General features: G+C 34.2%; 3 protein-coding genes and 2 non-coding genes across 7 annotated transcripts; 3 read left to right on the plus strand and 2 right to left on the minus strand.

The window, feature by feature from the left end:
- The first annotated feature begins 5747 nt into the window (after positions 1–5747).
- On the plus strand, positions 5748–5854 carry LOC112127655. Its single transcript, XR_002910674.1, has one exon. It is a non-coding gene; the product is annotated as a U6 spliceosomal RNA (small nuclear RNA).
- Positions 5855–6736: 882 nt separating this feature from the next.
- LOC112127656 lies at positions 6737–6843 on the plus strand. The gene has a single exon (XR_002910675.1). It is a non-coding gene; the product is annotated as a U6 spliceosomal RNA (small nuclear RNA).
- A 1414-nt stretch (positions 6844–8257) lies between these two features.
- Positions 8258–59382, plus strand: LOC106665809 (zinc finger protein ush). 3 transcript variants are annotated; one of them, XM_014392543.2, is made up of 6 exons: positions 8258–8312; positions 51536–51724; positions 55994–56113; positions 56570–58416; positions 58495–58719; positions 58831–59382. In XM_014392543.2, the coding sequence occupies exons 1-6, from the start codon at positions 8273–8275 to the stop codon at positions 59293–59295; spliced, it is 2886 nt and encodes a 961-aa protein (XP_014248029.1). In that variant the 5' UTR covers positions 8258–8272; the 3' UTR covers positions 59296–59382. The 3 variants fall into 3 exon arrangements, with proteins under 3 accessions (XP_014248029.1, XP_014248031.1, XP_014248030.1); XM_014392545.2 differs by lacking the exon at positions 8258–8312 and adding an exon at positions 30609–30869; XM_014392544.2 differs by lacking the exon at positions 8258–8312 and adding an exon at positions 38064–38169.
- On the minus strand, positions 21808–22754 carry LOC106665810 (putative phosphatidate phosphatase). The gene has a single exon (XM_014392546.2). It carries the CDS (start codon positions 22687–22689, stop codon positions 21883–21885), a length of 807 nt encoding a protein of 268 aa, XP_014248032.1. The 5' UTR covers positions 22690–22754; the 3' UTR covers positions 21808–21882.
- Positions 23566–24440, minus strand: LOC106665811 (uncharacterized protein T28D9.3-like). The gene has a single exon (XM_014392547.2). The coding sequence runs from the start codon at positions 24392–24394 to the stop codon at positions 23618–23620; it is 777 nt and encodes a 258-aa protein (XP_014248033.1). The 5' UTR covers positions 24395–24440; the 3' UTR covers positions 23566–23617.
- Positions 59383–65518: the final 6136 nt, after the last annotated feature.

Consider the following 65518-nt stretch of genomic DNA (forward strand, 5'->3'; position numbering starts at 1 on the left):
TTTTGGGTCACTTCCTATAGAAACAAGTTTGCCTGTCTTTCATATTCGCGTTGCGTATGGCTCGTTTGTAATTACAACTGGCAACTGTAAGACTAATGGGAAAAAAATCTAAACAATCATTTTTCGTTTTCTCAATGCCCTTTTGACGCTTAGGTTTTTTTCAGTTAATATAATTATATACATACAGTATACATAATTTCACTCTTGGCATAATCATAAATAGTACATATTTATCCATTTACGTTTTAATGGTCAACTGACCAAGTTACTTCTTCCAATTAATAATTCTTTCTAAATTACTATTGTAAATTAGTTGATATTTAACAAGTAAAAGAAGTATCACTGTGCTAAACAGCTCCCCGTGGACACTTCATAAGCGAATCCAATCTTGATTACACACATTTGAAAATGGCAAAAAGGGGGAAAATTCAAACGGTTGTAGGTTGGGAGTTGGTGTCCGAGTGGATCGAAGTCATGATAGCTCAAGCGGTAGAGTAGCGCGTATTTAGCCGAAGGTCGTGGGTTCGAATCCCGCTCGTGGACTTTTTTATCTCAACCGAGACCTTACGTAGAAAGAATAATTAATTGAAATAAATAGTACAGTTGACAACGTGGACTGATAAGTAAAAAGTTGTTCCGCACACGTTAAAATGAGATTTAAATAAACGGTTCGTTACAACAGATCCGTAGTTGTTTCTATTAAGTGCAAGATTATTCAAACGTTCAATTATTCAAATTTAAAAATGACATCTTGCGTCTAGAGGAAAAATGTCACACTTACCAGGTTACGCATAGGTAATCACCAAGATCACGTAATTTTCTTATGGGGTGAGACCACCAATGATTGACTGAAAAATTATCTCGATAGTGATTGACTTAACAGACGGTATTGTAATAATAAAACGCAAAGAGACGAGATGTACGACATCCTGTTTGATGGCCTTCCGACACAAATCGCTGATCCATTATCTCAGTACCATAAATACTTTTAATTGTATAGATCTGTGTCGTGTTTAGTGACCGTTAGTTAATGATTATTTGGAGATCGTGAGATGCGATCTGGTGTGACGTAGGTTTTAGAAAAACATTTTCTTTATCGTGCGTTTCGATCATTATTGAGATCATCTTCAGGGCCTGGGATTTATGTATGTACATTTTGTAGAATTTAAACAGTGTTTATAAATCCCAGGCCCTGAAGATGATCTTAATAAAGTTCGAAACGTTGGCACGATAAACATAATGTTTTTCTAAACGTACGTCCCACCAGACCGCATTTTTCGATCTCCAAATAATCATTGTGTAGATCTTCGTCCCTTTTTGTATTTATTTTAAACGAATGTATTTATTTGCTTAATTAGGGGCTTACCCCCGTTACTATGAAGAATACAGAGTACTCTGAGACAATGTGATTTATTTGCGTGAAAGTGGCTAATCCCCAATTACCCCGAGAAATATCGAGTACTTCGGACTAGTGACATTGCTAAGCAGACAATCATGTTTTTATCTTGTTTCTCTTTTTATGCGTATTTTTGTTTTTTATCCACAATTGACGAGGCTTTGTACAAAAGGCTAGCAATAGAATAAAGAAAAGAGTTGATTACTGGCCGGAGAAACAAGAAAAAACTACAACATACATCTAATACCAGGATTTTAGATCAAGGATCAAATTCCGCGATCAGGAGACGTTATAGACCAATTTCCATCTAACTAATTTTTTGAGGGGTTTGACTATTCCTAACATTTTTATGTATATTCTGTGTCGAAATTACTTTCAATCATAAAGCATCGCTCTACTCAAAGGGGAATCGGTATATAATGTTTTTATGGAGTCAATATTTACAATGGAAAAAATCTGAGTCCGATCAGAAAATCGTTTCTCCGGAAAAGTGGCATCTTTCGGTACACTTTACGACAAAATTGTTCACCAAATTGAAACGATTTTTTTTTTTAAATTTTATAGAGTAATGATTTAAATAATCATAACGTGTAATTCTTTCAAAAACCACCCAGCTGCCGAGAAATATTTCTGTATAAAAAAGTTATACAATTTTATTACAAATCTAGTTTCTAGCCAAAAATTTAACGATTCACTATTTTTTTAGTCTTGGCTATGAATTCGTATTGTACTATGAACAATAAAAGAAAAGAAGATTGGCTGTAATAAACCAAAAAAAATTTGAAAGAAAAAGGTATCGAAAAATGGTAAATTTTTTAATTTTTGCCTCTGTTTAAACCTTGAAAAAATACATAAATTCGGTAAAAGTTCACATTTTGAGCCTGAGAAGAAATAACAAACTAAATTGAACAAGAGATGCGTATTAAAAGTAAAATTCATCAAGTAGATGTGGATTTTGAACAAACGAAAAGAATAAAAACTAGTTGTTTCATCGAAAAAAGGTCCCTACCTCCATATAAACAGCGGCAATTGATGTGAAATAAACAAAATAAAAACTAAGCATTTAGATTAGATTTAAAACTCAAACACGAATCTATTGAAAAAATATATTTATATTTTGGCTTTTGTGGTGCTCTTTTTTACAAAAGCTTTCTCAGTAAGAGTGACAGATGTAGTTTAGCATGTTTAATTTTCATATTTTCACCTTATCTTCTAGGTAGTAATTCATAATCTCACCTGACTGGACGGGTTTGGAAAAAAATTATCAGTTTGATCGGATAGAAAAGCCGGAGTAGTGTCGTTCCTTAAGGTGTTTTTCTATGTCTTATTTATTGCTGTATTTTTGCCAATTTGGCTTTTTCGAAGTCCCGTTTCCAGGCGCATACCAGTCGGTAATCCTGAAATTCGCCCGCGTCGAAATAATCCTCCGGCACCTTCATCTTCCTAACGTCTATCTCCGTCGGAGGCAGGTTCACCATGAGTACGTCGAAATAGCGGGAAATATTTTTCTCAGGGCTGTTGGTGTTTTTGGCCTGGTGGAGCAAAACGGTACTCTTCAGATTCCTGAGTAAAAGCTGTTTACACCCGAAATTTAACATGACAGAATTTTCAGCACTGGTTCGTCTGTAGTGACACCCCTTTACACCACCTTTTAATCACTTGTTTAAATCTGCTGTTTAAATAACTCACGTTTGAATTTGTTTATCTGCACCTAAACCAGCCAGCTAAGCTACTTAATCAGGTCGAAAACTATTTGCACTTTTTATGCCAGTCATGTTTCACGCACTGCTAACATGATTCTTTCAACGATAAAAATACTAAAAATATTGTTTGAAAAATCAAGGTGTTACATATGTAATAATTGTTAAAAGCTTGTTTGAAATTTGAACTCTTTCTCATCCCATCTCTCTTTCACTCTATCCTAATTTTTATCCATCCCTCTCTCTACTGACTTTTCGTCAAATCTGTCTCCACTACTCTTCTTATTTTACTCCAACTCCGTGTTATTTATTAATAATTTAGACATAATATATTTTAAACCTGTCAACATAAAAGGGGAATAAGTATCCAGCTGTCAAATAAGACTTTTCAGTCGAGAGTAAGCACGCGTTGCCGGCACAAAGCACGTTTAGCACTCCATAACTCAAAGAGCGTAATAACAATTAATAATGAGCTCGTTTCTGCAACCCGCTGGGATTAAATAAAGCTAGTTCTGCGTATCTCACCGCTTTGATCACCGTTCTAGCCGTGTATAAATAATAAATGAAAACCCGCTGGTAGTGTCTTGTATACGTGATCTTTCTATTCTATCTCCGTCTCACTCCCCCTCACCCACTCGCTGTTGGCTCGTCCACCGTTCAAGTCTCCAAGCAGCGGCTTTACCCAAGTTGAAAACCAAACGGGCAATGTTTAGTGTTTAAAAAGGGGTCGTTTTGCCTTGCTTCTGTTCTGTACATTGAGATTTCGGTCTTCTTTACGTCGTTCTGGTTTTGAACCCAGTTATACTGATGTATTATTTGACAAATTTTCGAAAATTGCAACCAGTAAACAATCGATGAACCGAAACACGTGAACAACATAAAAGAAAGAATGAATGAATATCTTTTATTTAAAAATATTCGCAAATTTAGATCACGAACGACCTCCCTTTCAGATGAGAGTGCGGTGAGTGCGTGAGAGAGTAAGAGAGAGAAAATGAGTGACAGCATGAGTGAATGAGTGAGTCAGAATGGGAGAGAGAGAGGTGAGGAGTGAGGGAGGGAGAACTGAGAGATATTGAAAAAGAGGAGAGAGAGAGAGAATGTGAGGGAGGGAAAGAGAGGGACTGAGAGAGGGACTGAGAGAGGGGGAAGAGAGAGATATTGAGAGAGAGAGAGAGAGAGAGAGAGAGAGAGAGAGAGTGAGAAAGGGAGAGTTGAGAGAGAAATATTGAGAAAAGAGAGAGAGCGAGTGAGGGAGAGAGGAGAGAAATATTGAGAAAGAGGGAGAGTGAGAGTGAGTGAGAGAGGGAGAAAAGAGAGAGAGAGAGAGAGAGAGAGAGAGAGAGAGAGGCAGGTAGAAGAGAGAGATGTTGTGAAAGAGAGGGTGAGTGAGGGAAGGAGAAGAGAGAAAGAGATTAAAAGAATTAAATGTTTATAGATTGAAAAGTGAATTAGAAAATGATAAGGTATGTGAAATTTTATGTAAATATACTAAAAGACAAAAACGGACATTCGTTTTGTTGTTTAGATTAGAATAAATAGTTAGTTATAGTAATAGTATAAATTGTTGGTTAAATTTTAATCTATCCTAAATTTAAAACAATTTTAATTTTCCGGTGTTTTGATGGATTGTCTTGCAAACCATCATAATTAAATAATTTTAATTAAATTTATTTTGTTTACATGTTGTAATTAAAATAACGATAAAAATGCAAAGGTATAATTTGAAATAAACAACAAAATTAGAACGTTCCTTTTTATTTATTTACTTTTTAATTAATTAATTTTTTATTTCTTTTTAATTTGAGTGCATTAACAATTCATCAGTTACAATTTAATTTTTGCGGTCAAAAATATTGGTTTTAAATATATAAATAATCATATATTAAAACATTTATCACACACTTCCTCCACCCCCGGTATGGTGTCCGAATAGGCATTGTTATCCGGTAAATGTTACTTCATGCAGACGACCAAGAATTTTTAGCAGATGCAGCATAGAATGCAAAATAATATTAAACTGTTGCATGATGAGAGTCATTCATAAAAATCCATGATTATGATTTCCAGAAGGTGGCAGACTGACGTCTTCGTACCGTTTGTTTTTTAAATGGGGAAAAAACAGAGGCGGTGATGGAATATACCTTGGTGTCAGGTTCATTCATTCCTCCGTTAAAATGATCAAAACATCTATAAAAAAAAATTTCCATACAAAAATCGCTACGGACCGCCATTAACCACGTAATAAATTATTCCGATACTGAAGTATGGAGAATTAAAATTTAAAAACAAAAATCACACAAATCGAACACCAAACTCTAGAATAAAAGAAGTGTGCTCCACTTAACGTTTCCTTATTTAAGGATCTGCCTCACTTTCACGCTATGTTTAATCTACAAGAAGATACTTAGAAAATGATTGAAAAAATGAAAATGATTACTTGAGACTTGATTGGTTAGATTAGCTAGATTTGTTAAATGGTTTAAATGCTCGAGCGCTTATTCTTCACAATTAAAATAAAAAATTCTATCCCATTCTCTTATTATTTATTAATATTAAATGTTCTATACCAAACTAAAAGAATAATTGCAAGCTGAAGACAGAATAAATAGTAAGTGAAGTTTAAGAGTACTTCACTTTGGCCTACGGTCGTACTCGCTTCGGCGGTACATATACTAAAATTGGAACGATACAGAGAAGATTAGCATGGCCCCTGCGCAAGGATGACACGCAAAATCGTGAAGCGTTCCACATTTTTTTTGCCGGATTGACTTCGTCATTAATGATGTTTTAGTAAAAGGTCAAAATTTTGCTTCAATTATCTGTAAAAATTGTTTTTTTGCTCGCAATCGGTGTGCCGCGCTCGCGGGCCGGGTTCGAATCCCGTCGGGGCACTTCATTTTTTTTCAACAATAACGTTGTTTTCCATGGTTTTGATCATTTACCATACACATAAACTATTTTATGGCTTCAAAAATAGAAATATATATTTTTATAATGTTTATTATGTAACATGAATTTATTTAACGATCAGTCTTTTTAAATCTCTAACTTTTTTACATTACTTTTACTTTTTAAATATTAAAAAACCACTATTTATTTTCACAATATATTCCTTGTTGGAATATAAATGCAAAAAACTTTAGGTTCGAAAAATTTGAGACAATATAATTTTGTCAAATACAATCTTACAATTTTGTTGGAATGATAAACATTTTGGAGTTTAAAAGAACCCAGGAAGGAAAGAATAAAGGGAAAAAGCGACCATTAAATGAATTTTAATTGATCAACATATATTTATAAGTAGATAAAAATTACTTTTCAGACCACACAATAATAGACTTTTTAATAAACATTAATAAAAATTTCAATACAATTAGCGTTTTGGTTTCTAAATATTTTAAAGGGAAGAGTCACCGAATCGTCAAGATTTCAAAAAGAGTTGAAAGCTTGAAGGCCGATAATACATCAACATGAGTAGACAAAAATTTCTTTTCCATACCATCCAATAATAGACTTTACAATACACAATAATAAAAATTACAAAATAATTAGGTTTTTAGTTTCAAAATATGTTAAAGGGAACGTGCAACAAATACTACAAAAAGGGTTGAAGGGCTGAAAGTTGAGGGACCCTTCCGTACTCGCTTCGGCGGTACATATACTAAAATTGGAACGATACAGAGAAGATTAGCATGGCCCCTGCGCAAGGATGACACGCAAAATCGTGAAGCGTTCCACATTTTTTTTGCCGAATTGACTCGTCATTAATGATGTGTTGATAAAAAGTCAAAATTTTGCTTAGATTACCTGTGAAAATTGATTAATTTGCTTGCAGTCGGTGTGCCGCGCTCGCCGTCCTGGGTTCGAATCCCGTCTCGGCCAATTATTTTTTTTTCAACATAAAGTAAATTATTTCTTTCGTATTAATTTCATTTATATATTTACGGTGTACTTTGATTATAGACATTGTTTCTATTGTTTTAAGACTAATAAAATGTTTTAAAAAAATTGTAATCGGGCTCTTTTTTACTGAATAAAATCCAATTTTCATTTATCAAATAGTAATAATTGCCATAATTTTACTTAAGATTATGAGATAAATAAAAAGATGTGTGTCATAATTTAATTATATAGTTTAATAGGCCATATTATGTATTTTAAACATATCTTCCTAGATAATAAATTAAACTTTTTTCAATTTATCGTTGACATAACATTAGGATCATCAAACGTTAAAATATTTTTATGAAACACAATGCTTTTTAATATATATTTAATATGTGATTATTATTTATGTTCTAGTTTAAATTGGGATTTTTGTATAAAGGGAGCTCTCGACTTTCCTGTTCAATGCTTCAATACTCACTTCAAAGTTGAATCACTTTTTTAATGATGATCTTTTTTTCCCTTATTATTATTAGCTGAGAAAACTGCAATTTTTCTTTTATAGTAAAATTGTATAGGTGTAGAGAATGAACATTTAGTGGTAACTTTGTTGGAATATCGCCGATGTTAAGTTGATACAGGCTAAGTTAACATTGCGCAACCATTAAAAAAATCCGCTTTCTGTCATATCAAGTCTGTCCGGCGGTGTCGTTCAGTTTAAAGTTACGCAATGTTTATCTGATCCTTATCATATGAAGGAGATTGTACAACCGGCCTAAGGTTAGCAACTTTTTAAAATCGAAATCTTTCGGAAAACAATCTACGCCGGATTCAAACGCGACAATATATGTATTAAGAGCAAGGCTATTTTTCCATGAAAGCTGAGTAAAATCTAGATTATTCGATCGAACACGATTCAGATGTGTCAACGTAACGAATTTCGATTCGGTACAAAAAGCCGTTTGGATCGGAATTTCGGCCCGTATACTTCGACCGATCGTGTGTCAACACATGCAGCATATCTCGGAGAATTCGTTCAGTTTTGATTATGTTTGACATCCTGGTGATTCACTACTGTTGAATAAGCAGGGTCATTGAGTCATTTTATGCTACCATTCGAACCATCTCAAAAGCCACATGACTCACAAATCCCGATTACCGTTACTGGAAGTAACTGCGAAGATAGTGATCAGTTTTTGGCGTGCTGTTTCCGTAATAGGTGCTAGACTGAAATTCTCGCCTTTTTTGAAAGTAGTAGGCTATAGTGATTCATTTGAACGATTCTGAGATGTCTGATCAGGCAGAAGGAAGATGTGAAAATAAAATAGGTATTCATTTTATCTATATTATTCATGGACTCGAATTATATTCTTTCTTATTTTATACATAGCAACCTCTTTGTTTTTTCATAAAAAACATACATTTATAAACATGTATACATATACAATAAAAATGTAGCCACTTCTTACTCCATAAGCGTTCGAAATTTTGTCCAAACGTTATGCCTTACTTACTAAAGGATACCTATTTCCAGTTTATTTCTTACTTAACTTTTAGGGATGTTTAGCTGCGAATTGCCATCACCGTTATGTTTATACTACATCAAAATTGTATATTTATCTGAAACTGTGGTTTTGTCATAAGTAATTTGTACTTTTAAGATTGTCATAAACGTTGGCTCTTTACATAAATTCAACTTGAGCCCTTCTTCGAATTTTTATACAACAAAAGAGTTTATTTTATCAAATAAATGCTTACTTTTCACTTTGCTTTCACACTTTACTTTCACCGTTTACCTCTTACTCACTCTCTCTATCTATTTACTATATTTATCTCTCTCTTGAATATGGAAATTTATAAAGAAAATACACATCATCGAAGTTAATTAGCCAGTCTTGCCCCACAGTTTTTATAAACCTGATGCCTCACATCCTATGAACGTTTTGATCAGTAACTCTTTTTCTTCCTTTATTTTTCTGAACTGATCCACCAGTTTCAACCAGAAAATTACAGAAAAATAAAGGAGCACCAAGGAGCAATAAAGGAGGAAAAATAAACACCACCATACCTTCATGCTGAAGTGTTTTGGTTGTTCTCATTCTTTTCTATCTCTGTCTCTCTCATTCTCTTACTCTTAGTCTCTTTCTCTCAGAGAAATTTTGTTCATTAAATTTTTAAAGCAAAATTGAAAACATTGAAACAAATTCCATGTACTTCTTTTCATTTTATAATTCACTTTTCAAACTATCCACATTTATTTGTCCATATCTCTCTCCTCTCTCTCTCTCTCTCTCTCTCTCTCTCTCTCTCTCTCTCTCTCTCCATTACATGAGCGCTTGGTATACTTGTGGAATTTGCAAGGAAGTGTAAATAAATTACGTGAAATGTAATATTTTGATTCGGAAAAACGTTTCCATATGTCACTTCTTCTTCTTACTTGCTTCAATTCATATCGTCAAACCTTGATATAAATAATGCCTATCTATAGAAACATAAAAAAGCAACTTAAGAAAAAAATTAAAAAATGGTAGAAGATAGGATGCGAGTAGAAACAAGGTTTTCACTTTAGCCGTTATCTTTTCCAATCATCGCGAGTTAAAAGGCAACTTAAATTCCACTGGACAAAATTAAAGCTGCCCGAAGGCCGGGGTTATCAAAATTGAAATATTAACATCTAGTTATAGTAGATGGCATGTATTAATGGGAAGGCGCTATCAATGTTTGTTCATGTACTTTATAATTCGAGATCCTATCTCCTCGTCGACGGATTATCTGACAAATTTAGAATCACAATCACCCGCTAATCTATATTCAATTATCTAATAATGTTTCCCAGACCCGCCATCATTAATAAAATTCTGTTTAAACAATCCCCTATCTGCCGACACATTCCCACTTCCCCTGCCGCGGCGCGGGCGGGTGCCTCACTCACCCTCTCGCACACTCTCACTTTCGCCCATTCTCTTATTCTCCTCGGGGAGAATGTCAATAATTGAATTGTTAATAAATTTAAATTTTTATTAGAGCTGAGATAGAATCGAGTGGTAATTAATCATGGTAGCTACCGCCCCCGGTGAAAGGACGGAGTTAACAAATTAACATTATTTATGCCGGACATTAAACACGCAACCCCCGTTTATCTACACCATAATGAGATGTATGCAAAAGGTTTGACATTCCGTCCCAATGCTTTGTTCTGTCCGTCTCAAAACAACCGGTATTTAAAAAAATAATTAATTATATTTTTTCCACAGCGTATAATTATTATTTGAGATATCAAAAAATAATAGAGCGAGGTTCCTCTGAGGTCAAATATAAATATCGAAAAAGAAATATATAACATCACCATTATGTAATTTTATTAAAATATCGTATAATGGATGACAGACATATTCAATGGAAGGATGTGTTCTTCTCGTCTCATATTCTATTAATTAATAATATCGGGTTGTCCGGAAAATAATGCAGGATTTTAAGTTTTCATTAAAAAAAATCTATATAAAATATTCTGTTTACGTTTACAGGATTACTCATTTGTATGAATGTCAACACTTATTAATCCTCTTCCAAATGATATTGTTTGTTTACCTCTGTAGCATTCCGCTACTTGGAAATAATTCAGTCATCCTTATAATGTCAAAGCGAGAATTTCGTACGATTTTCTTTTACGAGTTTAAACTCGGCCGAAGCGGAGCCCAAACGGCTAGAAACATTAACCAAGTCTGGGGCGAGGGTTGTGTTAATGAGTGCACTGTGCAAAGGTGGTTTAAAAAATTTCGGGAGGGAGATTTCAGCCTTGAAGATGAAGAAGGTCGTGGAAGGCCTTCCTCTCTTAATGATGATGTTCTGCGATCAGTGGTGGAAGAAAACCCCAAAACAACTGTTCGAGAACTTGCAGAGCAACTCAAAGTCAGTAAAACGACCGTCGCTGACCACCTCAAGGCGATTGGAAAAGTGAAAAAACTCGAAAATTGGGTTCCACACTCATTAAACGATCGCCAAAAAAATCAGCGCTTTGATGTTTGTGCATCACTTCTTTGTCGAAACAAAAATGACCCATTTCTGGCCAGAATTGTTACATGTGACGAAAAGTGGATTCTCTACGATAACACTAGACGTTCTGGACAGTGGCTCGACAAAGGAGAAGCTCCAATACATTTTCCAAAGCCCCCAACTCATCAAAAAAAGGTAATGGTTACGGTATGGTGGGCTTCATTTGGTTTAATACACTACAGCTTCTTAAATCCTGGCGAAACCATCAATGCTGAATCATACTGTAACCAAATTAATACCATGCATCAGAAATTGGCAGTAATGAAGCCCTCTTTGGTCAATCGGAAAGGGCCCATTTTGTTGCATGACAACGCTCGACCACATGTGTCACGTGTAACGTCACAAAAATTATTGGAGCTTGGCTATGAAACTTTGCCTCACCCACCCTACTCTCCGGACCTCTCGCCTACTGACTACCATTTTTTTAGACACCTGGACCACTACTTACAACACATAATATTCAAAAATCAAACGGAACTGGAAAATGCATTTATTGACTTTATCAATTCTAAAAATTCTGAATTCTACTCAGACGGAATTAATAAGTTACCAACACGTTGGGAGAAATGTATTGAGAGTATGGGAAATTATTTTGATTAAAGAACATTGCTTTAAAGTAACTAGTTTCTTTTTTTTTGTTTAATACCAAAATCCTGCATTATTTTCCGGACAACCCAATAATTATATCAGGGGGTGTCGGTGGCCGCAACGGTTTAGGGGTTGACACGGCGCTCATCACTGTAAGGTAAGGTACCGGGTTCGAATGCAGGGCCACTGGATTAGAAAAATTAATTTATACAGCTATGATTATTGATGATTGTTTTTTAATTTAAAAAAATTGTCTAGCATTGTATAAATTTATTTTTTTATGTAAAATTTTCTAGCATTGTATAAATTGATTTTTCTGTTTTTCAATCTAAAATTTTCTAGCAATGTATACATTCATTTTTCCACATCCTACATGTATTTGTAAAATTTAACAATATTTATAAATCCCAGGCCCTGAAGATGATGTCAATAAAGACCGAAACGTTGGCACGATAAAGAAAATGTTTTTCAAAAACCTATGTCAAACCAGACTGCATCTCACAATCCCCGAATAATCGCTTTTCAGAAAGCGTAATGCAAAATAAAACAAAACATTGATTGCTAATCCGTCCGTTGGAAGTGGTGGATAGAAGATAATAATTTTGAATAGAAAATTACCAAAATAATAATAAAAAATTAGATTAATTTAAAACTTTTAGCGCTTCTCAATATAAAAGTAAAATCCAAATACTCCATGATCTCTCTGCGGTACCACAGGGCACAACCAGATCTGAGAAAAGATTAAGTTCATTGTTGAGCAGAAATCTGTTGGATTTAAGCGCCAGTTTGGTTCAACGATCAAAATGCTTAGAACGAATGGATGATTCAAAAGCCGAGGATTTATAAAACCGTCCTTCATGGTTGTTAAAGGAGAACACCAAGTTAATATTAAAACCATGGGCTAGTGAATTGAGCGCCTTAAACAAGGATAAATTAGCATTAATTATTTTAACAGCCGTAATTTTAGGAAGTCTGCAGTCAGGCAGTGTGAATGTCCTGCTTAATTAAGAAAGGTGTGAAGTTCGATGGTGTAAACGAATAAATTTCTGTACAATTATATTTAATTGTATAAAGTAATTTTACATTTACGTCAAAGGGACTACAGTAGCCAAGTTGTAAGGCCGCCCTTTCGTATTTGCCAGGTATTTTAATCTCCCAACAGTTTTTTTTATATTTAGACGTTGTGTTCCGATAGTAGGTACTAAGACGTCTAAGTTAGTTGATAATTAAATAAATTAAAATGAAAATACGTTAACCTACTGCAACTCATAAAAGTCATTTAAACCGTTCTTTACCAGCTGTTTGAAAGCCCCTAATACAAACATACTTGGTACAGCAGATACCATGCACGTTTATAAAACGGATGCTTATGTTTTAAATAAATTATTATATAGTAATTGTTTTATATAACTCATTTGGGTCGTTTGTGATCGTTTTATTATGCCTACCATCACTGTTTTGGCTTGAGAAATAGTCATAAACCCTAAAAAAATCGTTAGAAGCTGAACTCATTTCACGGAACAAAACGGCGAAGGTTGGCAGACCAAAATGATCGGAAAAGGCCAAACTATTTCAGCTAAGTATTACATCATAAATCATTTATGATAAACTTCAGAGAACCATAAAATTTTGTACGTTATAAGCAATATATCGCTTATAGTGAATAGTTAGTTATATCTGAACATTTCATCGAATTGATAGACATGTAAGTTTATAGCAGACCAGTTTTCATTATATAAGTAATTATATAATTAGTAATTATATAATTTATCTAGGCTTATGAGAAAATACAAAATACATACTAACCTGCTAAAATTGCCTAAATGTTTTTAAAACATTAAACATACATACATATGCATGTCAAAGATTATTTGGAGATCGTGAGATGCGGTCTGGTGTGACGTTAAGTTTTAGAAAAACATTTTCTTTATCGTGCTACATTTCGATCTTTATTGAGATCATCTTCAGGGCTCAAAGGTTTGTTTTCTGTATAGATGTGTCATTCTTGTGTGTCGTGTTGAGAGTGCCACTAACAAACACTTTGAGCCTGAAGATGATCTCAATAAAGATCAAACCTTGCCACGATAAAGAAAATGTTTTTCTAAAACGTACGTCACACCAGACCGCATCGCACGATCTCCAAATATTCATTAACTAACGGACACTAAACACCACACATGTATGTACAAATGTGAATGAAGTTATTTTACTACAGTATCATTGTAGTATGTAATCTATTTTTTTCGGCCCGTATTTTTTTAACTTTATGACACTTATTGTTTGATTATTTATTTTTATTTTTCACAATTCCAGATATTTTGAAACGACCCCATTTCACTTGCGAGACTGCTCGCACAATCTCCCGATTCGATCCGAGATATTATCGCGAATTTTTCCAATAATAATATTACAATAAATAAAATATTACATAGATTATATAGATCAATTAGAGATCAATTACCAAATATAATTTAACGTCATATGAAGAATAATTTATTTACAAATAAAAAGGCTCCCTGCCTATATACTATCGACTAATAAGTTGTACAATTTAAAAAGAACTATTTATTTGTAAACGAAAAAATAAAATAAAAAATTTAACATAATTTAAGACTTACCTTATAAAATCATCTCAATCGTCTCTCAGCTCTTTCGTTTTTCAATCAGCCATACTCGAAAACGTCCGAAACTGTTAACTTAAAAGTTTTCTACAAAGTACAAGAACAGAATGTACTCTTAAACGAAGAAAAAAAATATTCTATTGATCTAAAAATCGATGGCTAAACAAGGGAAGTGTAAGTACGGAGTATCCATTGTACGGAGGCCTTATGAAAATTTGGAACGTGTGGATGACATAAATATGGTTTGATTTAATTTGTGTCTGTGTATGCGTGCGTGCGTGCGTGAGTGCATACGTGTGTGAGTGAGAGAAAGAGAAATAGAAAAATTGAAACAATAAGACATTTTTGTTGGTTCTAATTCAGGAAATAAGTGATTTACATTTTCTTACAAATAAGTACGCTTTATTTAAATATATGGAATTAAAATTTTGTCTGTATGGCTTTGTACATTTGTATATGTTATTGGATATTTTCTTTTGTTGTATGGTCGCATCTTGTAGATTTTTCTGGATACAGAATAAAGAAAATAAATTACATGAGATTTTTCACATTTGGTGTGTTATGTGGATTTTCAATACCACAGATGATTTCCGTATAAATCACAGCCTTAAGAAAAATATTGTCAAAAATAAGTGTAACACGATTCTCAAAAAGTTACAGATCTTGGACAGCAAATCCCCATGAAAACGGGGTGAAACGCATTCAACCCCTTCCATTAACCAACCCCCTCGCCAAACTGATTAATCTTATAATTGCAAAAAGTTATTCATTAGGCTTCCTCGTTGTAATTACCTATAACAATCTTTTTGAATTTTGCTCGATAACGTTATCTCCCCTTAGGAAATTACCAGGCTTTTCCTGTCCTGTTAGCAAATTGAGAAAAGCATCTGCTTTGCCTAAGTTTTTGCCGGTGAATTGGACTCGGACAAAAACAAATTTACTTTTTGCCTTGATAAATTTAATCGTAAATGCGCTTATTTGATTAATTTGCTATTGTTATACAATTAAAATATTAGTGAAAACTAAATTTAACTTAAAAGAAAACTGACATAAATTTTAAAAAATCGGTTGTTAATAACGTTTTCACTAATAATACTTTCACTAATAAATAAATTATGAAATATTTGGAATTTTATGAGCAGAGGACCTGTTAACAAGTTTTTTTCCGTCTCCACCTAGGGTTGACTGTTATGTTTTTATACCTTACATAATGTGTGGTGTGACTTTCAACACGACACACAAGAATGACACAATTACGCAGGAAACAAACACTTTGAGCCCTGAAGATGGACTCAATACAGATCGAAACGTTGGCGCGATAAAGAAAATGTTTTTCTAAAACCTACGTCACACCAAACCGCATCTCACGATCTCCGAATAATCACCTTACCTTAATTGTCAAATTTGGTTCGTTGATTTACAAAAATGAACTCAATCAATCAAAAAGCTTTTCATTAAAAAATTTATGAACGAATTTATTTCGATTAGGTACATGTACCATAAAAACTGCGTTAGCACCTCTCGTGATTCCTTCTGTTTTACAGACACGCGTACACACTCATACAGGTTTCTACTATTTTTAAACTAATTGGGTAATATTAAATGATGTTTAGGATGGTACAATTTAATGCGGTAGTTAATAAGCGGAACGGCTAGGAAAAAATCTACATACACACACACATACACACCTCAGTCAATCCTCGACAGAATGTTTTAAATAGGTTTTTTTTTTCCAATGGATAATTTTCGTCTGGTTCGATTTTATGAAATGACCCAACTCTTTCATTTAGAAACTGAAGGCGATAGTACGGTCGGATCAATAGGGTAGATATTGGGAAAGATGAGATAAGATAGATTGGTCAGGGCTTTTTTTTTTGAAGCCCGAGAAATTACACTTCGACGTAGGAACCGGTAAATAAATGCGAATAACTCGGCAAACCTGGTTGATATCAAGTCCCGTTTATAGTTTTCGAATTTTACTTTAATGTTGGTAGCAAAGTAAATACAATTCACATAGGAAATGGCACGTTTGGCACATAAATATACTAGACTTAGTTGATGATTATTATCGATAAATAACGCACTGATTGAATATATTTTACCTATTTAAGACAAATCTAATATGAGTATGACATTTCTAGCTAAAACATCTTTTTGAAGTATGCTGTATGCTGTTCCGAACATAAAAATTAAAAAAGAAGGAACTACTAAATGAATGACATTACTCGAAATAGTGGGATCTCTTCTTGACTGTAGTCTGGTAATGAATTGTAGCTTGTTAGATCCGATATTTTTGTTCTATTACAAGTCTAACCGACCAAAGCCGAACAAACAATGAAAAACTGGCATCCAAAAACCACCACATTTCTCCACTTTTTGCAAATTTATAAAAGGAGCAAGAGTGACAAAAGTAAGAGGATAAATGCGTCTGAGAACCAACACAGCGAGGAAGGCAGAACGAATTTATCAGAAACAACCAATTATGAGATTTCATCAGTCGACTGCAGCGTGATAAATCAAGGAAGTGCAAAAACAGTTACACTTCTACGTTGTAGAAAGTAACAATTTTGGCACTTCTCTGTTTTTGTCCTTTCCGAACATTTTAGTCTACCTATTCTCGCTGTTTTGGTCTGTGCAGTCTCGTTCTGGCATTACGTCATATTCAGTCGTTGGTGCTAAGTTGTATTGTCATGTTTTTAGAATGTTCAGTGGTCGAAAAGTAACATAACACATTGACTAACGACTGAAGATGGCAAAAATTGCTACGAGACTGATAGACTAGATTCAGCTAGGATGTGAAGACAAAAATTATCGGAAACGATGTGTGTCAAGCCAACAGGTACTAAGTAGTTTTAATTTTCGGTCATATCGACTTTTCAACACAATCATAAGCAAATTGGCTGTTACAGATCATTTCGGTCCGCTTAGCCTCGCTTGTTTTGGTCTGGCAGTCACGTTTCTGAATTTTACCAGCTTCATTGATCGGTGTCACGTTGTCAATCGTCTCTTGTTATAAGTTACTAAAATGTGAACGGTAAAAAAATATCAAAACACACTGACTCATAAATGAAGATTGCAAGACCGAAACGCGGTGGCAGACCAAAACAGCTAGGCAGGTCTGAAAATCTGATACCATCAAACTACAAATTCGTCACCCTATAGACACAAGGGAAAATCTCACAATATATATAAATCTTCTTGGGCTTCTACTATAAAGGAAAATTTCTGAGCTGAGTTGTCAGAGCCATTGATCATTGCTATCACCTCTCCTTCCACAGTTTGTTATCTGCGGAAACGCCGAAAAATTTATAACATTTCCCGTATTTAAACACCAACGTCACACCTTTTATTTCCTACTGTGTCAAACATCACAGATTTTGTTTTTCGCGCTGACTCATTTCAAATCGAGATTTTATCGCTTTTTGATACCGAGCCTGTTTGTTTGTCTACCGCTGCGTAACGCTTAAACGGCCCGATGGAATGGCCTGAAACTTTATTTGGTCGCGCCGCGGCCGGGAAAGGGTTGTAAAGGGCAGGACGGTGCCAAGTCATGATTTCATACGTCGGGGCCGATAGGGTACCCTTATCTGGCACGCCAAAGCCCCCAGGACATATCTCGATATGCAAATATTCATATAAACAACCCTAACCACAGCCAATGCACTTGGCATGGCTCCCCGCTGTCAAGCCAAATAAGATAAAAACAACTGTGTCACATCCACAGCTCTCGGATACAACCAAGTTGTCTCCTTTGGTATTTTTACACATCGTCAATGCATATCTGTTATGCATATTGTAAATTACATTTGAAAATATAAATAATTCTTTATTTAAAATTAATTTTTTTAACCTGCAATTGATCAATTATGCTCTTTCAGAGTATAAAAGGTTTATTTAACTTTTGTCTTAATTTTTTTCTTTTTTATGAGGGTTCGCAACAGCAGAGGTAATATAAACCCTCAGGGTGCCGGTGTTTTTGAAAAAAAAAATTTGTAAGTATGTCGGGTTCGAATGCAGGGCCGCTGGATTCGAACCCAGGACCTTTACCTTACAGTGATGAGCGCCGTGTCAACGCCTAAACCGTTGCGGCCACCGACGCCCCTCTCTTAAATTAATTAATCTTTAATCAAGGTTTTGGTTGAGATAAAAAGTCCGTGACACGAGCGGGATTCGAACCCACGATCTTCGGCTAAATACGCCGCTGCTCTATCACTTGAGCAATCGTGACTTCGACCACTCGGACACCAACTTCCCATCACAACCCCAATTTTCCCTTTTTTTGCCACTTTTCAATCACTTTTTGTCTTAATTATTTTGTGTTTTCTATCGTTCAGGCCTATACCTCTGTCAATTTTTTAACCTTTTTACTTCTCAAAATCGAGATTAGTTTGTATAATAATAATAAACTATTCAATGATATGTTTGGAGAAACTTTATTTATTTTATAAATATTTAAACGTGTAATCTCACATCACATATTGTTTCACCGGTTTGTACTTTACAATACAACCAACAAGCTGTCTAATCGTTCAAGTCCAAGTTATTTTCTTTTTTAAATATTTTGTAGAAACCGTTCAGATTAGGTATTCACACGTTTATAAAAGAAAAAGGTAGGGAAAAAACGAACAAGAAACTTATTAAAATCTGAACAAATCCCAATCTGCCCTATTGAAATAATCATTCGTGGTTCAAGATAAAATGTAGCACGCTACGTGACACATGCAACCTGTTCGACATACATATTAATGTACTTCTAACTGTTTTGATTTTTCAAGCTGCAATACAGTTACAAACATTACAAAATTTATCGTTTTCGTTATGGTTTGCAACAATGGGAGAGGGATGGCGCATTGTGCATATGGTATATCCAACTTTAACAACACTACTTTAACTAAACATCCAACTTTAAATTTGTTCACTAATTCCGTGGTCCACTTGACCAATTAATATACTACAATTAATTAATGTTTTTAGTTGAGATTAAAAAGTCAATGGCACGAGCGGGATTCGAACCCACGATCTTCGGCTAGATACGCCGCTGCTCTACCACCTGAGCTATCGTGACCTCGGTCCACTCGGACATCAACCTCCTATCTCAACCCCACCTTATGAGTTTTCCCTCCTTTTGCCATTTTTCTTTTTCATTTTTTTCATCACAACTAAAAATCTTAATTAATTGTCATGTATTAATTGGTCAAGCGGACCACGAAAGTAGTGAATTAATGATTTAAAAAATGAAGTACACTTCACTAAAGCTCTCCGTCGCCATTTCAATTGTCGTCGAGAATCTAAACCGATTACACGACATTTGAAAAATGGCAAAAGGAGGGAAAACTCATAAGGTGGGGTTGAGATAGGAGGTTGATGTCCGAGTGGATCGAGGTCACGATAGCTCAAGTGGTAGAGCAGCGGCGTATCTAGCCGAAGATCGTGGGTTCGAATCCCGCTCGTGCCATTGACTTTTTTATCTCAACTAAAAACCTGAATTTAAATTTGTTGTTCTTTTTGATTCGCTAAGCACAATTTCCGTTTGCGATTTGCTTTAAAAACGTCAAGATGACAATCCATTCCTTTAAAATAAAGTCGTAGGGGGATGAAAATCAGATCCGGTATAACAATGCAGTTCGGATCGATCAACCGGAAAGCCAGATGAACCTGTAACAGCCCCTCTTAATAATAAAAGACTTTCCGAAAGTCCGACCTTTTAGTTTCGTGTTTTTTGTTTTCTTTTCCTACGAACGGCTTACTAGCCAACTAATTACATTTTATCCATAAAAATGTAAATGATTTGTTATTTTCTCATGTTAATTTTGAATAAGGTTCAGGATTTGTTATAACTCCGCAGGGATTGAAAATAATACAAAGTAACGAAGAAAAAGCTTAGTTTTTCCATTGTTTTTATTCATTCTTTAGCATAAAATTATATAAAAATTAAAGTAGAAAACAAATCCCTGATACACATGAAATATGGAAAATAATGGGATGTTAATTATAAAACTATTCCTGTCTATAGATGGTTTAAAAAGGTTCGAGAAGAAAACAGGAGTTTTGATAATTAAAAACAGGATATTTTTGTTGCAATGCCCTACAATCCAGCTGAAAAATCCGCTCTTGGTAATAACCAATATAACCTCCTGAAGCTACGACACAGGGGTCGCGTGAGTCGAAATTCTCACCCGTTCAGCTACAAACGCGACCTCGCCTCTTCGGAAATTATTCGGGCTACTAAACTCCAACACAAACAGAAAATCAGTTTTCTAATCGCCTATAAAGTCAAAGTCTTATGGTACCGAAGAAAGGAAGAACTGTCCTAGCAATCACCAAGTGAAAGATCATATTCTTGGACATTATACCGTCAGAGAGGTTTCTCGATAATAATTTTCATTGTAATAAACATTCTGTTTTTGTAGCAAATGTAAAAATAAATAAACAGAATTAACAAACTACAGCAAAACGCCTCCATATAAAACAAAGAAAAGGAAACATGCCTGTACTTCCATGCATCTTTAGCAAAATTGACCAAGTCGTTCCAGCAATTACCGTTCAACAGGGTGATACACACATCCTCCTCCCTGTCCTTCAGTTTGCACCTTGAATATAATTTAGATTGAACGGTACACCTATATTTATATACATAATTACATTTATATGAACTGTTTTCATCTAGTTTTAATTATCCATTTAATGAAATTGGTTTTTAACAATAGAATTACGAAGATTTATAGTTTCATCTATTTCGTGATCAGACGTAGGTCTTATCCGTTCCTCAGGTGAAGTTAGGTTCCCTGGGCTGTCGAGAGCACTTCAGCCCCATTCTTTTCCTATTCCATTCAAAAAGAGTGCTGGAGTACTCGGTTTTCCTCCATCACCTTTTATACATATTGTTGAACTAATTTAATCGAAGGTTGATGGGATACTCAATATTCCACAATCAACCCTCTTGCACTAATAAATACCTTCATTATCAATATACACATCAGACAACACAAAACTAGATATGTACACCTCCCGTATACAATAGAACTGCCCTGTTTCCTATAAAAGTAGTAGCATGAGACCTAAGTACTCGCTGCCGTGCTCAAGCACGATTCTCATATTGTGTAGCACTCCTACTCGCGCCTTATATATAGCCAAAGAAAAACACCTTTCAATTGGACACATCGAGCAACCTTTCTTAACATGACGGATACATAGGCGAACTTTGGGCCGAAAGTAAGTGTTCGAGTGTCAAACTCGTATGGCCTATTCTTAATCGAGCGAGGATCATAACTCTTCTCGTAATAGTTGGTTATAATGTAAAATTTGACTTACTTAGCTTGTAATAAATACATCAACCACCATATTCTCTGTAAATCACCATTTGCATCGAAGAACGAAATTTTTCTAAGGAATATCTAATGCAATTGGAAGTTGACAATCAAATTTTTCTGTAGTTTCAGGTATGAACTTAGTAAAACTTAATTTTCTAATTAATACAACTTAGTACGAGAAGAAAACACAAATTATTATGATTAAAATTATATTGAAATTAATAATTTTATTTATTAGGCTTACAGCTGTTAATTTAAATTAGGTTTTCGAGTTTCAACACCTGATGTGCCTAGTAAACAATCTTCAATCAATAAATTTTAAGAAATCAGCGAAGTGATATGTCACTATCCAACGGTCTCTCCTCAGGTTCGAACATGTCCGACATGAAGAATCCCATGAAAAAAGCAGAAACAGCGCCGATAGCCATACCAACGAGTACATCGGACCAATGGTTGGTGTAATCGCTTACTTTCGTTATAGCGATAAAGATAGCAATGGAGATCAAGAGCATTTGTATGGCGCGTTTGGCCAGGTGCATCCCTTTCCAGCCTAGTTTCGCTTCGATAAACAGGCTGATATAAACCATGGCCAAAGTGACGGCAGTCGAACTCGAGGACGGGAACGACTGCCGTAACTCCCACACTCTCTGTTTTGATGCCATCGAACACGTGAAATTTGTCAAGTAGACGTACCTGTTGTCAGGCGAATTGCAGTCAATACCGGTACCACAGGCTTCGTAAAAGGTTGGCCTCAACCTACCGATCATCAGTTTAATCATGCAGTTGAACGAAAGTGATAAACATAAGCCGAAGATGTACACGACTTCCTGGTTGTAAACATTATACATCATTTGGATGTTGAATCTCCGATGTTTGCAATAATAAAGTATAATCTCGTACGTCATCAATAATAGCAAGGGAAATATAAAGGTAATCGTAAATATGGTCCACTTAGACGTGGTAACTGGTTTTACTGGATATTTGATCGACGCGTCTTCACAGAAGAATCCTCTTTGAAACGGATCCAGGACGTTCTTGCTCATTAATGTGAGTGCAAACATTAGGACGACGACTGCGCAAACACCATCGCCTATCACTCTATACGTACGAACGGACATCTTTTCTCCAAACATGAAACGGTCGCAAATAGATATTAAACTTTATGTTTCAATGCTCATACATGTGCATTGGATATCAGATGTTTTATTGTTACTAAATGTAATTAAAATATCAAAATGAATCAAAAACGTGATTTTTTTATACGACCTTTGACTGTATGTAGATTTTATGAGTTTACACTGTTTTTTTTAAGTCTATCATATGCGCTGACCTACGGTCGGTATCAGGCTGATTAGCCTCTCCATCGGAAATGATTGGCCTTAAAATGGAGATATTAGACAATTTTAAACTACAGTGAGAAAACGGGTACAAAATTAACAAATGAAACATTTTAAAGTATAAAACACATTGAAAACACCTCCCAAAAACACTATGCTTATTCCTTACAAAATAATTAAGCATTGAGTAGAAAATTATAGAGAGCACGGTGAGAATCGAACCCACGACCCAGGGGAAAATGTATGTTATATTAATGAATCAGAAATATTACAGCTAATGTTCAATATGTAGATTTTATGAGTTTACACCATACATTTTTTTTACTTGCATGACATGCTCTGACCTAAGGACGGTATCAGGCTGATTAGCCTCTCCATTGGAAAAGATTTGGCCTTAGACTAAAAAGACCTATTTGACAAGATTATTACAAATAACCATAAAATATTGTTTTTTAAAAAATAGCTAGTAATCTTTCCTTACAGAAATAATGAATTTTTGAATTCTTTTAAGAAAACTTCTTTGGATGTTAATTGTACAAATTACGCTTTTGTGTCTATAATTTGATAGACAACAAACTTCTAGCGAAGTGTACAGCCGGTTTATATAGATATCCGTGTAACATATGGAACTAAAAGAATTTTAAATGCAATGATTGGTCGTTAAAAACAGTTTTACTTAAGTACGACTTTTATTGTTGAACTACGTTGCGGTGATTTTGATGGATTATTCTTCTTTCGGTGTCTCGTTCGTTCGGTATGAGTTCATGAAGTAAAACATGTAAAATGCAAAGAGGATTCCGATGAACATTCCTACCAGGACGTCACCCCAATGGTTCGCGTTATCGCTTATTCTTCTTACACTTACGTACACGCTTACGCCGAACAATAGCGATTGAATGAATCGTTTCATCAGAACGATGGTTTTCATTATGTCTTTCATCTGAAGGTACAGAGAGATATAACTCGTCGCTTGGGTCGATATGAGAGCATGTATCGAGGGAAACGACTTCCGGGCCATTACGACATCGGATTCTACCGCGTTAGTGCACACATAATTTGTTATGTACCTGTATCTGTTCTCTGGCAAATCGCAGTCTACGTTGGGCTTGCAGACGTCCAAGAAATAAGGCCTCAATCTTCCGCACCTCAGTTGGATTATCTCAGCGATCAGGAACGATGAACAAATACCGAACACGAATACAACAACCTCGTTGTAAACTCTGTACAACGCGTTCTTATCGAGGGTGTGGTTATATGCAAAATATTCGATCATTTCGTAAATCGCAATGAAGAAAGTTGGCAGCACGAGAAACCACCCTATCAACCAAATCGGTGTTAATGATGGCGGCTTTTCAGGATGCTTGATCGAAATGTCTTCGCAGTCGAATCCTCTTTCAAACGGCTTCAAAGTGCTGGATGTCAGGACGACAACCAACATCACTAGTGAGCATAAACTACAAATTCCATCTCCTATAACTCTGTATCTAACCGTATTAAACATATTAATATTTATACTGTCTTCTTTCGTTGTTAAAACAAATAGGATATTTCTTTAACATGTGAATAATTAAAACATTTGTTTTATATCAATCTTATGTTTTCTTAAAACACACGCAAACATATTTTTTTTAAATCATTCTTAGGGAGCGTCGATGGCCGCAAGGTTTAGTCTTTGACACGGCGCTCATCACTGTAAGGTAAAGGTCCCGGGTTCGAATCCACCGGCCCTGCATTCGAATCCGACATACTTACAAATGGGCTTTTTTTCAAAAACACCTGCACCCTGAGGGTTTATATGACCTCTGCTGTTGCGAACCCTCGTAAAAGAAAAAAATCATTCTTACCCGTTAGCTTAAGTTAAATAAAGTTCGTACGTTTTCATCTGATTATCAGGAGCTACCTTATATTCAATAACCATCAATGGCGAAACAAATTAATTAATGGACTTCTTTTAATTACTAATTTCAAAATTCCATCAAGCACTTTTTTGGGAATCTATTTATCCCTAGTCAAAAAGAGTAATTATTGATCTCCAGCTGAATTTTATGATGAAGGGATAGGGAGGTCACAGAGGCCTCTTGCAGCTCGACGTAAAAGATAGATCAGCAATTTTACGTTTTATACCACTTGTTGGGTGACCTCAACGCTCTATGTGACCCAATGGCCCTACTCGGACGAGACAGTCCATGTCCCCGAAATTATAAAATTATGTTTCTTTTAGTAGAATTATGTTTAGTTTCTTTTCTTTTATCATTTCTATTACGTTCTGAAGTCTTATCTCTGTTGACGGACCACAATTTCAAATTGGCCAACGATCTCAATGATGAGATATGGCAATATATACTGTCGTATTTATCAGACATTTTCATTAAAATGAATCTTTAGCCTTTCTTTGCAAGGGAAGAGTATCACAACTTTCGTTACTAATGACAAAGTTCGCGCCTTCACAAGAAAAATCCAGTTTTAGGTTGAATCTGTTGAGAAAGAAGAGGTGGAGTGTTTTCCTGTGTTAAATGATTTTTTTTAATAAATCAAAAAGGAGCTTGCGAACGGTACGCCGATTTATGAATTATGCGAACACCTTCTAAGTTTGGAGATGTCGTTTGAGCACTACTTCCCAACAGCTCGAGATACAGTGTTGCAAGAGGCTGCCATACGGTCGTCAGTTTCGACAAAACCAACCCGTCTATCTTCAAGTGAATACGAATGTTCGATAGTCATTACTTCAGATTCACCTTGAAATCTACTTTTGATTCCGATACTTGCCCAAATTTTTAGCTCCGTCTGGAAAACCAAAAATATTTCCATCGCTCGTTGAAAAAGCAACACGCGTTCTTCCATTTGCTACATCTTACCTATACGAATCCGGATTTTTTATATACACTGCCACCAGAACTAGTTGTCTAAATGTTGAATCCCATATCCGTCTCCAGCTATCAAAAATTAAATCCATCCTATCCATATTGTGAATTCTAAAACAACCTCACTCTTACCATTAATCCATTAATCAATAATGTTCAAATTAATACTTCTTACATTTGGCTCGGGTTTTCCCTACCTGTTGATTCCATTTTGTCCATTTTGATTTTTTTTGTTCCGGATTTTGTAAAGAAAGTTTAGCATGTCAATCTAATGTTGTCATATTGATATTCCCCTATCACCTAATTAGAAATGGACTGGCTTATTTATAAAACTTTACTACATACTATGTATCTATAGTATCTAACTTCACTTAATTTCGAGGGGTCCCTCCCCTGGATTTTATTCGTTGAAAGTGGTCCCCTGGCTAAAATGTTTGGGAAGCCCTGCTCATTAAAACAAAAAGTGCAATGAACTGAAATTGACAGAAAAAAAATTGACTGCCTTTATCTAACCTTCTTACTACATTCAATTAAACGTAATTTAATTTTGTGTTGTTATTATGTATTTTCACTGTTAAAATTTCAATTTGGTTAATTTAATAAACCTGTTTGTAATGTATATATCCAACGGGATTTCCTTTTTAAGAATCTTTGCTAAATTTAGGTGACCAAATTATCTCGTTCCACGTTCAAAAAGTATACTTCAATAAAACTTAATTGTCTTCCTAATCTCCTTGAAATTAATCGAAAACTGTAATAAAATGCCGATAAGATTTATAAGAGAGAAAAAAAAATAATTTTCTTAAGAAACCTTGTCAGATAAGGTACGAGATTCCTGGCACTTTGCCTGTTTTTACCTTCTAGCCAATAGGCGGAATAACTTTCGCGGTGGGACAGGACGAGACAGATTTTTTTTTTCTTTCGGTATGTCATTGCATTCAGATCGTCCGGCCAATGGATAAATAGCCGATACCTAATCTTCCAGAGTCCTAGATACGAGATGAGGGTTCGATTTCTTCCCCCGGCTTAAAGAACAAAAACTCGAAAAGGAAGCCGAGATCCTTGATTAGAATCCAATGCGAGATTAGCCCAATCTGTCAAAATAACAATGAGGAGGAACCCTTCGGGGAGTACCCTCGGGAGAAAAAAAGGTGCCCAGCTGCGTTCGGTGCTGTTTGGAGAGAAAAAAAGGTTTACACGCCACTAGATATCGATCTGGATTTTTCGTTCGCTAAGATTGCTATACAAGGTGTCATCTGAGCAGAAGCACTTCACATTCTCTTATTTCGATAAAACTAAACCTAAATAATATTTGTTTCTCTGAACCAAGACCTGTCTAAAAATCGTATTGGAAATAAGTCCCTGGTTTTGCTTTAAGCGTAAACATTGAATCCATTTAAGTGATATAACCGATATATGTTGCTAATAACTTAATAATTAACTGTGTTGATGAAGAGGAAAATGACCACGACGATTAATGTGTTTGGGATCTGGTTTCTGGTCAGATTCATCATCAGGGCCTGAATAAATATTACAACATCATATTATTTCATTAATTACAAGTTTTTGGGTTTTTTAACTTGCAGCATCCTATTTCTCATATTGATATTGCAGAATTACGAAAAAAATCCGACGACATCGTCTACGAGGACTCGAAGTACATGAGGTTGGTTAAGTTGAACTAAGTCAAGTTTTTTCTGTTTTTTCTATAATTGACGTAAAACTAGATGATACCATAATTTCAATAGAAAATAAGTCGTTTTTTAAAGGATTTGCAAGGATATTGGTCTCCCCAAAATACAGGTTCAGTCGATAATGGTCAAGTCGCTGACCAGAAACCATCCCAAACACATTAATGATTAACTAATCAAACTTGTAAGTCAAAATATATATAATGACGATAATATTGTAAAAATCTTTGCACTACAATAAGAGCTCATATTAGTTCATATATTATGCGTGAGGAGTCAGAAAATTCAAAAAGTGAAACTGGGAATCGAACCCACGAGTCGGTGACACAATCTTTTGATCATTTTATTCTGTTTTATCCGGTAATTTTAAATAATGGTTTTAAAAAATTTCCAGTTCCACCAGATCTAGTGCATTTAAATAGACAAACTGCGTAATATGACGAAATGAAAATATAAAAAATTTATTTTCCTTGACAACGAGGTAAGGACGTTTTCGGTAGGTCGAGTTATCCATTAGATACTGCACAGGCGATATGCACGCTTTTCTACAGACGATATGCTTTTCTAGTCTATTTACTACCTGGAATTTTAAAAACACAAATTTCGACATCAAATACGGAAATGATAATGGGCGATAATGATAATTTCTCTCCCACCGATAGGACCCGTGATGCGATAGTTAACAATCCATTAGATAAATTTGAAGCGTTACCTAGGCTAGTGTGGAAGGGGCGATGAGCTGTATTTCTTGTCGAATTTCTGCACAGTGATTGCACTTTATATACAAATTGTCCCAGAAGGATTGTTTTTCCTTGGTGGAGTCCATGTTCAACAGTCCATTAAATACATCAACGCTAAGGTAACAATTGATTGTATATAACTTATAGTGACTGTTACTCCAAATTTTCAGATAAAAAAATTCACGAATGTTTCAATAATAATGTTTTTATTTGGAGATCGTGAAGTGCGGTCTGGTGCGACGTAGGTTTTAGAAAAACAAATTTAAACAATGTGTGGTGTTTAGTGACTGTTAGCCAATGATTATTTGGAGATCGTGAGGTGCGGTCTCGTGCGACGTAGATTTTAGAAAAACATTTTCTTTATCATGCCAACGTTTCGATCTTTATTGAGATCATCTTCAGGGCCTGGGATTTATAAACATCGTTTGAATTTTACAAATATATGTAGGATGTGGAAAAAAAGTTTGAATTTATACAATGCTAGAAATATTTAGATTAAAAAAATAATAATTTTCTAGCATTGTATAAATTCATAATTTTTTTCCCACATCCTACATGTATTTGTAAAATTCAAACAATGTTTATAAATCTCAGGCCCTGAAACTCAATAAAGTTCGAAACGTTGGCACGACAAAGAAAATATTTTTCTAAAACCTACGTCACACCAGACCGCATCTCACGATCTCCAAATAATCATTAATTAACAATCACTGAACACCGCACAAATAACATTTCTATTTTATTCTCTTCAATCTGCACATCCATTCATCAGCTACATTCTGAATTTTTTGTGAGAAACGTGCCCAAAATTCTAATGCCTAAACAATAATGCCGTATACAATGTAAAATGTAAAGTAATTCAAGACGTACAGGAGTGCTTAACGTCCGACTACCAGTTGGGTGTGCGGACTTTACATCTTCTAATTTACAATAAGTTTTCATACTATTCTCAATAAAAATTACATTGACTACACCTGAATTCGAACTCAGTATGCCTAGTGTTACATATAATACGTTATAAAAATTATTTTCGCAAGCCACCTTTAGTACACAATACTAAACAATCCCTTTTTGTAACTCTTAACAACTGGGGAAAAATTCTCACTGATTTTTCCTGATGTTTTTAAGTATGTCAGTTGAAAAATTATTTCAATTTCATTATTTTATTTCTCATACTAACTTACCATATTTATTGAATTTCCAACTGTTTTTTAAACAATTTCTAACATTTACGTTTTCTAACTAGAACAATTTCTAAATTATAGCTTTTTTGTCATACTCTTTAAGCAATTAGACAGTTGATTATAACGATAATATAGGTTATTTCTTAGCAGTTCTTATAATACTAATAATCCCTTTTCTCTGACTTTTTAAATAATTATTCAATGGTAATTTGGTCTTTACCGATCATCCTCCACCCTCGCTGCGTTGGCCTTAGACGCGTTTCGTCCAGATGCCACGCTGAAGATGATGAAATGCCGGTATCAATCAAATTACACCTTCATCACCCCGCAAACCACACAGAGAAACTTGACAATTATTCTGTTCATTGTGACGCAATTATAAATTATATTAAAGGTTATGTGTGGTGTTTTGTGACCGTTAGTCAATGATTATTTAGAGATCGTGTGATGCGGTCTGGTGTGACGTAGGTTTTAGAAAAACATTTTCTTTATCGTTCCAACGTTTCGATCTTTATTAAGATCATCTTCAGGGCTCAAAGTGTTTGTTTTCTGCGTAATTGTGTCATTCTTCTTCTCTCAACACGACACACAAGAATGACACAATTACGCAAAAAACAAACATTTTGAGCCCTGAAGATGATATCAATAAAGATCGAAACGTTGGCACGATAAAGAAAATGTTTTTCTAAAACCTACGTCACACCAGACCGCATCTCACGATCTCCGAATAATCATTAAAGGTGATTTTATTATTTTGTATATATTCACATCAATGGCAATTCAATTTAATCCATTTATTTCCTTTTATAGCAGTTTATATTTATAACATACTTTTTTTACAACATAAAGTGTTGAAAGACATCATAGTTTTTAAAATTTCAAAAAAACAACCTTTATATTATTAGCAAAGCTACATTTTACTAGAATGTAACATAAGGCTGTACGTAATATTGTACTTTCACTGTTTTCTGTTCAATAACGATATATATATTTTTATCGACCTTCGTCCAATTTTAATGTAATTAATCTTAAAATATCAACTTATTTCGGTCGAGTATTCATGGAAGTTTTTCGTTTATTTGTGGTGTGTCAGTTTGTCATCTGAGTAGAGCTATCTTGATGTTAGTATAGATAAAGACCCAATCTACCAAGATAACGGTTATTTTCGTTCCTTATCACCAGTAGATAAGAAGTGTCTCATCCTGGCTTTATAAAAAAAAAGAAGAAGAAATTACTTATGCTAAATCGTTCCTCGTTCATTTGGATTTCTAGATCACAGTTTAAGTGATGTGTTTTTGGAAATAAGGCTTTCATTCACCGATCAAACGAATCTGTACAATCTCAACCCATTTGCGCCTAGGCCAAAAAGAACAATAGAGTATTCTCGGTTTCGGGACAGACATCAAGATTGGATTGACTTGGGTGAAAATATACTAGATTGCTCCTTCAAAAGGCGTTCAACGGGTAGAATAGTTCCTGGCGTAATTTTAAAGAAATAAGGTATTTCCATATTATATTTTTATTTTATTAGTCTCGTTAATGCCCAGACAGAACAGTTTTATAAATCAAGTCCAATTTTATAATTTAAAAATATCCTGCGTATTTCAAACATTATCTCAAAGTCCGGAGCGTTCTTCAGCTCTTGGCCTTCCGGCACAATCTTGTGAAAGATGATTGTACGTCTTATCTGACATGAAGTGTTCGAACTGACCATAATGTTCTTTTTTAAACAATTTTAAAGAAAAAAAATGCTATTCTATTAATAATATTAAAATTGTTGTATTTACAGCTAATGAAAGGGTTTTTTACTTAATATTTAAACATCAGTTATATTACAAAACAACGTAGACAAAACAATCTTTCAAAGATGCTTATGATATTTAAGTTATTTCTCTTTATCTGGATCTTTGCAGTAGATAAATATCTGTAGATTTTTCATAGATATAGGACAAGTCTTAAGAGAATGAATTGTAACCGAACAATACGTATCAAAGGGAAAAACACTGATATCTTAAGATTTTAATCTGGTCCCTTTCAACGCCAACATTGTTGTTTTCAAAGCGATTAAATGAACAGAACTTCACAAAATTTCACGGATACGGTTTTGTTTCGCATTGTATTTTTCAACTGAAAGAAAATATTGCAAGATTGCATGGGGATTTAATGACACAAAAAAATTAAAATTCGTATTGTATATTGATTTTTTTTATTGTTCTCCTGAAATAATTTTCAAAAATTTAAATCATGACTAAATTACTTCAATCCTTTGCCTTTTAAACTGGTAAAAAATAACGATTCTGTTATTACTATGACGACTAATGATAATATAAAGTTTAAATAGCATAAAAAATAAACAAGATTTGAAACTATCTTTTTCTCTTCTTTGGTATTGTTGTTGTATATAATTTTAACAATCGTTGTTTGCTTATCTCACAATTGTTCTTTTTAGCACACCACGAACAGGGTTAGTTTATCTTTTAATTTTATGTCTTCTCGGAACTCGTTCTCTTATCTTTTTGACTAAGACAGCTTAATAATGTAACCTACCGAGAAAAAAAAATTGTACAAATCCGATATGATTTTTGTGTATTATTTATAGAAAAATCTTCTTGACGCGTCTTCGGTGGCATTCGGACCACAGCCCGATAGGAATAGTTTATTTGTAATAATTACTTGAGGCGGAAGGCGTACGATTTTATCGAAAGAAAGCGTGGTAGCAATGAGCTGCCGCCGGACGCCCTCGCGGGCAAGGGAATTAGCATTTATCCTCTCTTAAAGTTAAATTATTTCTTTGTAGAACTTATTGTTTATTTGTAAAATTTTATGCGATATACTGAATGTATTACGTTTTGGACTGTACATATGCTTGGAATATGTCGACGGTGATGGACATGTCATGCCGTTTAGGGTTGTACTGATCTGCCTATAATCGCTGGTTTGGTCTGTCAGATATATTTCAGTACTTCGCATTCCAATGGTGTCTATGAAAAAAAAACACGAATGACAAAACAACACACACAGACCAACCACCGAACATGGCGAAACATCGAAAAAAGTAGGTCCAGAATGATCGGTCAAACTGCAATTACAAAAAGCCATTTGGATAAATAACAGTTTTGAAAATCCATTGAGGTAATAAAACATAGATAAAATGACTAAATTTGGTTTACACTGAAATTCATGTTCTTATAAATATTTGTAAAATCCAGGAATTCAATGTAAACTGCTTGGAGAATAATCGCGTTGACAAATTGGAACAACATTAATTTTTTATATGTTTTATGTTTATAACTTTCTTTACATATTAGTCAAGACGTTAGTTTAGAACAGTTTTGAACTTGAAATATAAACGAAAGTGGCAGCCGTTTTTCCACGTACCATATTTGCAGTGCGATGATAACTCGAGTTTGTTTAACCCGATCGAAAGATATGTATGTTTTTTTTATTTCTGTTACAAGCGATATTGTTCGTTTAGTTCGAATGTGCTCGCTGGATGAAAAAAAAGATTATGCAATCAGGAAAAATGTAAATTTTTATGTCTCTCTAATTGCTCGGGGCTCCACGAAAAATTTGTCGACTTCAGTCAACTTAAAGGTTTTTTCCCCAAAATGGTAAAAATGTTAAATTTGGCCAAATTTTAAACACCTGCTTGTAAATTTCGTGTTTTACGATTGGTGTAAGTAGTCGACTAACAATGAGTCAATGCTACAAACAAGAAAGGTGTTTACCTCCAAATCCAATAATATACAAACACCTTAAATTTAATAAAATACAAAAACCATAATGAATACAATAATAATATTGGACTTATTATAATTATTCTACTGACATGTAAGTACAGTGAAATTTGGATGTTTTCCTACACCGACACATCGTAAGGAAGTGCTCGTACCTTGATAAAATCTCGTTAAATCGTAAACTAACGCATTTCGGTCTCTTCGGTGTAACGTATTTTTTCCGACTCCCAAGTCGACAAAACGTCTTATAATTAGTATTTTAGCATTGAAATCCCGATAGAACGTATGAATAGAGTTGTAGGTTTTCCTTATAAGAATAAGCTGCATGGACCACAAGGGTTGTGACCAGTGGTGGGTATTTCCAAGATTTTGTTGGTAACATCCCATGCTACTGAGTCAAGTAAACGGTGTAAACATCATAGCTTACTTCAGTATTGCCGACGAGACATGGAAGAAGGTAACGGAAGCCACAATAAAAAATTGCTTCTGAACTTGCGGTTTCCCTGTAGGATACATCGGCCGTGGAACCGGAAAATGAAATCCAAGCCCCCCCACTCGTACTAAAAAAATGAAGAAAAACCCGCTACTTTTCAGGACTTCGTTAATTTTAACGTTGACGTTACTGGAATGCTTAACGAGAAAGAAATTTTAACTGAAACAGACGACGTGGATGGTGAAGAAGACGAAGAATCTGGAGAAGTTGCGAGTATCAGTCGTACATAGGCCAAGAAAATGACGAATCGCATACGTAATTAGATGGAACCAAACTTGGATGAAAATGTGTTCAAGGCAATTCACATTATTAAATCAGCAATAGACAGCACATGTTTAAATAATTTTTTATTGCAAACACGAAGTGATCAAAAGTGATAAAAAATTATATATAGCCAGACTTGCATCCCTCACAGTAAATGAAGCAGCAAACCGCAGAATATTTGTTCAAGTTGGATGCATAGATTGAACCATCNTGTGTGTGTGTGTGTGTGTGTGTGTGTGTGTGTGTGTGTGTGGAGTTTAGTTACCCTTAGTTAATGATTATTTGAAGATCGTGAGATGCGGTCTGGTGTACGTAGGTTTAGAAAAACATTTTCTTTGTCGTGCCAACGTTCCGATCTTTATTCAGATCATCTTCAGAGCTCAAAGCGTTTGTTGGTGGCACTCTCAGCAAGACACACAAGAATGAGACAATTACGCAGAAAACAAATACTTTGAGCTCTGAAGATGATATCAATAAAGATCGAAACGTTGGCACGATAAAGAAAGTTTTTTCTAAAACCTACGTCACACTAGACCGCATCTCACGATCTTCACATAAATATATATATTTGCATATAAAAAAAAACTTTCCTTACATACATATATATACAATACACTAAACAAATTTAAACTTTCGAGAAAACGTATTTTTTATTTTTACCCTAGATGTTGTGAACATGTAGACCTTTCGTCCCTTTGAAGATACTATTTATCGGAATTTAATTGCACGTGATTGTAAAAAATTTATTTCATTATTTACAAATGTCTTGAAATGGTCATGTTAATCGAATAATTTGTAATACATGCAATAACAGTACTTCAAACGAAAACAATGAAAAAACCAAGTATAACTTTGAGACGATTGTGATCCACCCAGCCACGATGTGTCGGCTTCGCGCCATCTTTAGTATGCGGAGAAATCTCAACAAAACTATATTAATAAAATATTTATATCATTGATATTTAACAAATATCATAAAACAAAGAGGGTTTGTATTTGCTACGTGCCAGTTTAAGATTCGTTTCCTGGTTTTTGTAATTGTATTTAAAAAATTTTATCTATAAGTCAAGTACTGTATCTGATCTTGAATAGGTGGACGTAAAGCCCTCCTGACGAAGAAATTTTGTTACACATGTAAATCATGTGTGTACACTCCATTGAGTAATTTCGGCCAATTGTAACTTCGTGGGAAAAAAATGTGTTTAATTTCTTTCTCTGTTATTTCTTCTCGCTACATTCTTTAATTGTGAGACGTGAATTAATTTTTTTTAATAGTTCGTAAACAATCTTTTTCCGAGTACTCTTCTCCATTGAACTCTTATGCTATCTATCTATATATGCTTATACTATATATGCTAATTACAACTTAAAATATAAAGGTTTTATTATATTGATTGATAGCAAAACAGCAACTCGAAACTTTTATGAGGAAATCTCTCGGTTTTATATTGATTTTAAGAGATTGGCCTTATACCTCTCACTTTTTCTATCTTCTCTCTCTCTCTCTCTCTCTCTCTCTCTCTCTCTCTCTCTCTCCCTTCTCTTTCCTTCTTCTTCTTATTCTTCTCATTCACTATTCTCTCCTTCTATCACACATTTTAAAATATCTATTTCTCATTTATCATTTAACTCTATTTCTCTTCCTCTTTCATTCATTTTCCTCATCAACACTAATTCTTTCAGTAATAATGTATGTAACTTTATTTGCAATATATGTAGGAATACTGTTGTAAAGAGAGTAAAGAAACTGCACCAACTTTGTTCAGAATTAAGTCTAAACTAAATTATTTTCTTGTCCTAGCTTAAATATTATTGATAATAAATAAGGGCAATATTAAGAAATAATACTGGTGTTAATTGGTGCAATGCATCGTGTTGATATTTTTAGACTTACTTCATTGAAAGCTTTCGTAGTTCAATTGTTTACTTATTCTTCCATTGACCCTTAGGTTATTTCTTACATTATGTTTTGTCTGTGAGAATAGACATTTTGTAAATTAAAGAGTATATTTCATATGAAGCTCAATTAGTATTCCATACAATAGAATTGATATATTTCTTCTTGAGGTCTGCGGATTGATTGACTTGAACTTCAACATTCTCGCTGTTTTGGTCTTTTCTCAGACGCGTTGCGGCATTTCGCCATATTGAGCTGTGGGTTAGTGTAAACCCTCAAAAATATAGAGAATTGCTCCATGACGTACAAAAATCGTGGTCGTGGACCAAGAAAACCAATGACTGATGGCGAAAGGCCAAAACTCGTTTGAAAGAGTAAAAGAGGACTGAAACGATCGGAAACGACCGGAAACGACCAAACTAAACTACGGTTCATCACACCTCCTCAAGATGAAATCTCACAGTTTAGTACAAACCTGCTTAACATTATTCCATCACGTATTAAAACGCCTTGTGTTTTCTTTTAGAATAACCATTTTGAAAATGTATTTTTAAAGATTCTAATAACATTTTCTGGAGATTTGTAAAAAGACATGGAAGAGCATATAATCCCGAGTATTAGTCCATGTAAATTGTTAAACTTTTTCCTAGGTCTGTGGGGTGATAGTTCAACTGTTTCTGAGCATTTTTTATCTAACTTTTTATGTTTTCAGGTGTGTTTCGCCATTTCGCACTTATTCGGCAGTAGGTTGACAACCCTCAACAACACAGAGACGCTTAAAATTATCCCAAGATGGACACAAAATCGTAGTCAAGAACATAGAAAACCAACAATTGATGATCAAGAAAGGCTTAAACTCCTCTACCAGAACAAAACAAGGATAGGCAGACCGTAATGATCGGAAACCAAACTACAGGTTTATCACACCGCAGATCGATTAAACGAAAAAACGCATAACCACACATCACTGCCAAAGAAAAATCTAGGTTATTCTGGCTTTACTAGGACCTTTTGTACCGCGACCAATATTGGTCTATTGCGGATCTACATCATTATACAGAGTTTTTCGTGAAGCTTAAGGCATTCCTTAAGATTCTAAAGCTTTCAGGCCTCGGCTTTTCATCAATCAGAAGTATTCTTTTTTCCTCTACTATGTACTAACAGGGTGTTGTGTTAGTGTCGACTATTTTTTTCTTCTTTTTTATTAGTCAACCTGGCATTAAATGTACAGACTTGTTTTGCTGCTTGGAATCGATACATCTCCAAAATTAGCAATGTCCAATCAGCAACTTATTACGTTTAGTAGCTCTGCGTTGGTCAATTTATAAACGTTTGTCGATGCCTCGGTCCCGTGATACATTCCAATTGCACTGAGGACTTATCTTTATCTTCGTTGGATCTGCTGTTTTGGCAATTTGCTATTTCACAAAAGGGTTCAGGGACGATAGTCCTTTAACTTAGGAACTTTCGTAGCCAATTTATCGTACTCCTCTCTACCCTTCGCCCTCTAGAGGCCTTGGTATCCAAACTAGGGTGATTGTGAAAAAGTCAGACCGAGGCGACGTCAGACAAAGACAAAACCGAAGCATTTTTTCAAAACATATAGTGATGATGAGAAGTTGAAATGAATCCGGCAGACCGACCGGCGAGGATAGGAAGACCAAAATGATCTGATTCAAACTATAGAATAGAATTGTTTACTATGGAGTTTTTTTAATATCTTTTCTAGCCTATTAAAGATAGAGGTAAATAAATAACTTGATCACTTTACAGCCGTCTACTCCCGCTGGTTTCGAATATAGTACAGCGAGTGGCGTGTAGAGTGAAACGTAAACCAGCGAGAATAAACGGACCTAGTAAATTGATCAAGTGTCAGCATGTGTTCACCGACTCAACTCCCCATTTATCATCTTTTGTTTTTAATGAAAGAATAATTTTAAAGTTTTGATATAAGTTTTATCAATTTGATTGTTATCTTAATTTATGTATATTATGCTATATATAATTTTTCTTTTAACAAAAACCGGTACGGTGTTCCGTAAGTGTCGCCAGATCCGTCATCCGGCCACGCGAGGGAAAATTGCCCTCCCCCCGGTTTATTTGAACTGGCCCGTTTATTTGTAAACAATATTTTAAAACCGGCGTGAATAATATGCCGTTGGAGGTCCGGGCGTCACGTAGATGGTGATGTATAGAATGTGGGTAGCATAGATAAGCGAAGTGAGATGGGCAGCGAGAGTCGAAGCGATGAGATAGCGATAGCGATACGGCGCGGGCCCCCCCCCGTTCGTTCGTACCGTCGCTCCTCGCCCCCTCGCCTTCAGTTACGTTCAGACCTTCGAAGGGGAAACATCACTCTCAGTCCAGTTCAACTTCACTGTATGTGCATGGGAATTTATGTGTTTCCAGGTAAATGGCATTATTATTTCAATATTTATACCATTCTAACGTGTTTTACTTGAATTATGTGTTGTACTTTTTGATTTTTTTTCCAATTGATGATTAATGACACTCGATAAAGTAGAAAGGAGGAATATTAATATTGTTTAATTCTTCTCTCGAATTCGGCATTTAATATTCTTTATCAAACTTACCTCTAGTCTTGACTAATATGTGCAAGAAAAGTTTACAATTCGATCCTCAAGATTGCCATGTCAGTTCAGTTAGGGAAAATTAACTCGCCTATATATTTTATATATTTAAATACCTCTTTTTCACGTTTATAGTTGATTTTCACTATTTTCCACACATTTTATAAAATGCCAGGTGTGCGGACTTAAAAAGCGATTAAGTTGATACGTTTAGCTCGGATAGGAAAACAAATTGTCCATATATTTACCTTCAATCGGAAATTTAAAAAAAAACACTAAAATCATGTTTTGAATACAATTTCAAAAAAAGGTTCACTTTTTAACTTGAATTAACCCCCCACGGTTGAATTGCATTAACTTCGTTCTATGTTTAAAGTTCATTTGCATTACTCTAGAAAGAAACGTGTTTGATTTAAATCTAAGATCCATTATAGTCAACTGTTGAATATTGACATGCACGTCTTCAAAATTAGCCGGGCCCCACGGACCATTTCCTGCCGGCGGAGCTCGAGAGCAATGTATGAAATCCGCCGTTTGAAAAATCGATAAGGCATGGTTAAATTATCCAAAAAGAATTGCATTTACGTAACAAAAATATACTGTTGTGCCTTTTTTCGTCAGAATTTCTTGTTTCTGTATTCAAGTGCCTGAGCGGTCTAGAGGGTGCTATCTCTTGAGCGGTAGAGTAACTAGGACGGGAGGAGTCGTTTTTGTACCGAGCACGATAAGTCATGATGATGATGGGGGATGATCTGAGATAATCATATTTTACTTCAACAATTTTTGTCCGGAAAAATAAATTCAAATGATTATCATTATTCAATGAGGTTTTGATTTTTATAATAAATTTGCTATATATCCTTCTTAAAGCTTTCAAGTCTTATTGAACGAATAAAAGAACGAAAAAAGTTAGATTTATAATGTAACTATTAATTTAACTATAAATAGTGAAAAACTTTTCTATTCCTCTTGGAAAAGAGATAGAATTTTTTCTTCTTCGGGTTCAGAATCTCACTACTTATTAAATTTTAAAAATAAGCCGAGTGAACGATTTTTTTTAACAGAAATCCTTTGAAAAACATAATATTACAAAACTCCAGCTGTCTTAATGCATTTGGGTCAATTTTCACTATCCACTGCTTCTTTCGGGGCTTTCGATATCTTTACGCCATTATCTCCCTTTTCATCGTATCAGTAAAGTCCCTGGGGGGGAAATAATAGTCCGTCAATTCGTACTACTCGGAATGTCTGAATTATTAATGATTAAAAGATTGTAAAATAGAAAATCAAAGAAAAAGGTAGACCTCGTCAATCAATATATGACAATATCGTAATCAAATTCATTTTGGCGTATAAAATTGCAGTGGTAGTCCTGCGAGTATTTTTTCAACTTGTATGTATGGATGTGTTTTTTGAGTATACAGGGTGAATTGCTACTCGTGCTACAAACTTCTCCAGTAGATTCTTGACCCTAAAATGAACAAAAAAGTTCATATTGTCCATGGTCCGATTCTCAACCATTTCAGAGTAATTTCGCTTTTTATCGATTTTGAAAGATATCACGTCCTGGCGTCGGAAAATCGTGATATCTTTTAATCTAAACATTTCTCTGAAAATCTAATAGCACCGTTGAAATTCCCGTTAATTTTTCAATAAGAAGATGACGGTGGCAAAATGTTTGGGCTAATTTTTTGTGTTTTATTTCAGCCAGAACTACAAAAAGAGTGGAAAATTGTGTAAATCGGAAAGTGTATAAAGTAATCCAGAGTTTCTAATTTTAGTCTCAGAAGGCAGCAAATTTGAGGAAAACTACCTGATTTAATAACGCTTCCAACGCACTCGTCATTTTCTTATTTAGTGGTTGTGAGACCAAGATGTTGATGACAAAAAGAGAAAAAATGGTGGTTCAAGGATTGCTAATGTTTGAGAGTGACTTGCTACTCGTGCTACAAACTTCACCAGTAGATTCTTGACCCTAAAATGAACAAAAAAGTTCATATTGACCATGGTCCGATTCTCAACCATTTCAGAGTAATTTCGCTTTTTATCGATTTTGAAAGATATCACGTCCTGGCGTCGGAAAATCGTGATATCTTTTAATCTAAACATTTCTCTTAAAATCTATAAGCACCGTTGAAATCCCCGTTAATTTTTCAATAAGAAGATGAAGGTGGCAAAACGTTTGGGTCTTTCTTCCTTGACCTTCTAGCTGTTTGTAAACTTCTTAAGCATTACATACTAAATGGGCATTAAATTAAATTAAAAAATTTCAATGGAATTATGATTTTGATTCTCTCTAAAAATTAACGGGGATTTCAACGGTGCTTATAGATTTTAAGAGAAATGTTTAGATTAAAAGATATCACGATTTTCCGACGCCAGGACGTGATATCTTTCAAAATCGATAAAAAGCGAAATTACTCTGAAATGGTTGAGAATCGGACCATGGACAATATGAACTTTTTTGTTCATTTTAGGGTCAAGAATCTACTGGAGAAGTTTGTAGCACGAGTAGCAATTCACCCTGTATATGTGTTTTTGTAAATTGTTTGTATGTGATTTTCGAAAAAATAAATATCTGATAAGTGTATGAATAGGCATGTTTTTAATTATAATTTTATTTATACGATATCCGGCAGACGTGTTATTACCATGCCGTGTAGTGGAACATGTATTTTATTTTATTTTTCGTTTTAATTGTAAACACGAGTATATATTTTATTGATTTACTGTTAATAAAAAAGCTTTCCACAATATAAAATAGACATGTTTTTAATTATAATTTTATTGTTATGTAATATTAAAGCACTGCAAATTCACTTGGTTAATAATAAGATGTACTTTGACCTTGTTAGTCTGTTTTCATTTAAAGCATTTAAATTAAGTTCGGATGTACAAAATAAAGAATTTGTCCGATCGATATAGCTTTAATTAGTCAAAAAGCTTTGATAACGTTTTAATTAATTAATAAAGCTCTAAGAATCAAATTTGGATAATGCGCATTAGATCCATTGTATTTTCATATAATAGGATAATTCTGTGTCATATCAGTACGTAGTTTATCCATAGTGAGTAAACGTTTCGATTGTTCGATAGCGGATCAGTCAAATCGGCAGAAATTCTTCCAGCGGATCAAGAAATATTTTCCCCTCAGCGACCCTCGAATAAATTGTCTTGGAAAAGGTTCCGATTACTACTCAAAATTTGACTTTAATCCCGTGTGAACGGCCAAATGTCGTATGTCTATCAACTTCTCTTTATGATAATGTACAAAGATATGGGGATAAAAAGTGGGTTAGTGATTCAGAAATTCTCGGACGATATGATAAAAGCAATCGTCATTTATACTAAAATTATTATAAACCAACTCATGATGACATTTATATTCAAAGAATACTTGCGAACTCTGACGATTGTAAAAACGTGAACATAGAAATTCTCGAGATAATGAATTAATGATTTAGTCTCAGCATAAACATCCTCAGTGGGCCGAATCAAAATATGAGAACAAGAATTCAAAGTTCATATAATGAGTGAACAGCTGAATAATTTATGATTCACTACTGCTACAACAAAAAATACACTACTTCATTTGAAAAGCCTTATTGATCTAACTGACAAAATTTTATTAATTTATTTTATCTTAATTATTTCACACACACGCACACACAGTATCTCTCTCTCTCTCTCTCTCTCTCTCTCTCTCTCTCTCTCTCTCTCTCTCTCTCTCTCACACACACACACACACACACACACACACACACACACACACACACTCACACACTCACTATCACTAATTTATTTTATCTTAATTATTCACACACACACACGCACTCACAGTATCTCTCTCTCCTCTCTCTCTCACACTCACACTCACTATCACTAATTTATTTTATCTTAATTATTCACACACACACGCACACACAGTATCTCTCTCTCCTATCTCTCCCTCCTCTCTCTCACACACTCACACTCACTATCACTCTCACTCTGACACACACTGTGACATTGTGATTTCAGAAAATCCCGTTTCAAAAAACTCAATTTGTACTCACTGGACAGCATTTGTCGAAATAATAATATTAAAAATATATGTAACTACAAATTATAATATATGTACATACTTAACCACCTATAAAATTATGTATAAATATCTTGGGGTCATGAGCACACATGCAAGCGCAAGAGAGTTAAAATAAAAGATTAAAAACAAAAACTATGCACATACATGCATGTGTATGCCTGGACTATTGCCGGCACCTCGCATTTCTTTTTTCACCTCACGTTTAAAGAATTTTTTTTTTACAAAATATAAGATTTATTTCATTATTTATTCTTCATTGTTTCTACGTTTTTGGCCCCTCCACGCGTGGTGAAAAGGATCTAATACTCTCATATCCAAATATTCAATCATTTCCTAGCCTAATATGCTCGATAATCAGAGTACTCGATATTGCGCTGAAAACCCGCCCTCATTCACGCTCATAAATACATTCATACTTTATGTACAATTAAAATTAAAAGTAAGTAAGTAAAAAAGTCAAAAGTCAAATAGCAGTTTATTTGAGAGAAGACTTAATGAGCTTTAATCTGAAACATTTTATACACAATATTTTATACACAATATAAAAATATGATTTATTTTGGCATTTATATCAGCAAAAAAATAATAATATTATTTTTGCTAAATCTGAATGCTGTTAAATAATTTTGAAAAATAGGTAAAAACGGTCAATTAAGACTAAGTATAATAGGTTGTTACGAGCTTGAGAAATACATAAAGAGCACTTAGTGTCTAAATTGAAATTAAATTTCTGTATGTTAGAATTTTTTTTTGTTTTTGTTAGCTAACCGAAGTAGTTAGCTTCCGTTGTGTAACAGTTTTAGTTTTTTAGGTCGATATTGATTTAAATTTAAATTACACAAAGTACGATGATAGGTATTACACAGATTGTTCACGACAGTCTCTACATATAGTCTGATTACAGTTCTTTTTACCAAATTCAGCGAGGTGACAACCAGTCATCCTGGTGTTCTTAATTTCGGAAAGCATCTGATACACAAACCCAGCGAGAACAGACTTCAAGGGGCTTCATGAGACTAACACATTTTAGTTCAACTCTGTCTAACATTTTTTGATACAGTCTCAATTAAAATCAAACCGAGATCTACTCTAAGACGAAAATTATGCTGAAATCAAACGTAATAAAGTATGTAAAATATACAAACTAGATTTTTAAATTTTGCCATTTATCAAGAAATAGAACTTTATGTATCTGCATACAGAAATGTAGGTTACCATTTTTAAAAAGTTCATTTTCTTATTTTTTTAAGAGATTAAAAAAATTGTAACTATGCAATTTAAACGATATATTTTTCTCTAGATCGAGTAGTTTTTAAGTAAACCAAAGAAAAGTTGTTTGTGAAAAATTGATAAAATCGTAAAAACATGGATAAAAATTTTTGACAAAGAATATATTGAGTAGTCAACGAAATCACTGTTTAACCAAATTAAAAGTATGAAACAATTATTAATTAATGAAAAGCCGAATAAACTTTTTAAAGAAAACACCATTTTATTTGCCTTTAGAAAAATTAATTTTCACTTTTATATCATTTTGTACAAAAAGTTGACAGAAGTTTAGTATGTTAGTATGTAAAAAATTAATAGATTTGTAAGAGAAGAAATACGGTTTTGTGAGATTTCTCCATGTTGTCTGCTACGATGAACGATCTGAAATTTGGTCGTTTCCGATCATTTTTGGCCTGCTTATCTTCATTTGGATGGTTTGTCAGGCGCGTTTTGACATTTCGCCATCTTCAGTGTGTCTATGCGACTCGTATTAATAATAACTTAGCGTGGTTATCAGTTTGAAATAACGAAATTTTTCCATGTTATCAGCAGAGTGATGAACCTACAAGTTGGTCGTTACAGATCATTTTAATCTTCCTATTCTACTTTGATAACAGACCCACTACTAAAGATCAAAACAACCTAACTAAGACAGAAAGACTGGGATATTTAGAATCGGCCAAAATACAATTTCATATCCCGCCTCCAAAGGAATCCTCACAACCTTGTTTCACTGTTATACCCTCATCGACCACTGAAGACGTCGAAATGCTAAATCCACAGACCAAGGTTACTAGAAAGGACGGAACTACAGAAAATAACACAGATTTCTCTGTCTTACTTGCGGGTTGACGACCTTGTAATTTGGTCGTAACCAATCAATTTGGTCTACCTACCCTCGCTGGGTTAGTCTGGTAAGGCCATAGGTAATAGTAAGTAGTAAGTTTGGTTGTCTTGTCTCACCTTGACCAACCAGACTTGGTTCGGCATTTCGCAATCATCAGTGTGAATTACACAAACACTGAAGATAACTGAAGTCGAAACGCATCTTACAGCACAACCCGGTGAGGATAGGCAGACCAAATTGACCAAAACAAATTTGTTAGATAAGCATTTTTCCGTATACATTGTATTTTTGAATATCCTGCTTATTTATAAATAATATTAATTAATATAATACGTAATATCATGTTTCCACATTTTAAATTAAACTAAAAATGAACATTTGGAGATCGTGAGATGCGGTCTAGTGTGACGTAGGTTTTAGAAAAACTTTTTTTATCGTGCCAACGTTTCGATCTTTATTGAGATCATCTTCAGTGCTAAAAGTGTGTGTTTTCTATGTAGTTGTGTACTCTCAACAGAACACACAGCAATGACACATCTACACAGAAAACAAACACTTTGAGCCCTGAAGATGATCTCAATAAAGTTCGAAACATTTTATTAGGTTTCATGGTCCGCTTGTCCAAATAAATTCTTTTCAATTAATTAAGGTTTTGGTTGAGCTAAAAAAGTCAGTGACACAGTCGGGATTCGAACCCACGATCTTGGGCTAGATACGCCGTTGCTCTACCACTTGAGCTATCGTGACCTCGATCCACTCGGACACTAACTCCCATCTCAACCCCAACTTTTGAATTTTCGCTTTTTGCCATTTTTCAAATGTCGTCAAATTTAATTCTCGGCGACAACTGAAATGGCCACGGAGAGCTTTAGTGAAGTATAAAGATCGAAACGTTAGTACGATAAAGAAAATGTTTTTCTAAAAGCTAGTCACACCAGACCGCATCTCACGATCTCCAAATAATCATTAACTAACATCACTAAACACCACACATTTCTAAAAATGAACAATCTTGATTGTGCTATTATTTATTAGATAAACCGTGAAGGGCGAGTATTAGATAGTCCGACTCGTATTTGCCACGGTAGCGGTTCTGGGTTCGAATCCCGGCACAGCGCGTAGAATTTTAATTGGCAATAATATGTAAAGGTATTTTAAAGTCTCGTTTGCGACACCCAACAGATACTTGCAAGTTAAGCCCTGCTCTATGGCAAGAATCACTTTAATTACTTATTTTTTATTGGCCAAAACAAATATTTCATCCAATAAAAATTGTACAACAAATATTCCATCATATAAAGTAGAATTTATAAAAAGAATAATATTTTTTCTCATTAAAAGGTATATTTTAGTTCTGAACAATTACAATGTGAGTTGAAAATTATATTATTTTATTTATGTAGGAAGGATTATTTATTATAAATTCAAATAATGTAAATCTAACCAAATAATTTGTTTAGTAATAAACATGACTTAAATTTATTATATTGATAAAGTATAATAAAAGTATAATTTCAGTATAAGTATAATACTGAAGTAGGAAATGTTTTGCTGTACGATTATGTATTCAAATCTAAAAATGGGTATGCTCTGATAATCAAAATACCAGAATTCGTCAATTGTTAACAAGTCTTTCTTTGAAATAGATAAGGTGCGGTTTAAAGTTAACTTTTTGTTGCAAAGATTTGCGATGAGTGCACGTCTAATCGGTTATAATTTTTCAAAAGGAGAACACCCAATGAATTCACTTCCTTGCTGAGTCAGAATCCGATCTTCTGAAATTTTCCGACGCAAGAGCGAGAATAATTTATAAATTATAATAACAGTTTTGAAACGCTCGAGAAAATCTATTGCGATAAAATTGATTTGGTTTTGTAGTACAGTAATAATTTCCGCATCGGTGCCGGCTATAAACTAAACGGTCTCGGGTTACGTCATGAATCCATAATGCGTACCCTCCAAGATTATTCTAATATCTTAAATTGTATTTTAGTAATTCGATTTTATCTTGATCCTAAAACGGCTCTCCGAATTGCGATTAGATGAAGTGCTATTTTTGATCATTGTGTCACTGATAATTATTTGTGCAAGGTAGTAAAACACTCTTTTTAAACGGACAGAACAACAAACACCTTGTTAACGCTTGGAACGTGAAAACAAATTTAACATTATTAGCCGTGAAAATTTTGAAAAAACAAACACTCCCAACAAACAAAATACAAACTCCAAACTGAAAACGGAGAAAAACGAAAAGGCAGGTATTCAAAATTAATGGAAAATCCAGTTTTCTGATGATACAGTAATCTTAAAATACTCTATTTTTTTAATCTGGTAATAACTAATTTATGATATGACTACTTGATGAATCACCCAGTAATATTTCATGTTGTATAATTAAATAAATATCAGTGTTTTTGGAGTATTTTCTATTTTTGTCTTAATTATTTTTAACAGAAGATCAACAAATCCCTTAATACTGTAAAAATTATCAGCCCCTTTATTTTAATTTATAAACATTTTCTCTATAAAAATTGTGAACGTTCATTATATTTAGTAGTCTGATTGACCAAATTACTTATTTCAATTAATTAATCTATTTATGTACGGTTTTGGTAGAAATGAAAAAGTTAGTGTCATGGGCGGGATTCGAACCCACGACCTTCGGCTCAATACGCCGCTGCTCTAATCACTTGTCACGATGTCACATATGGTTAGAGCAGCGGTGTATTGGGCCGAAGGTCGTGGGTTCGAATCCCGCTCATGACACTGATTTTTCATCTCAACCAAGACCTTATATAAAAAGATTAATTAGTTGAAAGAAGTAATTTGGTCAATCAACCACTGAATATAATGGATTTAATCATAAATAATTAAAGAAGTAATCACTTCGCTAACATCTCCCCGTGGCCACTTCTTAAATCGCCGAGATTCGAATGCTGAGTCAAGACATTTGAAAAATGGCAAAAAAGAGGGAAAATTCGAAAGTTTATAGGTTGAGATGAGTAGTTAGTTTCCGAGAGGGTCGAAGTCACAGTAGCTTAAGTGGTTAGAGCCGAAGGTCGTGGGCTTGAATCCCGCCCGTGACACTAACTTTTTCATTTAAACCAAAACCGAACATAAACAGATTAATTAATTGAAATAAGTAATTTGGTCAATCAGACCACTAAATATAATGAACGTTCACAATTTTCATAGATAAAATGTTTATAAATTAAAAGAAAGGGGTTGATAATTTTTACAAATTTTTGTTGTTTTGATCTTGTATTGTTTTGCTGTTATTAATGACTGAATTGATAAAAAGCGAGAACATAGGGACAAAGATGTGCTAAATCGTGATTTTCCAACAAGAAAAAATCTATATTAATTTACTCAATCTTTTCTTTTACAATTAATCTGAGTCTGGGTGATTAGTTTAATTTGATTTGTTTTATTTTAACAAAATTGAACGAGCTCAATCCGATGATAATAAAAGATAGTGTCGATCTGGTATAATGTTGCATTCTTTCCCGGTCGTTCTATATTATATAAAAACTCAGATGAACCGTTTCCCCCTTAATGACCAAGAGTGTATCATAGTACATCCCACTATCGTGTATATTATTTTATCTTAAGATCCAATTTTATATTATGAAACATTACCGAAGCCCCTGTACGCAACATTTCAAACGGGATGCTTGCTTTAAATCAGACTCACAATCAGAATTGACCGTCAGTCGTTTTATTCTAAAGAAACAACAGAAAAGCTAAATTTTCGTCTTAATTGCAAATCCTTTGTTTATATTAATTAAACAAATCAAAAGACTATTTGCTAACCGATTGTGTCGATTAATAGCGCAGAAGCAATTGACCTGCCATGACCTGCATTTAAGAAAATAAAATTATTACTGCGAATGTCGATAGTAATTTATAAGATAATTCGTGTTGTTTAGAAAGAAAATTAGGTTATAAATAAACATTTATTTTATTCCAATCTACCAAAATAACTCCTATCACGTATTAACTCGAACTTTGGAAAAATCATCCATTGTATTATTAAATACTTGTGCTTGTTATAATGTATTCTATTTGAACGTCTCAATTGAGATTTTTTAAAGAAATTACTGGACGTCTAATTTTGCTATAATTTAATGGCTTGGGGTCATTTAACGCTCACGCAGATCTCTATCTGTCGACATCCTTTAAAAATTGTACTAAGGAAAAACATCCAACATGATTTAACCAAGTGAAAATTATTTCATACGGAACGATGAGTAGTGAAATAAAAATTGCACGTTTAATATGAACCATGCCTGATATTGTTCAACCAAACGAGCAAACACAGCCAAAAGGACGTAAAAGGCGGAAAAGGGAGAGCAGAATTAGAAGATGAGAGGGAGGTGTTTATGTTTTTGTTTTTAAATATGTTTGAGAGATGGAGAGAAAGAGAGAAAGTGATTGAATGGAAAAGTAAAAATATATGATATAGTGAAAATGTTATTTATCATAAAAGTTTTTAAAAAATAAAATAATTCCTGTCATACAGAAGGGCTTAACATCCAACTACTCGCTCGGTGCCACGGAGAGTCAAACCACTTTGGGACACATTTTTCGAACTTCTTACTATTCTCAATTAAAAAGCCATGGGCTATTCTATAATTCGTTTTATTAAACCAATAAATTTTAAAAATGATTTCTCGTATTACTCTATTAGGTCATCCGACTGGTATTTGCCACGGTAGCGGTTCTGGGTTCGAATCCCCCGGATAGCTCGTTTATATAAGGAATAATAATTATATGATCCTCGTAGTTTCATATTTCCACACAAATATGTTTGAAAATAAATGTAGAAAAAGTGGTTACTCCAAAAGAAAAGACGAAAGTAGATGAATGTTGTGGCTGTGATTAAATAAGTTATATTTGCATGTATATATTTAAATAAAGAGAAAGAGGGAGAAATATAACGTAAAAGACTTTTAAAGAGAGAGAGAGAGAGAGAGAGAGAGAAAGAGTAAAAGACTTTTAAAGAGTAAAAGACTTTTAAAGAGAAAAAGAGAGAGAGAGAGAAAGAGTAAAAGACTTTTAAAGAGAGAGAGAGAGAGGGAGAAAGAAAGAGTAAAAGACTTTTAAAGAGAAAGAAAGAGGGAGAGGGAGAAAGAAAGAGTAAAAGACTTTTAAAGAGAAAACGAGAGAGAGGGAGAGAGAGAGAAAAAAAGAGTAAAAGACTTTTAAAGAGAAAAAGAGAGAGAGAGGGAGAGAGAGAAAAAAAAGAGTAAAAGACTTTTAAAGAGAAAAAGAGAGAGAGAGAGATCCGATTCATATTCATAAACAATATCGTCGCATAGTTAAGAAAAATGCATAGCTCCATAACAAATTCTCAGACCTGAAAACAAATCCTTGAATTTTAATTAGTGGAATTTTAATGGTTATGTTCTAAATACACGGCCATTTGCATAAAATAACACACTAATAAAAACAACCATAGCAAAGTAAAGAACAATAACATGGTAGTGGAGTAATGGCAAAAATCACAACATGTTTCACTGTATTTTTTTTTAAATTCAGGGTGTTAATTTTTTTTTTGGTTCCATTTTAAAAATCAAATTGTCAATCCATTAACTGTAAACAATATCAAAATAAAGAAGTTGGAGGGTTAATCAAAAGTTTTGGAAAAAAATTATTTGAAAAACTATGGCTTATAAATATTTAAATATGTTTTATATTGTTAGATTTTTAAATTTAATTGATATATTTTTTCAATGCTAAGTAAAAAAAAAATAAACGCTTTTTGCAAAAACTTTTTGCCACTATTTTATGTCTTTTGTTTACGAAAGGGATGTGGAGGCCCGAAACACGAAGATGTCACAAAATGTATTGAATTTACAGAGAAGGGGGAATCGCGGTAAGGCGTCCTCCGGCTAGGATATCCCACAGCCGTGCGTTCGATTCTCACCGTCCCCTCTGGATTTTCTCTGCCCCATAAGGCCGGCCGCAACGATACGTTAATATACTCATCAACATATGATCCCGGTCTGGTTCGAATCTCTCTCTCTGTATTCGTACCGGACCCCTTCGAAAAATAAGTTTTTTCAATGGAAGAACACCTAGTCATAAAAATAAAACTAGGTGATTAACAGTTGAATTGTTTCATCGTTATATTATTTAATATTGCACATTTTTTATTCGCCAATTTATATAAGTAATTTTTAAATAAAGTAGAATAATTTCTTATGTTTTTCTATATATTCATTTATCAATTTATTTCATTAAATTGTTTTAACTACAAAAATTTTCATTTAGTAATACAAAATTTTATCCTTCCCTGAGTATATTCTCGTATATACTTCAAACCCTTGCTGAAAAGAGATAAGCCCACCTTTGGAACCACTTTGGAACTCATATCTAGTCTATCTGTACATATCTAAAGATAAATAAATAGATAAAGAAAGATTAGGTAGAAGCGAGAGAGAGAGAGAGAGAGAGAGAGAGAGAGAGAGAGAGAGAGAGAGATGAGATTGTATATTAGCTCTAAAAGGTGATATACTCATATTTATAACCAGATAAGTCGACTGATCGACAAAAGTTTGTTATAACTCCATATTAATATTCTCGGATAGCTCTAAATGAAAGTAAAACTATGAACGTTAAAAGGCGAGAAGAAAGAAGTTAAAAATAAAGTTGAGATATTTGGATCGCGATAAAGCATTGGCTTTAGGAAATGGGTTGGAATATAATTCAAAATCCAAGGCACATACACGCACTGTGTTATCTGTTGATACTTTGTAATTGATTCTGGGGGTTGATTGTAGGGCGATAGGGCGGAGGGGTGAGAGATAAGGGCCGGGGAGCCATTATATTCAGATCCAATTGGCCGGCGTATCGCACGGTGGAATCGGCCAACTTCTTAATGAGTTCCACGAAGCTTCATGATACCGATAACCGGCTAATTGCGTCTCGAGAAGGAATACGATAGTACCTTTATATGACTGTTTTGTGTGTTTGTCACAGGGGGCGAAGAGGAGGAGTGGAAGGAGGGTAATGCCGGTGAGGAAGACAAAGAAGTCGAAGAGAGGAAAAAGTCTTCAGCTTCCCCTTTGCCAGTGGTGAGGCTCAACACGTCGCTAGCGACGGACCCGGCTGTCAGGTTGGCCCAGGAACCCGAACAGGGCTCCTCACCCACCCCGTCGACTCACTCAGGTTAATATCTCCAGAGTTATTAGTTGAGAGGGTCAATTAATGAAATGAGCCTTATCTAGAATTAACTTACCTATCTCGACATTATCTTCTATTTTGTTTGGCGAACTCGCTATCAGTCATTTGCCTTAGATTATGAATTTCCGAGCCAAACAAAACATTTTTTCATTCCTTGTATTACTTTTTTATTTTTTGAATACACAATTATTTTATTGTGTTTGAGTTGGCTTTGGCTTTTAAAAATGTAAGTGAATTCAGTTTAAAATTATCAAAAAATAATCCTCAGTCAACATTTATGTCGCCTTAACAACACAATAAAAACATCAAAAGTTATCAATTTTTAAGTGTGAAAGGGTAAAAAAGTGAGTGACTTGAAACACCTACCATTTTTATAAAAAGTACTATATAAACCAAATAATATATAGACATGGAACTGAATTTTACTTTTTCTAATATTATTAAGGTTAAAAAAATCTTGGAAAATAGTAAAAACTATAATACAAACTTACAATTTTTTGGTTGAAATGAAAAATTAGTGTCACGAGCGGGATTCGAACCACGACCCTCGAACGCCAACTACTCATCTCAACCTACATTCGAATTTTCCCTCTTTTTGCCATTTTTAAAATTTCGAAGTCACGATAGCACAAGTGGTTAGAGCAGCGACGTATTGCGCCGTAGATCGTGGGTTCGAATCCCCCTCGTGACACTGATTTTTCATCTCAACCCTTAAATAAAAATAATAATTAATTGGAATTGTTATTCAGATATCGTGAGATGCGGTCGGGTGTGATGTAGGTTTCAGAAAAACATTTTCTTTATCGTGCCAACGTTTCGATCTTTTATTGAGANGATAAAGAAAATGTTTTTCTGAAACCTACATCACACCCGACCGCATCTCACGATATCTGAATAACTATCGATTAGCGGTCACTAATCTCTACACATTAATTGGAATAATGAAATAGTCAATAAGACCTCTAAACATATATGGATTAATATAATAATTAAAATGAAAGTTGAAATGGGGGGGTTGATGTCCGAGTGGATCGAAGTCACGATAGCTTAAGTGGTAGAGCAGCGGCGTATTGGGCCGAAGGTCGTGGGTTCGAATCCCGCTCATGACACAGATTTTTCATCTCAACCAAGACCTTATATAACAAGATTAATTAATTGAAAGAAGTAATTTGGTCAACCAGACCACTAAATATAATGGATTTAATAATAATTAAATAATTAAAAATCACTTCGCTAACATCTCCACTTCATAAGTCGCCGAAAATCGTATCCTGATTACACGGCATTTAAAAACTAACAAAAAAGAGTAAAAATTCGAAAGGTTGTAGGTTGAGATGGGGAGGTGGTGTCCGAGAGGATCGAAGACACGTTAGTTCAAGTGATCTTTTCAACCCAACCAAAAACCTTAGATAAAAAGAATAATTAATTTGGAAAATTAATATAGCTCATTATGACCACTAAATAAATATGGTTTAATATAGAAAAAAAATTTCACCAAAGTATAAAAATTCTTTGACGTCCTTGTCAAAACGTATCCAGCTAGAATAAGGTTTCTACCAGTTTTATAAATACAGTATAAATCGTTTATAACGATCTTCACAGGACCATAAAATTTATAGTTCATTATAGCTGAACATTTCATCCAATTGAGAGGCATGTACGTTTTTAGCATTTTTCATTATATTAGTAATTATATAATTTATCTAGGTTTATGAGGAAATACAAAATACATACTAACCTGCTAAATTAATTTATGTACTCAAATGTTTTTAAAATATTAAACATACATACATATATGTTCCTATGTATGTATAAATGTGAATGGAGTTATTTGACTATTTTTGTATTTTTTAACTTTATAGCACTTATTAAATTGTTTGATGGTTTTCTCTTTATTTTTCACAATTCCCGATATTTTGGAAAGAAACGACCCCATTTTACTTGCGAGACTACTCTCACAATTTCCTCATTTCGATCCGAGAAATTATAGCGAATTTTTCCTCAAGAGAAGGGACTAAAGTCGTGGTTTTTATTTATTTATTTACTTATTTTTTAGAGATTTTTTAAAGATATTTATAGGCAAAAAAGGGGGGAAGAATCTTTCCTAAGGCAGTTCGTTATGTTTTTTCCTTATGACATTTCACGGGAACGAAGATTTTGTACGTTAAATCCGGAGTTCCTTATAACAAGTGTCAATATAAACAATTTCTACTGTAAATCGGTTAACAATTATGATGTTGCTATTTGAGGGATCTTAGTTTTACTATTTTGGATTTGTAATTTGGCCGTTTCATTTCATTTTGTTTTTCTATCCTCACTGTTTTTGGCTTTCAGACGCGCTTCGGCCTTTCGCTATCACCAGTATGAGTCAGGGTTATAAGCAGGGTGAGTCAAAATAATATTGAAAAGGCCGAAACGCGACTGACAGGACAAAATGATCCGTTAAAGATCAAGCTACAGGTTCATCACCCCGCAGGGCTCAAGGTTTAAAACTTTTTCTGTAAAATATAGTTTAGAATTTCAAGAGGTTAAAACTTGTCAAAAAGGATCCTGCCGGGATAAGCCTCTGCCCGTTTTATAAATAACTCGATTGTCAATTATCAATATTGTTATTTGAGAGATTTTACTTTTACCATTCTGTAATTTGGTCGTTTCTTGTCATTTTCGTCTTCCTCTTAGGCGTTTCGGGCTTTGAGTCGTTCTTCGGCCTTTCGCCAGGGCAGGGTTATAAGCAGGGAGAGTAAAAACAACAATATCCACCATTGAAGATGGCCGAAACGCGTCTGACAGACCGATCGGAAACGACCGAGCTACAGATTCATCAACCTGCAGAGCTCAAGATTTAAAACGTTTTGTGTAAAATGTAGTTTAGAGGTTTAACCACATTGTAAACAATAAATATAAATAATCTAAAATCTATCTATATTTCTTGGGTTTCTTTCCAGGAACTAGCCAACAATCAAACTCATTTTCTTTTTATTGAACTTTTATTAAAGTTTAATGTAAGGTAAAGAAAATGATTTCGATGGTTGACTAATTGCTGAAAAGAAACCAAGAAATATAAAGAGTCAACAACCGAAAAGGAATAGTAAAAAATATAAAATCTATCTGTACTTTACTTTTGCTTGCTCAACTAAAACTTTATTCATATATTATTATGATGTTGTACACTTAAAAATATATTCTTAAGTCACGTTCAAGCACCTTGTCAAAAAGATCCTGCTAGCATGAAACCTAAACTCTATATGAATAACCCAGTTATTAATTCTTAACTCTTCCCTATTTAAAATTAACTCAACCATTGCTTATCTCTTTAATTTTAAGAGGCCAGTTAACGCGCGACCTTACAGTAATTTGTTGTTGTTTTTTAAGATTCCGTGTGAAGTGCTACACTTGAACGGCAATTCTTTTTGCGACCGTACATTAATTTTAATTTTCAAGATTTACACGTCACTTATAATTAGTCCGTAAATTTACAGTTTAAAATTTAAAAACAATAACCACTTGTCTTAAGGATCTTGCTGCCTCTGAGTCTACTGCAATGTATCTAGTATACATAACTTGAAGATTAATATTATTTGTTATTTAATTTCAACTTTAATAATAAACTTGAATTACATACTTTGTTGGTTATGCAAAATTGTGTAGTTTTAAGTCACAAGAAGCAGTATAATTTCTGTGCCACTAATTCTGAAATTTTAAGAAGAATATAAGTTAAGAAAATAAATAAAACCTTAGTACTTCTACATATCATCAATATTATATTAATCAACATTTGCATCAAAAGTTTTGTAGAAATTATCATACCACTTTAGTTTTACAGTGACGGTAATATATGGACTGGCAAAAAAACTCTTTTCCAAACAAGACTTCACACTTCTTTAAACCATTTTTGAAGAAAAATTTAACCTAAAAAAATTGAATGTGATTAACATATACAAAATTTTTTTCTAAAATAAAATTATTTACTTTAAACAAAACAAAACATGTTTATTATTGTGGTGTAATTATGAATTTTTGAAATCTATTAAGGAAGGACCCAATTCTATCTTCCATGTTATCATCCTACTCCTTTTGTTTTACCAAATTGTATCTGATATCTTTTTTTTGGTCGGTCCCCCATTGTCCTCCGGCCTTGGAGGATTAATCTCTTATCTCCCCTTATCCGTAGGTAAATTTATAATCTGGTTTTTCAAGCTTCTATCATTTAATAATTTCTTCTTTTTTTCTATTGTTGTTATTTCTTTCCGTCAGGTTCTTCTGCCCCTCCAGTTTACTTCTGTACCCCTTGTGGCATAAGGTTCAGCTCGCTCAGCACTCTTGAAGCCCATGCGACCTACTACTGTTCTCATAGAATGCATACATTGCCAAGAGGTAATTAATTGACATTCAAAATCAAACTTTTAAAAATTAAGTATACTATAAAAAGTCAAATGATTTGTGAAGTCCGCAGCTTGATTGCCGTCAAGTCACCTTGGTCTGGCCTATTCTATCTTTTAGTGTGTGAAATGAAGATCAACCAGTGAAATTATGTGAGTGAGGATCAGGTAAAAGCTCATCAGATGAAGAAAACACCAGGCAAGTTTTTGGTGTTTTGTTCATACGGTGACCATTTACCTCACTCAAATATTCTGTCTTCATTTGGCAGGGCAGGGCAGGGTTATTGACGGAGATCAAGATATAAACATTTGTTTTATTCTTTAAGTTTAACCTTTTGATAAAATTCACCACATTATTAAACATTAAAGAGTTTTTAAAAAATTTACATTAAACACTAATGGATATATTTTCCTTTTTTCATGTTGCAACAGATTTATTTTTTATGTTCAGGTGGTGCTGAAAGTGAAAATGAGGATGTTAAGAGTGTTGCTGACAAGGAGGAAATGAGTGGTGGTGACAGCAGCAGTGGAGAACCAGCTACAAAAGCAGTCAGATCTGGAAAACAGTATAAATGCCCTCATTGCTCTTACAGCGCCGATAAGAAAGTCAGCCTGAACAGGCATATGCGTATGCATAGCAGTTCACCCAGTGGCGAAAGAAGCACTTCACCCCAACCTGCAGTCGATCGCTATTGTCAGGATTGTGATATACGTTTTTCATCTAGCAAAACTTTTAGAGCTCACAAAATGCACTACTGCAGTACACGACATGTTATGAAACCCAAGGGAGTTCCAAGTCCAGGATCACCAGTGGACACAAGGGCGTCATCACCCAGTGAAGCAACTCGGGATCAACCATTTCTTGCGCTTCCTACAAACCCTATCCTTATTGTACCTTATTCGTTATTCCAAGGAGCTAGTCTATTATCGGGACCGGCAGCTGCAGGCCTTCATCCAACTGATACTGCTTACCTTCTTCTTTCTGATGGAACACTGCAACCTATGGCCCAGGCTATAACTAGGCCCCTTGCCGAAAAAACACCTCGAGCCACGCCCTTCCAAACTCCGCAAGTTCAAAAGCCAGTGGTGGAAAAACCAAAGACAACCGAGCCAATAGGAACATCACCACTTGACTTAAGTTGTAGGAGAAGTGAAGACAAAGAAGCTGTCATTGTCGATATGTGCGAGGATGAAAAAGAAAACCGTCAGAGTGTCAATAATCAGAGAACTCATACGACAACACCTGAGCATGAAGATATTATTTGCGCCCCGTCCATTCCTTTGATGCTTTCGACATCTTCAACATGTTCATCCCCTTCACCTGCTCCTCTATCCCCTTCATTATCATCTTCCCCACATTCTGTGGCGAAAAAGGGTGAAAAACGACCAAGGAGTGAATCTGTCCATAGTAATAGCCCAAGCCCAAAAAGCACAAGGGTATCACCTTCTCCCAACATAAAATCTCCAAGGCGGACACCAAATGGAATAAATAAATCTCCAAGAGACAGACATACACCTGAAATACCACCAAGTGCTAAAGATAACAACAACATCAATCTGCAAAATCTTCTTTTAGCTGCCGTTACCCAAAGTCAAATTGATAGTCTACATAATGTAAAATCAGAATTTCCAAATTTGCCGTTTTCCCCAGAAATCCTTTCGCATCTGTCGGCATTGTATAATGCAAGACTCTCCAAAAGCAAAGGGTTACAGCCTATACCAGGATTGTTGGCTGGAGGAAGTAGTATTCCGCCTATACCGATGACATTACCTCAGTTGTCCGGTGGAAGACCTTCAGCAGAACTACTAAATCATGCTGCCATTTTACCCCTTCTAACATCAGAAATGGCTTTGAGAATAGCAGCTGCTGCAGCTAGTTCAACTGAGCTACCTCCGCCGCCCCCGGCTCCTCCACAAGTTTTGGTCAAGCAGGGTGATTCAAAGTGCCAAGAATGTAACATAGTATTTTACAAACTTGAAAATTACATAGCTCACAAAAAGCATTACTGTTCAGCAAGAAAAGTGGCTGACTCTTCTAGTCAAGATGAGAAAACTCCTAGTCCTATGGGATCTTCATCTCCTCCCACCACTCCTCCAAAAGAAACAAAATCAAAAAGCCCCGTTGCGCCTGTTACCAACACACCGTCAACATCCAAGCCTACAATGTATCAATTCATATGTGCTGCATGTGGAATCAAATTTACAGCTTATGATAATCTTACAGCTCATCAAACTTACTACTGTCCAAAAAGAACTATCAATGAAACCGATAAACCTAGGAGATGCCCAAAATGCAAGGTAAAAATCATTTTTCTCTTTCTACTATTTTGTTCTTTTTGTAATGTTGCTAATTATCTTTGTTTTTGTCTTTTTTAGATGGCAATGGTTGGTGAACACCACTGCAGTGGTATGTCAGTAGGGTGGAAGTGCCCCTGCTGTCCGGTGACCAGCCCGACTGCGAGTGCTGCTCAAAAGCATATGGACTCCCACAGTGGAGTCAAAGCATTTTTGTGTACAATTTGCCGCTACAAAGGCAATACTTTAAGAGGAATGAGAACCCATATTAGGATGCACTTTGATAAACGGCCAACAGAGGTTAATGTAGGTGTAATACTTATTATTCCAGTTTTAACTTTCAGAAGCTTTCATATAAATAAAATCATGTCTTTTTATAACAAAAAAATTAAGTTCATAATTAACAATTTCTTTCAGGAGGAGAATTTCATTACTTGTATAATTGAAGACGGTAATGGAGGTGTAACAGCAGAGCCTCCGAGTATTGACGAAGAGCCAAGTAAATCACCCCAACCTGACAAAACGTCTTGCAATGGACAATCCGTTAAAGTGAAAGAAGAATTTGTTAACAATGGGGAAAAACCCGAAGACCCCGAGGAAGAAGAGTACATTGAAGTCGAGGATGTGGCCGTCAAGGAAGAACCTCTTATAAAGACTGAAGAAGAGAACGCTGCAAGAGAATCGCCCGTTTCTGATCAAGCTGATGATCTTAGCATGAATAATAATAAAAGAGCTGGGCCAAGATATTGTGAATCGTGTGACATATCTTTTAACTATCTGTCTACATTTATAGCTCACAAAAAGTTCTATTGCTCGAGTCATCTTGGTGAAAATCCAAATGCTAGTAGCAACAACAGGCCAGCTGGTACACCAGTAACATAAAAATATGTGGTTGAACATTCAATGTATATATTGTCAAGAACCTGTGAATATAAGTATTTTGCTTAAAGACAGTTTAGAAAAACCAGTTTTTTTTTGTTTTTAATTTTTTTTTTTTTTTTTTTTTTTTTGTTATTGGCATATTTGGTGACTTTGTGTTGCAATCTATTGCAACAGATTTTGTATTACAATCCTTTGTATAAAAATGAAATGTATTAAATGTTTATATATGTTTTAAGTTTCCAAGGTATTATTACTTTATTATTATCATTATTAATAATTTTATTATGATTATTATTATTACTATTATACATTTTTGAAATGCTTCCAAAGCTATTTATTGTTATTATGAGGAATGAAATTCTCATCACTTTCCACTGTGATTGTGTAAAATCTTTTCTTATTAGATTTAAGTAATTTGTAATTCTATCTTGTATATAAAAATAAAAATATATATGTGATAGTATTATTGTATAAATAAATACGACAAACATTGTTTAATTATTTCTTTTGCAGATTTATTTATTTATTTTTAAAGGAAGATGCATGAATTGTCAAAAGCATTATTATCAGAATATAATGTTCTCATTAGCATTCCAATCCAAGATGTTGTAAATACTAACCTCATTTTTGAAATTGCAAATTATCTAACAATTGATTATTAAAAAGAAATTTAGAATTTTACTATGTAACGTATATCCAGTATAAAATAATCATTTATCTTGCTTGATAGCAATTAAAATGTAATCTCCTCATCCAAATATCATGCTTCTACTCTCTAAAAACATTACTAAAAGTCTACTAGATGTGGATGGAAAAAAAATCAACGGCTCATATAAATAATAAACAAACATCAAAAAAATTAGAATACATCTTATATTCAACAATAAAAGGAAAAGTGAAGTTTACATTGACTCCTCGACTGGTTTTATTATGTATTCAATAATTATTGTGTTTGTTACCCTTTATATAAAATACTATGGGGTGTATACATTACGTGCATAGTTATTAGATATTTGTGATTTAGTTAGCTGTTTAGTTAATTAAAAATGTACTTATGAATACATACAGTATAATGAAATGTGTAAAATGATTATAATAGGCCCAGAAAGACAATAAAATATTTATTCGTACCAGCAGAATTTTTAATCACCTGATTAAGTTATGAAAATTTTAGGATTATTTAATTGGTCAATCTCGAATCAGGGGTTATGCTGCATGTCTTTTTCAATCAACATTGTCAAAAAACTGTCTGCTTGCTTTTTAGTTGCAAGTCTTTACTTGTAGCCCTTATATAAACATTTGATCCTGTGTTTATGTTGTATAATTTGATCCTTACCGACCATCATGGTCAACCTATCCTCACTGCGTTTGACCAACCAACCAAACAAGTACAGCCAGACCAAAATTATCATTAATGACCAAATTTCAGGTTCATAATCCCACAGACAACATGGTGAAATCTCATAATTTAAAACAGCTAGACAGGCTAAGAATCATACAAACACACTGAGGATCGTGAAATGCTAAAATACATCTGACAGATCAAATCAGCAAGCTTAGACAGACCAAAATTAACAACCAAACTTTAGGTTCATCAATCCGCTGTCACAATTTAAAATAGCTAAATAGGCTAAGTTATTATATAATATATAATATAATAATCACACAAGCACACTGAAGATGATGAAATGCTAAAACGCATCTGGATCAGCCTAGCACGGCTAGATGATTGGTAAGCATCAAATTACAGGTTCATCACCCTGCAGACCACAGGAGGAAATCTGACAATTTAAATTTATATAACTAAATAATATAAATAACTAGCTTATTTATGCCTTCTAGCACATGTATCTGAAAAATTAACAAAGTGCGATTAATTAATGCCGTAAGGAGTAAGGTATACCTGCCTGCAGACTAAAAAACTTTTAAAGCACAGAAGTGATTTGAGACTTGTGACGAAGTTGATTCTGTACCTGAAGTAAATACATGGTCGCATATACGAAGCTCTTTAATGTGTTGATTGAAATAAATACCCTTAATTTAAGTGAATGAACTTATTAGCATGAAAATAACAGCATGTTCAGATGTGTTTGTAGTTATGTATACATTTGCAGTGTGATAGGAGAGTAGTCACTGGCAAGTAGCAAAAGCCCTGGCGAATACCGATAGTGTATTTATTTGCTTGAGTGGTTAAGTGTGTATATAAGTAGCCACAGATTATCAATACATGAGATTAATTTAGGATAGTCAATAATGACTTTTTTTTACAATGACTGTATTTACTGTTGTGAATGAAGGGAAGACACTTTTTGGGAAAGTTAGTTCTACTAACAGAAGTATAACACTACTTCTATGAGCAGATCATTTCTACTTGGGGACATTGACAAAAAAGCGGGGAAAAGCTTATTATTTACTAATTAAATTGTATATATGTAAAACTCTCAGTATTCAGCATTGTAAAAAAAAATTTCAAGGGCTTATTCTGAAAACTTTAATTTCATTTGCAGCATCCACTCCACCTTTGCTAGGTTATAAAATGTAACCAAATCTTGCTTTGATTGACTACCAGTTTCTTCATCAATTTGTTCAACATGAAGCATACAACAGATAACATTATTTTTTGAAGTTGTATGATAAAATCTCAAGGGCCTGCGACTCCTCACTCTGAAAACTTTAATTTAAACTACAGCATCCACCTTTGCTAGGTTATAAAATGTAACCAAATCTTGCTTTGATTGACTACCAGTTTCTTCATCAATTTTTTCAAGCATATAACAGATAACACTATTATTTTTTGTAGTTGTATAAAAACCTAATATACCAATCTGTGACTAGCTAACAGAGTACACAGTTTTTTTGACAAATGATTAATTAGAGCAATTCTGTATGAATAGTGAATAAGTATTTAAGGCGAAATTCAAGTAAAATTGAATCATTATGTTGAAATCAGCAACAAGAGCTTGATCCATAAGTATCTAACCTGTAAAGTCAACTGAGAAAGCATGGGATGGATGTGCATTATTTATTCATCTTCGAAATGATGGTGTAAAACTGACTAAGACAACTTGAATTACTCTCCAAAATTCACTCACTATATCCGAATTTCACAATTGTTTAATTAATTAATTTTAAGTTTTAACATTAATTTAAGTTTAATTGTTGACAAATTTTTAAGAAAATTAACAAAATAAAAGTATATGTGTGGCACTCTTTGTACTAACATTGGTCACACGTTGAGAGAATATCTCACAGACACAGAATAATGTTGTTTAGAATAAAGTTAAAGAAAAACTGTTGTAAAAGCCAAAATTAAACGTCCTATGTCAAGTAAAGATGGTTGTAGAAAGAAACTAGGGGAAATATGGAGAAAATGTTTTAAAAAATACAAAACAAAATTTTTCGGAGAAAAAATTTCATATATCGACCACTCCTTGGATAAATAACACATTTGTAATTAAGTAGTACAGATTATATTGGCTTAGTTTTACATGAAATTAAATTACTTTTAATTAATTCACAACTTTACTACAACATTTTTTATTTACCATCACTCCCTTTTTGGGTTCTTTTTATACAAATCAGTCAAGTAAAAAGCAGAACCAATTGCAAAGCAAGAACCAATTAACAATCCTGCAAAGACATCGCTCCAATGGTGCAAATTTTCTGTGACATTTGAAATACATAAACCGACTGCAATCGTAAACAATATTACTTGAAAAATATACTTGATGAGAAGAAGTCCTTTCCATCTTACTTTCACGTGTATAAATAAAGCGATATAAACCAACGAATGGGACACTATGTTGGCATACTCTGATGGAAACGATTGTCGCCCATTCATGATTTTCTCTTTGTTTTTCTCTCCAAGAATACACGTGTAATTTGTTATATAAGTATACACATTAATGGGCAGGGAACAGTTAACATCCGGCCTACAAATATCAATGAAATTCGGTGCCAATCTGCCAATGAGGAGTTTTAATACATTGACGAAGACCAAGCTCAGAGACATGCTGAAGAGAAACGGAACCACTTGGTCAAATATGTTAACGAATAAAGTTTTGTTGACTTCATGATACACAAATAAATAATTGAGCGCTTCGAACAATGCGACAAATAAAGCGGGCATTAAGAAAAAATAGATGATTAACGGTGATTTACGTGTATTATCCTCTTTGAAGGGATATTGGATTGAAACGTCCATGCAGAAGAACCCTCTATTAAAAGGATCACTCAACGCTGTCAGAAGTGGTGTGAGTACAGTTACAAATATTGTACAAATCCCATCCCCTATGAGCCTTATTTGAAGATGATTTTCTGTCATTGGGCCACGTTTATATTTTCTTTATCAAAAAATTAACACATGTTTTCTTCTTCAAATTTTACATTAAAATTAGCTATTCTAAAAATTCTAAAAATATATGACTTGTGTTTAAGTATAAGGGTATAAGGGTTTGCAGCAGCAGAGGTTATATCAACCCTCGGGGTGCCAGTGTTAAAAAAAATAAAATAAAATAAACTTTGTAATGTATTTTATCATTTGTAAGTATGTTGGGTCAACGCCTAAACCGTTACGGCCACTGATGCCCCCTCATAAAGTAGCTAGTTGATAAATTGTTATATACAGGGTGTACCAGAGAGAGTGCAAAAAAATTTTGGGTGATAGTACACCTATTTACAATAACTTTCAACGTACAGTCCCTATACCTACCTATCTTCAGTCCCTGATGAGTTATGATTTTTTGTTAGTTTTTCCATGAAAACATTACCTTATTTGAGAAATGGATTGAGCATTAAATTTCCTGTGTACTATTTTCGACTGAAATAATTTTCAACTAAGAACCTTAATAAATTCAGATGAAAATATTATAAAGAAAATTTAATGCTGAATCCAAAACTGTAGTAGCCCTTATGATAATTATTTGGGTTTTTCTGTTTCCATGGAAAAACTAACAAAATATTGTAATTCGTCAGGTACTGAAGATAGGTATAGAGACTATACGTTGGAAATTGTTTCAAAAAAGATGTACTATCACCCATTTTCACCCCGTCTCTGGGACACCCAGTATTTATATTACCAGTGTGGGCTAGCAAACTAGCAAAGGCAGTAGTATCATCCCTCACGCCATATGGACTAGAACCGCAAATTGGCCCACCCCAAAGTATGCTAAAAGTGGAACTCAACAAATGGATTGAGAAAGACTACACACTGGATGAATTCACTAAGTGCAAAATGTCAAAGAAGTTTCTAATGGTCAACTATCAGGTGCAAACTAACCTGTCCAATTTCCAATATCATTGGCAGATTTCTCTTCAACTGTCAGTCTCTATTAACATTTTTAATCGACCTACTCTACAGAAGAATTTGTGCCAAACGGGCTGCATACCGTTGTCTAATTTGTGCCAAACAATTGTTAAGATTGTGTAGTGGATATCTTGGCTTGCCTATCAGGGTTAGCCTGACAGATGTTTGTCATTTTTCCTTCCTCAGAAAGTCTCCATAGACAGAGCAAGATGATCAATAAGGACCAAATTACAGTTTTAATAGCCCATACACTGCAGGAAGAAATTCACAATTAACGATTAAGTTAGTCAAGAAAGTATCGACTGACTAGCATCTCTTGGGCGTGCCCACTAAATGTCTTTAGGCTGATAAGCAACCAATTTAACATCCGGTCAAAGTCTGCAGTGTGTGTCGGGACAAAATTTTAAACATCACAATAAGGAATACAAAAATCCGCCTTTCTTTGAGGAGGCAGGAATTAAAGGAAATTATCACCTTAAAAAATGGAAAAACTAGTAGAAACTTGCCAACACTGCCAGACAATCAGCAGACATCACAATTCCCAATATACGTTATGTGAGTGCAAAACATTAACCCAAAAAGGCATATACACTTCAGAAAGCTGACATTAATGCCTACGGAAATAAGCGAACAGGCACCTCAGAAAGAGCCCAACTGCCTTACAGAGCACTTTCTGAGGTATTGAAATAGAGTAGGGTAAATTCTGCAATCGATCTATTAAGTCGCTGTGGAAAAAAGGAAGCCAATCACTACCAACCTTTGTTTCCATGGCCTTCTTCTCTTTCAGCGCCCATTGTGAATCACATACTTAACCAGTCAGAATCAGTCTATTCCATCAATGTAGGAAACCCATTTTTCTTTTCCCTTCTTGGTTTACCTATCATCGATTAAATTCCAAACTCCACTCTGATAACTTCT

The sequence above is a fragment of the Cimex lectularius genome, unplaced genomic scaffold, assembly GCF_000648675.2.
Source record: "Cimex lectularius strain Harlan isolate CLEC.00 unplaced genomic scaffold, Clec_2.1 scaffold12, whole genome shotgun sequence".
In the NCBI taxonomy this organism is placed as follows: Eukaryota; Metazoa; Arthropoda; class Insecta; order Hemiptera; family Cimicidae; genus Cimex; species Cimex lectularius.

Bases quoted from the DNA above. Each gene is read 5' to 3' on its own strand.
- LOC106665811 (XM_014392547.2), bottom strand. From the start codon at position 24,394: ATGTTTAATACGGTTAGATACAGAGTTATAGGAGATGGAATTTGTAGT.
- LOC106665810 (XM_014392546.2), bottom strand. From the start codon at position 22,689: ATGTTTGGAGAAAAGATGTCCGTTCGTACGTATAGAGTGATAGGCGAT.
- LOC106665809 (XM_014392543.2), top strand. From the start codon at position 8,273: ATGTCTGATCAGGCAGAAGGAAGATGTGAAAATAAAATAG. The intron at 56,114-56,569 runs GTAATTAATTGA...TTTTATGTTCAG, and splicing joins AATGCATACATTGCCAAGAG to GTGGTGCTGAAAGTGAAAAT. The intron at 58,720-58,830 runs GTAGGTGTAATA...AATTTCTTTCAG, and splicing joins AACGGCCAACAGAGGTTAAT to GAGGAGAATTTCATTACTTG.